General features: G+C 50.2%; 1 protein-coding gene, 1 long non-coding RNA gene and 2 pseudogenes across 3 annotated transcripts; 2 read left to right on the top strand and 2 right to left on the bottom strand.

The window, feature by feature from the left end:
* Window positions 1-14,938: 14,938 nt before the first annotated feature.
* LOC113908796 lies at window positions 14,939-17,020 on the top strand (annotated as a pseudogene).
* A 5,360-nt stretch (window positions 17,021-22,380) lies between these two features.
* On the bottom strand, window positions 22,381-38,993 carry LOC113909979. 2 transcript variants are annotated; one of them, XR_003515869.2, is made up of 3 exons: window positions 38,905-38,993; window positions 22,849-23,013; window positions 22,381-22,588 (listed from the first exon to the last, which is right to left on the bottom strand). It is a non-coding gene; the product is annotated as an uncharacterized LOC113909979 (long non-coding RNA). The 2 variants fall into 2 exon arrangements; XR_003515868.2 differs by lacking the exon at window positions 38,905-38,993 and adding an exon at window positions 23,502-23,640.
* Window positions 28,093-33,700, top strand: LOC118357056 (annotated as a pseudogene).
* Window positions 38,994-49,310: 10,317 nt separating the features above from the next.
* Window positions 49,311-50,466, bottom strand: LOC113909557 (T-complex protein 1 subunit zeta-like). Its single transcript, XM_035727956.1, has 2 exons — window positions 49,494-50,466; window positions 49,311-49,410 (listed from the first exon to the last, which is right to left on the bottom strand). The coding sequence occupies exons 1-2, from the start codon at window positions 50,376-50,378 to the stop codon at window positions 49,369-49,371; spliced, it is 927 nt and encodes a 308-aa protein (XP_035583849.1). The 5' UTR covers window positions 50,379-50,466; the 3' UTR covers window positions 49,311-49,368.
* Between the last annotated feature and the right edge of the window lie 17,597 nt (window positions 50,467-68,063).

The following is a 68,063-nucleotide window of genomic DNA, read 5'->3' as shown; positions in this document are numbered from 1 at the left end:
TGGGGCAGAGAGAATGTGAATTTAGGAAGATGGCCTAAAAACCAGCAAAGCCCCTGGAATGAATGGTGAAGCTTGGAGACCAGGTAGATCTGGAGCACCTAGGAGACAGGACTCAAGCAGATGTGTGGTCTACACCCCTGCTGTGAAGGCAGACAAGGACATGTGGGATCTGCCAGCACTGCAGAGTCCCCTTCACCTCACCAGGTGGGGAGTCCCAAACTGTGCACATGGGCAGTGGAGTCAGTTAAGAGTCAGCCAGTCTCCAGGCTGACCATAGTCAGTCATCATTTCCTTCCACTCTGCTTCATCTTGGGGAGCTCCTCCAAGAACGCATCTGTACATTCAGTCAATCTGTCATCGGTCTCCATTTCCACTCGCAGACTCTTGGCCCACACAGAACATGCAGGATCCCTCAGCTCTTACCGCCTCACCCTGGACTGCTTCAGTAGTCTCCAGGGTGAGCAGTCCCATATCTGCGGCCAAGACTCCTGGAGAAAGCTCTATTTACTTAGTCCGTATGACTTGCTCCCCCTTCCCCAACACACACAGCTGCTGTGATTCCCCTTGTTTCCCCCACACACCTGGGCTCCAGCCAAGACTACTCCCTTATCACCCCTATAGAAGCCATGCTCTTCTGTGCCACCCCGGTCTGCTCTGGGCCTACTCTGTCTTCTGTCATCTCTCCTTTCCTCTGAGCCCAGCACAAGGTCGGCTCATGGGGAATCGAGCCTGAAGGCATCATTTCTGTGTGCCTCATTGGCTCAGAATTGGTGCTGTTGTGCGTTCTTAGTACAGTTTGAAAAGTTGTATTTGGCAGTGAGGAGAAAAGAAACAGCTAGACATGATGTCACACCTAGGTGTGGGCACCAACTGATGTTTGGGGTGGGCAAGAATTACGTATTCGTTTTTCATATGTTATTTGTCCCTGTGTGGCAGAATCTACTAGTCCAAATCTGGTAGGACATTGCCCGAGTCTGCTGCCAAGGGAAGCAATGTTGGTGGAGGTGCAGATTTGGCGTCATCACTATTTAGGAGATACTTGAAACTACTAGAGATTGAAATAACCCTAGAGAAGAGGGTCTGGAGAATGCCACATTGAGAGAGAAAGAGGCAGCTACTGATTGCAGCAGGGTAAAAAGTGAAGGGGAAGGTGGAGGCATGAGGTAGGTGATCAGGAATGCACATTAGATGTCTTTGGTTGTGTGGGCTGTCATTCAGCGATTAGAGCTTAGGCCTACAGAACACTGTGTCTCACATTGATTGTTGTTTTGTCCTGTTTTACTGGTGAGAAAGCTTGCCTATATACAACTTGTCAAATAGTCTTTCCAGGTGGGAATGGGAGGTGTGGCCCTGAACATAGCTGCCGTAAGGAGATGACATAGAGTAAACCACCCAAAGAAGATTTGGGTGGGGACAAGTTTCCAACCCCACAGTTCAGCAAGTGGCAGCCAGGTTGGTAGTGAATAGAGAGGGATGGAAGTGTGTCCTTGGGCCTTTATCTCACCAGCTTCTCTCTCCTGTCCAGGAAGGGGAAAAAGTAGATTTGGTTGAGGAAACTTCTCATCTCTATAACAATAGCCTCTTCTTGATCTTCCCAGACAGTGACAAGACCCCACACGCACATACCTACCCCGGGCTGAATGGCCAGGAGCCAATGGCCAGCGACAAAGCCAAACCCTGTGAGCTCAACCAAGAGAAATACGATGCTGATGATAAGGCTAAGATCATCTGCCTAGGGGACAGCGCTGTGGGCAAGTCCAAGTATGTTGGCACACAATGTTGGCAGAGTCTCCTGTGGCAAGAGCTAGGACGGGTGTGCACCCCGTCGGGGTGGAAAATGCCCACAGGACCCAGAGTTCCCTGACTACCGCTGCTCAGGTAGGGCTGAGCCTTGTTTACCCAGGTACCCTCATCTCATGACCTGTGTGTGGCAAGCGGTAGGTGGTTGGTGAGCAGAGCGAGGGGCTGCCCCTTCCATCTCCCCCTGGAGCAGAGGGACCTGCTCCAAAGCCAAACCCAGACCTAAACTCCAGGCTCGAAGACCGTCAACAGCTGGCGCTCCGCCATCCACTTCGCAAGGCCTCTTTCATTCGACCAACATCTTTTGGGTACCGGACACATCTGGGAACCAACCTTCCCCGTCAGGCTGGACTGCCCTCCCCCCACACCGCGGAATGAACCCAGCGATCCGTGCTTCTCCCGCCCGGGGCCCAAGGACGGTGGATCCCAAGGCTGGGCCTGCCACCTGAGGGAAACGAGGTGCGACCCCGGACTCCCCCGGTGGGCCCGCCGGCGGCCAGCCATGTCCCCGTCGGCGCCCGTCCCCCGTCCCCCCGGTCCGCCCCGTCCCCGGTCCCCCGCTCCGCCCCGGTCCCGCCTCGGAGCCCTCGGGCCAGCCGGGTTCTCTGGGCGCCGCACTCCGCTTCCGGCTCCGTTCGCGTCCTCGCAGCTGCTAGGCAACCGCACAAGGACCCGCAGGAGGGCTGCCCGGCCCGAGGCCTGAAGGACCCCTCCGCGGTACGGGCTGGCTAGCGTGGTGCCGGGAGGGAGGGCGGGAGGTGTCCGGGATGGCCGGGCCTGGGTAGGGCTGCTTGGCCGCTGGGTCGGCGGGCGGCGGGCGGGCCTCCTGCGGTGCTGAGGGGCGGGGACACGGGTAAACGGAGCTGGGCCGTGTTTTCCTTTTTGGTGTAGGAATTTGTAGTTTGTGGCCTTTTCATTTCTTCTTTAGTAAAATATTTAGAAATCCCAGGGCGCCTGGGTGGCTCAGTCTTTTAAGCCTCTGCCTACAGCTCAGATCAGGATCTCTGGGTCCAGGGACGGAGCCCCGCCGGGCTCCCAGGCCAGTGACTGAGAGCCTGGGTCTCCCTCTCCTCCGCCCCTCCCCCTGCTCACTCTCTATTTCAAATAAATAAAAACCTTAAAAAAATATTTAGACATCCCCTACTTGAAAGTTTCCTCAATTATCAGTGGCTTTATGAAGCAAAGACTAAAAGTAAACATGAAAAGTGTAAAAACAAATTTGCATTTGGTTTGTTTGAATAACTTGCTCCTGATTATGTCCTCATCAAGGACGCGCAAGTCCTGTGCTGCGTTATTTTGTTGTCACTTTCGGTTTTGTTAAATAGCCGAGGCCTTTGTAACTCTTACCACGTGCTGTCGGGCTGGGTCACTGTGTCTGTGTCTGAAAATCTCTATATGAAGCACTAAAGTAGGATAAGAAATTACAGCAGCACCATTTTGATGAGTCCAAATGTTTTCAAGGTTGGAAATAAATCTTGACTCAGTGAAAAGAAGCCGAAGACATACAGAAAACACATAGGAAATGACTGAAGTGAGTTCGTCCTGCTCATTTACATTAGAAGTAATGAGCGGATGTCTCCAGTTAAAGGCAGAGCTTGGGTTAGGATTAGGTTTAAGAGACAAGATTCAGCTGCATGCTGTCTCCAGGAGGTTCACCTGGGACCCAGTGACACGAAGAGGGTTAAAGTGAGAGGGTGGAAAAGATCCTCCATACAGACATTAACCAGTGGAGACGTGGTGTGCCATCCCCATATCAGACAAGATGGACCCTAAATCAAGCCCCTTGGAAGAGGCGGGTGAGAGTGAGGGATTGTCTGGGCCATGTTTGAGAGACCCAGAGCCCCTTCAGGAAGCCGGTCCAAATGGGGTCTGACTGCTGGCAGTCTAAAGGTGCTGCTGAGAGAGATTTTCAGGGGTGTAACCCTTTCCCCGGGAGGTATGCAGATGGATTCCACAGACCTGTGGGGCTCAGGCTGCCCTCTGCAGGCTGAAGGATATGTGGTGTGTGTGCACAAGCTGGGCAGATCTGGGGAGCCAGGGAGCTGGAATAGGGCAGCTCTAGGGAGAGGCCCTGCCCTAGGAGCGGGCTGCTTGGAGCACCTGATATCTGCCTAATTCCAAATGCACATATTCCCCCTAAAGGCCCAGCTGGAGGAAGCTGCACATCCTTGCCATTATGGGTCTCCACAGACTTGCTGGGGTACCCTTCAGTGAAACAGCTGGGAGCCCTGATTGCTGTGCAAGTCAGCATCCCCAGTGTGCAATCAGTTCAAACATGGAAATCTGCCACCATGCAATGATTTTCAGGGGTGTGCCCCCTCCTTTCAGAAGGTCACTTTGTTGAGGAGGTCAGAACTCCACTGGCTTGTAGGGCCCTGGACACACAAAACTGGTTGATCACTGTATACTGCACACACACGTCCCCACACAGGGATGTACCCAGGGATCTGTACAGCGAGAAGTTCAGAAGAAGCCTGGTTTCAGGAGCGGGCTGTTGGGGGTACGTGGAATCTATCCATTTCCAAGCCTGTACTAACTCAAATGTACCTATTTCCTTTGAAGGCTGAGCTGGAGGAGAGTGGACTTCCTTGCCCGGTGCAGCGGATTAAATGTTAGATAACATGTTATCTCCGTATAATAGACACCTGTGAGGACTGACGAAGCTGGGGATCGAACAGGCAGACGGTCCTGGGGCTGATAGTCACCACATTAAAACTGCTGCAAAAGAAATAGTTGTGGGGCTTTGATCCCAACAGCCAGGTGACCAGCAGATGGGTTGGGACCAGGTTGTCCTCCACAGGCCTGAGAGACCCCAGCTGACATTGGCAGGCTGGGAAGGTACCTACTGCTTATGCACAAAATATGGAGGTCCAGATAGGCAGGAACCTGGAACAGGGCAAGAATCTTGAAAGGCTGGGTCTTGGGAGGGGGCTCTTGGGCCCACAAGAATTTACCGTATCCAACAAAAATGTGCTTTGAGACTGAAGGAGAATGGACTGCCTTTCCAGGACCAAGACGACTTGGGCTGCAGGAGTAATCCTCATGGTTACACCTGGGAGCTTTAATAACAGGTAAGCCCTAGAACCTAAGGCAACCATTCTGAATGGGACTGAGCTGTGCAGAGTTAAAACTGAGACTCAGAAATATTTTAGGGGGATGAACTTTCCATGGAACAGAGACTATGCACATGGTTGGGAACAAAGAAACTCCAGGCCAGGGAAAAATAAGAAAGGGGTTAAAGTTCAGGGTTTTGGTTACAGTTTTGGATAGGGTCAGGGATAGGATTTATGGTTTGGGGGTAGATTTAAGGTTAGGGTACGGGTTAGGGTATGGGTTAGGGTACGGGTTAGGGTTAAGCTACAGGTTGTGTATGGGTTAGGATTAGGGTATGGGTTAGGGTTAAGGTACGGGTTAGGGTATGGGTTGGGGTACGGGTTAGGGTTAGGGGTTAGGGATTAGGGGTTAGGATACAGGTTAGGGTTAGGCTACAGGTTGTGTACGCGTTAGGATTAGGATATGGGTTAGGGTTAAAGTACGGGTTATGGTATGGGTTGGGGTACGGGTTAGGGTTAGGGGTTAGGGATTAGGGGTTAGGTTTAGGGGTTAGGGTGAGGGAGAGGGTGAGGGTGAGGGGTTAGGGGTTACCCAGAAAGCGCTACGTTCTGCTCAAAGGAGTGACATGATAATATTACCTTTTAGAACAGGGATCAGCACAGACTTTTCTGTAAAATCTTCTGTAAGGATTTTCTGTTAGGTGTTGCAATCCACGTGGTCTCCCTGACAATGACTCCACTCTTGCACTGTGGCTTGAGAGCAGCCACAGACCGTCCATAACTAATGTTCCAGCTGCACTTTATTTACAGAATACAGGAGGAGGACACATTTGGCCTATTGGTGGCAGTTTCCCCCACCCCAGATTTGCAACCTAATGGACGATAGCGGAGAGGGCTCTTATTTTCAAAAGGCACATGGGCATACACTGGGTTCTATCCTGCCCAACCCCGGCCCCTAAACTTGAAAGGAAAGATAATAGCAGGACTAACAGTTAAGGCCTCAGGAATTCCCCCGCATTTCTCTGTATGCCTCTAGCTTCCCACAAGATGTTTGACTGTGGTTGAAGTACACGTAGGTATTGTTTGACTGAATATGTCCCCATTGCCTAGTGGGTGTATCTTGCAGAGTATATACCACGCAGACTGTCATCTTGTTCAGGCCAAGATCATGAACACATTTACGGTTCTCATGAGTCAGTGGAGGACCTAGCACATGTGGGCTTCAGGACGAGTTTGATTCAGCCCACAGCAATGTTTTCGAGCCCCTGGCTTCCTGGGCCCTTTGTGGTGCTGGCACTGGCCTGGCCTAGGCCACTTCTGCAGTCGTGATGGAAAAGCCCCTGTACTGGGCGGTCCATCCCATGCTTTGCTCTGCAGGCTGAGACCCAAGGTTTCTGTCACCTCACTGGCTGGGACCAGGTCACATGCCCATGGATGAGCCACTCAGGGAGTGGGGCTGTGGAGACTGGTACAGGTTGTTAGGTCCTCTGTTGTAATGACTTTTTTTTTTTAAGATTTATTTATTTATTTGAAAGAGAGAATGAGAGAGAGAGAGCACATAAGAGGGGGAAGAGTCAGAGGGAGAAGCAGACTCCCTGCTGAGCAGGGAGCCCAACGTAGGACTCGATCCCGGGACTCCAGGATCATGACCTGAGCCGAAGGCAGTCGCTTAACCAACTGAGCCACCCAGGCGCCCTGTAATGACTTTTCTAATTGCTGTGGTGGCAATGTCTTCTTGATGCATCTGTTGATAAAACGAGTATTGATTTCTGGTAGTGAGTGGGTCCAAGGTGCTGGCTTAGTACCTAGCACCTCAGTCCCGGCACCTCAGTACTACTCTACTCTTCTGCAGAGACAATGGCTGAGAATGAGCAACGTTGCTGGAAACTGGTCTGGAATGCACAAGGTAAGGGTGTGGCGGGGGGGGGGGTATGGGGATTGGGGATAATAGCTCTGGCCACCCTGTATCTACAATTTACCCAGGTTCAAGAAGGTGAGAGGAATCTATGGGGTTTCATAGTCAATAATGTTGTAGATGAAGAATATGCCTTTTGCATGGAGTATGACAAGACTCGTTCAAAGTATTTTCTAGTTGGTACAGAAGTCAGGGAGAACAGCACCCCCATCTGCTAGGGTAGGCGTGAGAGGCTGAGTGCTCTCAAGAAGGTGTCTGGCTTTCGCAGGGCTCACTGTGAGCCTGCACACAGGACTGACGAGGACAGTTAAAGGTTTTGTTCTAAGGATGGAGTATTGGAAGAATGAGGCGCACCTTGTAATCCTGGGGAGAGCACAGATCTCGAGTTGACTGTGAAGTGACTTCGTGTGAGTGGTGGTGATCTGCAACATCCGGCTAACCGGATGCCCGTCCTTTATTAAGTTGTGCGAGTGGTTTCTATGCCTTTGTCTTAACAGCTTGGATTTCCACGGAGTGGGATTTTTTTAATTATTATTATTTTTTATTGTTCTGTTAATCACTATACATTACATCATTAGTTTTTGATGTAGTGTTCCATGATACATTGTTTGTGCATAACACCCAGTACTCCACGCAGAATGTGCCCTCTTTAATACCCATCACCAGGCTAACCCATTCCCCACGCCCGTCCCCTGTAGAACCCTCAGGTTGTTTTTCAGAGTCCATCCTCTTTCATGGTTCATCTCCCCCTCCGATTTACTCCCCTTCATTCTTCCCCTCCTGCTATCTTCTTTTTTTTTTCTTAACATATATTGCATTATTTGTTTCAGAGATACAGATCTGTGATTCAACAGTCTTGTACAATTCACAACGCTCACCATAGCACATACCCTCCCCAATGTTTATCACCCAGCCACCCCATACCTCCCACACCCCCAACACTCTGTTTGTTTCCTGAGATTAAGAATTCCTCATATCACTGAGGTCATATGATACATGTCTTTCTCTGATTGACTTATTTCACTCAGCATAACACCCTCCTGTTCCATCCACGGCATTGCAATTGGCAAGCTCTCATTCCTTTTGATGGCTGCATAATATTCCATTGTGTATATATACCACTGCTTCTTTATCCATTCATCTGTCGATGGACATCTTGGCTCTTTCCACAGTTTGGCTATTGTGGACATTGCTGCTATAAACATTGGGGTGCACGTACCCCTTCGGATCCCTACATTGGATCTTTGTGGTAAATACCCAATAGTGCAATTGCTGGATCATATGGTAGCTCTATTTTCAACTGTTTGAGGACCCTCCATACTGTTTTCCAGAGTGGTTGCACCAGCTTGCATTCCCACCAACAGTGTAGGAGGGTTCCCCTTTCTCCGCATTCCCGCCACCATCTGTCGTTTCCCGAATTGTTAATTTTAGCCATTCTGACTGGTGTGAGGTGGTATCTCATTGAGGTTTTGATTTGGATTTCCCTGATGCCGAGCGATGTTGAGCACTTTTTCATGTGCCTGTTGGCCATTTGGATGTCTTCTTTGGAGAAATGTCTGTTCATGTCTTCTGCCCATTTCTTGATTGGATTATTTGTTCTTTGGGGGTTGAGTTTGATAAGTTCTTTATAGATTTTGGATACTAGCCCTTTATCTGATATGTCATTTGCAAATATTTTCTCCCATTCTGTCGGTGGTCTTTTGGTTTTGTGGACTGTTTCTTTGGCTGTGCAAAAGCTTTTTATCTTGATGAAATCCCAATAGTTCATTTTTGCCCTTGCTTCCCTTGCCTTTGGTGATGTTTCTAGGAAGAAGTTGCTGTGGCTGAGGTCGAAGAGGTTGCTGCCTGTGTTCTCTGGATTTTGATGGACTCCTGTTGCACGCTTAGGTCTTCCAAACATTTGGAGTCTATTTTTGTGTGTGGTGTAAGGAAATGGTCCAGTTTCATTCTTCTGCATGTGGCTGTCCAATTTTCCCAACACCATTTGTTGAAGACACTGTCTTTTTTCCATTGGACATTCTTTCCTGCTTTGTCAAAGATGGGAGTTGACCATAGAGTTGAGGGTCCATTTCTGGGCTCTCTGTTCTGTTCCATTGATCTATGTGTCTGTTTTTGTGCCAGTACCATACTGTCTTGATGATGACAGCTTTGTAATGGAGCTGGAAGTCTGGAATCGTGATGCCGAGGGAGTGGGACTTTTTTAGGTCACTGTAATAGTTGCCCCCCGGGGATGGGCAAGTCCTGTTCTGCTGTTGAAGTTGTCTCTAGAGGTTGGAGTGTGTATTACAATCCCATAGGGAAATGGCAGGGGGGTTACAGTGGTCGGCAGGCGATTGTTATTGGTGATTTTTATGGGTGGGTTCCATATGATGAGATGTGAGGTCTTATGGATAGGGATCCTCATTAAGTGCCCGTAACAAGTGATTTTTCTGAGTTTAATAGTAGATACAGTTTTATTACTTTTAATAGCCCTCCTTCTTCTTGGTCCCCCAGTGAGCAGTGCATTACAATGTTGCCTGCATTTTACCCGTGTGTGGATGAGTGTTTGAGAACGGAAAATATTGGCAATGCCTCTACAAATTGTACACTGGAACATCCAAAGAATAAAATTGTATTTTTGACAACAAAATAGGAAGTATCCTCCTGTGATTCTTAGTTTAAACCAGGGGAGGGGGCCTTTTTTGTGGTATTGGTAATGAGTACCATAGTCCCTCCTAGGGAACATTATCAGACTGTATTGGGAACTTGGTCTTTGTTATTGTGGAAGAATCAGGAGTCGACAAATTATTTGTCTCCTGTTTCATTTTCCATGAACATTTCCACAATATTTGGTTTCAAACCTCTGCTGTTGTGAAATCATCCCAGATTTGGCACCAGCTCACCCTTCTGTGCAAAGGGTATGTTTGAACCAAGAAAAAAGCAGCTTCTGGGTGACTGGGAGACTCTAGGATCAGAATGCTGTTGGTAGGCAGTTACTGTGACTCTAAATTCTGAACAAGCTCCTGACACCCAGACTAAATAGATTTCAGATTTAGAAACTTCAGATAGAAATTTTGTGTCCATGATGACAACGAAAGAACACGTGTGATCCTTAAACCGAACTCTAACCCTTAACTTTAACCCTAAAAGCTAACGTGACCCTAAATCCCAAACTGGAACCCTGAATCTCAAACCTGAAATTGAACCCCACACCCAAACTCTGAACCCAAGCCCTGAATCCAAGCCCTGAACCATGAACCCAAACCCTGAACCAGAACTCTGAGTCATGAGCCCTGAACCCAAACCCCAGCAAGAATCCAAACCCAAATGTGACCTTAAACTTTATCCCCTAAGCCCTAAGGCTTAAACCCTAAATCATAAGCCTAAAGCCCTAAACTCTAACTCCAACCATTACCCTCACGCTCACCCAAAACCTTCACCGTCACCCTGATCCTAAACCCAAACCCTGATCTAGAACTCTGACCCAAACCTGAACTTGAACCCAGACCCAAACCCTTGACCACACTTTGTTTATGCATTTAACCATGGATGGACATTTGCATGGTTTCTGCCTTGTGATTATTGTGAACATTCTTCGGGTTTGGGGGCTAGGGTTAGGGTTTGGGGCTGGGGTCAGGACCAGGCTTGAGATCAAGTTTGGGTCAGAATCATGTTCAGTCAGGGCCAGGGTCATGTTCAGTGGCACTGTTTGGGTCAGGGACTGTTGTCATTCCGTATTGTTTCCAATTAATTGTTTCTTAACTATTTTTGGAGAAGTTGGGGGGATATTGGGCTCCATTCAGCTTGAATTTTCAGAATTTAATGGCTTCAGCTGGACCCAGGGAGCGAGCAGGTGCTTCCATTGAGCGGGGAGCTCACCTTGTCCTGCACTGCCTCCCCCGCCTGCAGAGGGCGCACGACCCCAGCTCCCGCCCGGAGCCCAGAGCCCGGCCTGCGCAGCCGCCGTGACAGGGGCGGACCTCCTCAGAACCTGAGGTGGAGGCTTCTGGGGGCCGTGGGGCGCGTCCGCGCTGACAGGAGCCCGGCCTCCTCAGGCCCCGCCGCGGGAGGAGAAGGTGAGGAGAAGCCGTCTGAGCGGGGACCGCGGAGGGGGCCCGAGCTCACAGGACTCAGCGGAGGAAGGGCGGGTGCGCAGACCGTGGGGTGTCCGTGGCTCTGTGTGCGGTGACGTGGGGTCCCCGCGGTGCCGTGCGCGGGGCTGTCGGGGCTCCGCTCTCCGGCCTCGGATCCGCTCCGGCGGCCCCCGCGTCCGTGTCCACGCGCACCCGGAGTCGGTTCCTGGGCTGCTCCCGCGGTCTGCGGTCCGGGCCGGCCGCCCGCCGCTGTGCTCCGGCTCCCCCGCCTCGGCCCCGCGGCTCCTCCCCGCGTCCACGCCCGCGTCAGGGCTGTGGGTTCCGTGTCTGCGAAGACCCCGCTGGAGGCCCGTAGCGGCGGCGCGGACTCTGCGGACGGCGGGGGGAGAGTAGACATGTCCGCAGCGTGCGCTCTGCCCTGAGCGCAGGGCGTCTTCCCGGCGTGTCTCCCTCGACGTCCGCGTCCGTGTCTCACGGGGTCGGAGAGCAGGTGTGTCGGCTCCTGGGGACGTGTGCTGCTCGGTGTGTGGTTCTTCTCGATGCGGCTGTGAAGGAGCCTGTGCTCCGCGGGTCTCGTCCTGACGGTGTGTGAGGAGCGCCTGGAAGTGCACCGGATTTTTGTCTCTCGGTTTTGCTCCTTGCCAACTTACCGAGTTTATCCGTCCTGTTGACCTTAAACTGAAAGTGCCGGTCGTTTTACCAGCAAAATGGGTTTATTTGGGAGGAGCAGAGACTTGCCGTCCGGGACAAGCCAGCTCCGGCCACATCGCGGACGAGAAAGGAAGGAGAGGAACAGCATGTCGTGGGGAAGGAGGAGGAAGCGGGGGGCGCTGTTCCGACGGGAAGTCCGCCGGAGAGAAGCAGGCTTCGGGGTGACGGCGGCTCGCCCCCCTGAGCTGCAGGGAGCGTGGAGTTCCTGGAGGAGCGGACACCTGCGTCCTCCGCTCCGGGGCCTGCGACTGATGGGTGTCTGCTGTGGAGGCTTCCGACCCCGGGCCTGTGACTGACGGTCGTTCCCGTCACCGACCCTGAGCGGCGGGCTCCCCCCTCCGGCCTCCCCCGCTGGCGTCCCCAGTCCCCTCTCCTGAGGTGCCCGTCTTGCATTTTCACGGTTCTAACCAGGTTTTGGGGGAGGGTTGTGGAAAATGGGAATTCCAGATCCCACTGCTTCTGCTGCACCCGAGACACGGGGGCTGCTGATTGAATCCTCCCGCGAGTCTCTCGCTACCACGTGGCCTCCTTCAAGGGGAGTGGGCTCTCCGCGGTGGGGGAACCGGGTCTGGGAGGGCGCGGCCTCCGTCACAGTCTGGTGTCGTCTCTGCTTCTGTGACCTGGTGCCGCCGTGGTGGTTTGAAGAGTCGTGGACTCTGCGGTGATTTCAAAGTGCGGTCAACCTGTCACCGCAGCGCAAATACGCTTTATCTCCACCACTCACCCCCAGCTGTCGTCTCCTCACCACATTTACCACTTCACACGGGGTGCTTCAGGGCGTGTTACCCCAAACAGGGACACTGTCCCGCGGAACCACCACATACCCGTAAATGAGGAAACCATTACACTCTCCACATTATAACCCAGACCACAGGCCCACTTCCACTGCCACCACCTGCCCCACATCCGAAATGTCCTTTTCCATTCAGATCCAGTTTTCTTTTTCTGGAACTGCTCTGGAGACTTTCCCTTATTTGCACAACCCTGATGGATTTAAGGATTTAAGGATGGATTTAGAGCCATTTACAGACGGCGCTAATCTGAGTGGTATTTTCTCTCTGGCTTCTGTCACTTGGGCTGTTTTCAGTGTCCATCCACGTGGTGACATGCATCAGTCCTTCGTCCACTTTTCCACCGTGACTAAACATAAATAACCTTTACCACCTAAAACATTTCAGGTACACAACGCTCTGGCCTTAGCTGAGTTCCCACGGTTGTACCTCATTCTCCAGAACATGTTCATTCTCCCTGAGGGAGACTCTGTATGCATTAAACACCCACTCCCCGTGATTTCTCTGGAGAAGGGGCTATCCAAGTCCTTTGTCTATTTTAAAATTAGGTTGTCTTTTTGTTGAGGAGTTGTAAAAGCTCTTTACATATTCTGGACAACAGACTCTTACTAGATACATAATGTACAAATATTTCCTTCTGGGGGCTGTCTTTTCACTTTCAGGATAGTCACTTCTGACGTACAAAGATTTGTAATTTTTATTTACATTTTTTTAAGAGCGAGGGAGAGAGCGTGTGTGAGCGGTCGGGGGCAGAGGGAGAGGGAGAGAGACTCTCAAGCAGGCCCTACGCTCAGCGTGGAGCCTGACATGGGGCTTGATATCATGACCCTGAGATCATGATCTGAGCCAAAATTAAGTTAGATGCTAACTGACTGAGCCACCCATGCATGCTGAAAGGATTTTTAATTTTGAGGGTATTATTTTTTCTTTCTTTTCTTATGCTTTGCTGTCAAAGCTAAAAGCATTGCTAAATCCAAAGTTATGAAGATTTATCCCCATTTATTTCTTCTAGAGCTTATAATTTTACCTCTTACATTTAAGCCTTTACTTATTTTGAGCTAACGTTTCTATGTGGTATGAGGTAAAGGTCCAGTTTCATTCCTCTGCACATGGATAACCAATTGTCCCCCAATGTAACGTTGTCCACCCTTGTCAAATTTCAGTGGACCATAGAAGAATGGGTTTATTTCTGGTCTCAGTTAAATCCCACTGATCTGTATGCATACCTTTTCAAAAGGGTATGCATAACAATAAAAATTGTTATTTTGTATATTTATTTAAAATTTTTTTCAATTTAAATTCAATTAATTAACATATAATGTATTATTTGCTTCAGGGTGAATGCATACCTTTACGACAGTATCACACGTTTTCTTGACTGTTGCTTTTTTATTAGATTTGAACTTTGGAAGTATGACCTTTCACCTTTGATTATCTTTTTCAAGATTCTTCTGGCTACCTTGTGGTCCCTTGAAATTCCATATGACTGTTAGGATTAGCTTGTGCATTTCTTCCCAAAGGCCTTTGTGAATTTTCTTGGGAACACATTGAATTTCCACATTGCATTGTGTACTATTGCCATCTTATCAATAGCATGTCTTTTCATCACCATGGGGTGTCTTCAGAATTATTTAGGTTTCCCTTACTTTCTTTCAGCAATGTTTTGTAACTTTCAGTGTACAAGATCTGCACCTTGATGACATCTATTCCTAAATATTTGGTTAATGTTGATGTTCCCTAAAAGGGAATTGTTCTCTTAAATTCCTTTTTGGATGATTCATTGCTAGTGTATACACATAAGAGAGATTTTTGTGTATTGATATTTTGTCCTGTAACTGTGCTGAATTAGGTAACTGGCTGTAATCATTTTTTGTTGATTCTTAAGGAAGCTCTATATAAGATGATATCATCCCTGGTCTCTGAATAGACAGAGTTCTAGTGTTTCCTTTCACATGTGGATGCCTTCTTTCTTGGCTTATCCTTCTGGGTAGAACTTTCAGTCCAATACTGAGCAACAGGTGAAAAACAGCATCCCGTCCTTGTTCATGATTTCAGAGTAGAGCTGTCCATCTTCAGACTTAAGCATGGGGTTTGCTAGAGATTTAATGAGAAAATTACACCTTATTCCTGCTTTTGTGAGTATTTATATCAGCAACAGACGTTGGACTTTGGTTAGAACATTTTCTGCATCAATTCATATGACCACATGTTTTTATTTAAAAATTCATTGTGCTGTATAACATTGCTTGTTTCACTCTATTGAATAACCTTTGAGGTGTTTGTGCAGAGCCACTTGCTTAGGGTGCACAGTCTATTTATGAGCTCTTGGTTTTGCAATTCTTCTGATCTGGCTTCTTACATCTATTTTAAGAAAGGTACAGGAATGTATTTTGCTGATTTTGTGGGGTTGGTAATAGTGGTTAGGGCTAGGGTTAGGAGTTAGGGATTAAGGTTAGGGTTAGGGTCTCCCTGTCCTCTGCTGCACAGAACCCATTCTCCTCTGTAACTAGAGTGATATTTTCGGAACATAACCTTTGGGCCTCTCTGTGGTCTGCTCCCCTCCTGTCTGTCCTCTCCAGCCTCACCTCTTCCACCATGGCCCCCCCTTCTGTGGGCCACCCAAGTGTGTGGTCATCCCACATGTGCCCTGGGCCTGACTACAAGCCTTTGCTTTTGCTGTGCCCTCTGCCAGGATCACTCTTCTATCCCCCTGCTTCATATCTGGCTTGTTCCCCCATTGGCTGGGGCTGGACTTGCCCTCTGGTGACCTGACTCATGTCTGCTGGTTGAGTGTGGTTATCCCCTATTTAAATGTAGTGCCCGCCTTCCCTGTGTGAGCGATTTACTAACCTGCTGGGTATGGGGCAGGCACAGGGAAGTAGCCTTAGTGTCTGCACAAAAACATCAGTCTCAGAAGGGCTCAGCACACTTGCCTATAATGGGGGAGCTGCTGTCCTCACAGGGGGAGCAGGTAGTACCCTTAAAGGGGGACCAGCCATGGGACGTGGTTGGACAAGACTTTGAACCTTTTGGGGCCGGGGAGATGTAGACTGGACCTGGAAGCTCACACCCTTGGATTGAAGCCTGGGGCCTAAGCAAGCCCCCTCTTCTTCCTGGTGTCGTCTTTTGCCTTCCCTGTCCATGGGCTGGACCTGATTCCTGATGTGGCAGAGTTTGAGGGTGACCCCTCCTAGGAATACCGGTGGCTTACTGAGCACCTTGTCAGCAGGATGCCCAGTAGCCTTCCAGGGAGGACCCTACAGGAAGTGGAGACAGGTCTGCGAGGGCCAGCGGCCGCCCACTCAAAGCAAAGTGTACAGGTGGCCGGCCCTGCTGATTCTACCCAGTCTGTAAGATATAGAAATGAGGGCTCTGCCCAAAGGTGCTTCCTTCCTGGAAGGTGGGGATGGGATCTGCAGGGGGGGGGGGGCGGCCAGTGGAGGGCACCTGCAGGGTTTGCCCAGGAGCTCAGCACAGGGCGAGTGTTCCTGGCTCCAGCATGCTGACTGTGGGGCTGCATGGGTTTCCAGCCTCTGAAGCCTCAGGCTCCCCTTTGGAAGTCAGGCTGCTGATGGCCCCCATCTCTGGGAACAGACATTAGGGAGGTCCTGCTGGCTGATTCCCTCAGGAAGGTCAGGAGGTGGCTGTTGCTTAAAGCAGCTCAGGGCCTGCCCCCTTGATGAAGGTGCACACGTCCATGGCCCCCAACTCTGGTGTCCTGCTGCCAGCCTCTGGCAGTGACCCTCTTCCTGCCCTGTCCACTGCCCCTGTGGATACGTGGTCTTCCTGGAGACGGCAGAGAAGCACTACATGGTGGGGCACGGAGTCACCTACTAGGTTTTCACCAATCAGCCAGCTGCCGGGCCCTGTGTGCCCCTCCAGTTGGGCTGGAGGGTGGTGGTCCTCATGGTGGACACAGGGTCACTTACTACATCTTCACCGACCAGCTGGTTGCTGTGCCCTGTGTGCCACTCTGGGAGGGCCGGAGGGTGGTGGTCGTCGAGGTCCGCGGCGTCCTGCTCTGGCAGGATGTGTCCATGCGGCACATAGCGATGATCAGCCGCTTTTGCGAGCAGCGATTCCTTTGTGACGTGGAAGACCTGGTGTGCGTGCACGTGGATGCGGGAATGAAGTTCTGGGACCATGTGGGCATGGAGATCCTGACCCCCCTCTTTGGCACCCCACACACCGGTTTCTACTGGGCAGCCCCTGAGGACTTTAGCTATGAGCGCTGGCCATAGTCCCAGAATTGGTGGTGGAGTTTCCCTGACTGACCTCGGCCTGTCACCGTGTGATGGGGGTCAACTGGGCCAATGGGATTGAGGCCATGTGGCCCGATAAGAGCCACCTGAACAGGTACCTGCTAGGCCACAGGGCCACCAAGGTGCTGTCCCCGGAGGACCTGTGGGACCCACGGCTGCTGGGCTGGCCGCCCCATCATTCCCCGGGTCATGAAGAAGCTGAGATCCATGGCTGTGCCCAAGATTCACCAGGACACACAGAACTCATGAGGGGTTGCCCCCAGAGGCCATGCAGGACCCACGGAGGCTGGGCTGTCCCCTGGAAGACCTGTGGGACCCAAGGCTGCTGGGCTGGCCCCCCATCATTCCCTGGGTCATGAAGAAGCTGAGATCCATGGCTGTGCCCAAGTATCACCAGGACATCTGGAACTCATGAGGGGCTGCCCGCGTCTCCATCAGGAGGTGCTGCCTTGAGCAGAGCGGTTAGAGCAGATTCCTACTTCTGTCCCCTTGAGGGAAACTGTGGAGCCCAACACTGCTTGCACGGGCACGCCAGCGCCCCAACAAACCCTGTGCACAGGAGGCCTGCCTGGGGACACAAGTTCCTCTCTTTGTGGTCACTACATTTTGATCACTTCCGGGTCCTTTGCAGCTGTGAACGGCTCCAGTTTTATGTTGAATGTTTTTCTGTGTCAATGCTGAGCAACCATCTTAAAAAGAACAATTGAGGGAAAAGGTTTCTCCATGGTTCTAAACAGACATCGCCTGTTGGGGCTGGGAGCAGCCCTGTCGCAGCCATGGAGCCAGAACGGGTGCTGGCCGGGTCTTCCCTCCCAGTCCTTACACCTCACCGCAGCCATGGGGCTTCAGGGTCAGGGGTGCGCTGAGCCACCTCCCAGACCCCCAGTACCCTCACCACCAGAGGCCTTGGCTGTGGCCACTAGCTCGGCCTCCAGGAGCGTGGAGTCCTCTGGGCTATATGAGGTTCCTGCCTTGGTTTTAAATGGCTATTTCTGTGCTGGTGTTTGTGAAGGGTGGGTACTCGCTCTGTCTGGATGCGCGTCCCCTTGGGATTCCTCAGTGCCCACCAGTGGGTTTGCACTTGTGCACTTTCTCTGGACCAGCTGCCTGCACTGTGTCTTAGCAAGCACTTACTGAGCTCAGTCACCCGACAAGGGGCAGAGCGTGAGAGCGAGAACTAAGATACAGGCTCCCTGCTCCTGGGCCCTCCAGGGACTCACGACGGCCCCGACTTCCTGACTCACTTCTTTTGTATTGTGGTATAATGGACATACAGCTGATACCATGAAGCGCGTTTCAGTGGCAATAAGTATATTCCCTGTTCTGCACCGGCTACTTCCGTCCATTGCCACAATGTTTTCATCATCCCAAACTGAACCTCTACCCACGAGACCCTAACCCCCCATTCCCGTTCCCCAGCCCCGGCACCCAGCAGCTCCTTCCACCTCTGTGAATGGGAGTGCTCTCCATCCCTCCCAAGTGGGGTCCTCCAGTGTCGGTCCTTTAGGGACTGGCTTATTTCACATGGCATAATGGCCTCAAGGTCTGTCCCTGTGAGCCTGAACCTGACCCACTTTCCCATAAAAGTGTGGCTCAGCCCTCTCCTGTCTAAGCCGAACCTCCTCAGTCCCCTCTGCTCCCCTCACCTTCCTCCTCAGCCTGAAGATGATCCCAGCCAGTCTGCAGCTCTGAAGACCTGTTCAGTCCGGATGCCAGGCACATACCCCGGGGGCCTCGGGCCTCACCTGTGCCCCATCTGTCCATGTCAGGTGCCTGCCCCCTCCCCCAGCTGACCACCTGCACCTCCCACAGGTGTCCCCGTCTCAGGAGATGGAAACACCAAGCCCAGACCCTTGGAGTCCTCTGGGACTTCTTGCTTGCTACCAACTCTCCCAGCGGTGAAGTGGCTACTGGAGGACATTCAATGTCCAAAACATTTAAAGGCATACGTGAGTCTCTGCTGCCTAAGGCAATGGATAACAGTTGGGGCAAATAGAAACCAGGCAGAATCACCGGAAGAAAGGCTGAGGAATGAGGAGTTTTAGGGAAGAAGGGTCTGGAAGCTCTGACTGCCCCTACCTGACCTTCAGGTGCTCCTCAGTTACTCCTGTGCCTCTGGTATCTTCCTGGAACCCTGACATGGCTGTTTTCAGAAGCTCGTCCAGCAGTACCCTCTGTTTCTGGGCGGCAGATTTGCTGGAATCCGCAGTGTGTCCTGCTGCCCCACCGGTGCTTTTTGCACAGGGTTTGTTGGGGCGCTGCCCCTTCATCGCTTTTTGAAGTTGCATTGTCCGGGCCACCTGAGGAGCCAAGACTGTGGGTCTGTGACCTGGAGGGATTCTGAGCAGAACTGGTGGGATGGGAGGGCTGCAAGGCCCAGAGGCAGGTTTCCAGAAAGCCGACTGGGGTCCCTGGCATCCTACTGTTTTTGAAACAAAGCCCTGAGATCTTTAAATGCCAGTAATGTTACAGCATGGGCCAGAAAAGCAAATGTCCCTGTGCACCCAACCCCACTTAAACTATTGGCCATTTCTTGTCACTTGAGCTGAGGTCAAAGGATTGGGAGTCGGGGCTTGAGGAGGGTCCTGAGCCAGACTTTGTATTTGGGGGACAAAGGCCATCCAGACAAGCTTGTGCTGAGCCCGAGGAGGGGGTCTGTGTGGAGACCCCAGGTGCAGGCACCGCTGTCCACGGAGGCCCCCCTCAGCCTGCCCCAGTGCACCTGCTGCTGGGGGAGAGCCGGCCCCCTCCTCTCTGCCTGAGGGTTCTCTCCTGCATCAGGTGCACCTCTTCGACTGTCAGTCACTGTCAGCCTGCAGCCTCAGAGGGTGGCTACCCTGACAACCTCCAGCCCTGGGGACAGAGCTGGTGTGGGTGAGATGTGGTCTCCCAGCAGGCCTGTGCGCCAGGTCCCCACAGTGCCCCCTCTCCTCCTGCAGGCTCACTGTGCCACATCCTCCCTCAGTCTCCCTGGGCCCAAGTCTTCCTCTGCTTGCGGACCATCCTTGACCCAGGCTCCACACGCTGGGACTGGGAGCAGTCGTCTGGACCTTCTGGACTCTCGCATCCATGCCCGAGACATGGGCACAGTCTGGCCTCACAGACTGCTCAGAGGAGACCCAGCGCAGGAAGAGGCAGGCCACTGCAAGGGAGATGGCTAGTGACCCCAGAAGGAGCACAAAGTCCTTGCAAAAAGCACCGGGCTCACAGGACCCAGCGTGGGATGTGGGTGTCAGGCCAGGGGGCACAGGGAGTCCTGGTGGGGGTGGCCCTGGCGGGGAGGTCATGGAAGGGTCCCAGAAGAGGCAGGAGACAAGGAAGACGACAGGACAGAGCTTCCCAAGGAGGTCGATGGAAGGATCAGAGAATCGCAGAGACCCTTGGGAAAACTCAGAGCCCTGGAGATGTTGGATGAAACGCTGTCATTTGGTCCAAAAAGTTGGGTCACAACACCCCAGTCGACACTGGATGATTTACTCTTTGTTGGTTCTAGGAATCAGTAGGTACCTGCCAGTAGAACTCACATTGCATGAAGTCTAAGATATACTACTTTTCATTACTTTTCAGGACTAGATTTTTCTAGAGGAAGTGCTGAGCATGGGTCTTCCATTCTTTGTGTTGTGCAACTGGCCTCTGTTTTCAGGAGCCGATTCCTGGTGCTCATCACCACTCCTAGCCCTGAGGACTGCATCCGTCACCTCCCACAGTGGACGTGACCATGTGGTTTGGGGGGTGCTCACTGATGAAGCCCCAGTGCTCAGTACACAGCAGGGACCCCAGATCCTCTGCTGAATGAGGGAGGAAGGAGGGAGGGTTGGAGGGAGGGAGGGGGAGGGAGGGTTGGAGGTGGGGAATGAATGAGGGAGAGAATGAATGAGGGAGGGAGTAAATCCACAGAAGCTGGGTCCATAAATCAGGAGTCCTTATTTGGGGTGAGGTCCGAGGGCATCACAGCCTGGGCCCTGGATGGTGGCTCAGGGCACGTCCGTCTGTCCTCCCAGTGCTGACCTTCCTTCTCCTTGGACCCGCTGTCATCCTGGATCCTCTCCCCCTTCTCCTCAAACAATTCTCAATGTTCCCAGGGGCAGGGTGGGAGGAGGGGTGGGTCTCAGGAGGGGCTTCCCGGATCCTGTGCCCCGGATGACACCGGGACAGTAGCTGCAGGGCATTTTGTCATGAGAACTGGGACCGTGGATCCCATCCATCTCCTTGGGCATTAGTGCTGTTCCATTCCCTGCTCTCTCCAGCACCGCTGTGATGAACACTCCTGACAATAGGTGTGTGAAAAACCGAGCCAGAGTTTCCGGGGGTGAGTCCGAGGCTGAGCATACCAGGTGATGGGTGCACCTGTGGCCTGGGATGGGTGCTGCTCACTGTTCTCCCAGACAGGGGTGCCCGTCACCCTTCTCTCCAGGGGACCTCTACTTCCTCATGTTCTCCCCAGGGCTGCTGGTCCCCAGACCAGACACCTGCCAGTCTGAGGGTGACCAGCGCTGCCTCCCTAGGGTTTCCTTTGCCGGAGCCCTTCCCCAGGAGCTCCCGCATCTCTGACCCATATTCCCTGCGTGCCTATCCTTCCGCCTTGGACTTGCATGTGTTTGGTCTCCGTCCCTGTGGAACCCAGTGACTGGGAGCGTGGTTTGGACCAGAGTCAGGTGAAACTTTTCTGTGGCCTTGGGTTGTGAGCAATGCTTTTGCCCTTTGTGGTGTGCCGTCCAGCTTTCTGCATTTCCCTGGTTTCTGTGTGGGTCTCAGGAGGAACCAGCCCTGTCCTGTCTGGGGTCAGGCTGTGGCGTCCCAGCAGGAACAGGGGTCTCGGCCCCGAGATTGTGCCCATAATTCCTAAAGTGCCCTCTTTGATTACATCTGATGTGTCATCCATCGGGGATTTCAATATCAAAGAAGGGAAATTTTATGACAAACACAGAAGAAAAGGAGTCCCCTTTGAAAATAGGGGGGCAGACACAAAGGCCCCTATTGTGTGATTCCAATTACAGAAACATCAGGAATAGGTAAAGGAACAGAGAGAGAAAGCAGCTTAGGGGTCACCGGGGTCTGGGCTGGGGGAGAAATGGGCAGGGAGGGCTTCTGGTTTGGGGACTCCTTTGGGGAATGAGATATTCTGCGGCAATGTTCTGGGCTGTGGTGGCACAGCATTGGGCATGTACTTAATGCTCATGATGTGTTCAATTGAAAACAAGTAATTTTATTTAAAACAAATAATAAACAGTATATAGGACATGGAAGGATGAAATAACAGTTAACATGTACCAGAGAGAAGGAACACAGGGGGAGGGCATGAAACAATCGGGCGGGGTCTCGGGTTCCGGGGATGGAACTAAGGGTGATTGTACAAGGAGCTCTCCCTGCAGGGCTGTGGGCTCTGGATGTGGCTGTGGGAGCCCTGCAGGAGCAGGAGTAGGGGCAGGGCTCAGGATAGGGGCAGGAGCAGGGGCAGGGGCAAGGGGAGGGACAGGGTCAGCAGCAGTGGCAGGTGCAGGATCCGGGACAGGAGCAGGGACAGGATCTGGGTCAGGTGCAGGAACAGGACCCCTGGCAGGGGCAGGGAAAGGGGCAGCGGCTCTGGCAGGAGTATGGACAGGGACAGGAGCAAGGGTAGGATCTGGGGCAGGGACAGTGGCTCTGGCAGCGGCAGGAGCAGGAACAGGAGCAGGGGCAGGAACAAGAGCACAGGCAGGGGCAGGGGCAGAGGCAGGGGTAAGGGAAGGGGCAGGGGCAGTGTCAGGATCTGGGTCCGAGGCAGGGGCAGGGGCTGGGGTGGGGGAAGGGGAAGTGGCAGGAACTGTAGCAGGGGCAGGGGCAGGGGCTGGTGCAGGAGCAGGTGCCAGTTCTTTCTGGACAGCTCCAGGCTCTCCGTGGGCAGATGCCGGGTCACCTGCCGGCTCCTGGTCTCCTCCTGAAGTCACTGCAGGCACCAGCCCTCCCCTCAGATCCAGCTCTAGCTCCTCAGGTGGTGGAGCAGCTGTGAGAGGAGAAAAGCTCACCCCTGTGCTTACTCTCCATGGGCCTTTGCAGAGTCAAAGCCCAGCCCAGGGTCTCCCAGAGAAGCCACAGCCAGGAAGGAACCTTCACGGGGACGTCTCCCCAACTGCAGTCTTCCGCTGTGTGCTCTGTGCCCAGTCGTTTCTCCTGGCCCCACACCAGCCTCTGGGGGCTCCTCCCTGTGGGGCCAGCACCGACCCGTCCCCACACACCACAAACACCCAGCCGCGGCCTTCTCACCCTCGGCCTTGGCCTCCGTGGACTCCGGCTCCTGGACCACTGAGACAGTGGTCTGGGTGGTGTAGGAGGTCTTCCCCTACAATCCCCAGCACCTGCTTCTGGGGCCTCTGTTGAGGAGATGGAGGGCGTGTCCAGCAGCCTCCTCTCCATGTCCTCCGTGGCCTTCTGCAAAGACAGGGACCGGTAGCCGGCCCCGAGGTATCACAGCCCTGCCCGGCCATCCGCACTGTCCTCCTGCCCAGTCCCCCTGCTGCTCCCAGATCAGACACACACCTGTGCGTGCACAGCCCTGCACCCGGGATGCAGTGACCCATCCCTGCAGGGCTATCCGGATAAACCTCGGGTAGTAGGGGCAGTGGCCTCACACCCCATCTCACACAGCCAGACTTGACCTTGAACATGACCTGCCTACTGGGTATCTGACCCCTCATCAGCCTGCTTCTGCTTGGGGTGCCCCCCCCCCGCATGACCCCTCTTTACACACACACACACACGCACACACACACAGACACGCGCACGCACACACACAGACACAGACACACTCACACACGTGCACACACACAGAGACACACACAGAGGGAAGGCACCTGGGGCTACATAGGTCATCAGAGCGAGTGGGGCTGGGTGGCCGGCTCTGGGCCTCCTGGTGTCACCTTTCTGTCCTTCCGGCCAAATGGCCAGCAGCGGTGGGGAGCCCTGACATGAAATCCCCAGCGGGGGACAGCGTCTGCAGGGCGCGCTTTCTTCCACCTGCTGCCTCCAGACCTCAGAAAGCAACATGCGAACATCTTGGTTTGAGGATCTCCAATGAAATGGCTGGGCAGGGGGCTGTCTGTGGTATGTGGGTGCCTGGTTACCAGGGTTCCACATTCTGTTGGGCTCTGTTGTCAGGGAAGTGAGGTTACCACTGCCTGGGGTCCCCTTACCCAACTTCCTCCTCACACAAGAGCCCCCTGAGTGCCCCCCTCCCCCGGCTGCTCAATGCTCACCCTCCCCCCATGCGCCATCCACACAGTGACACCCTCACAGCCCACCCACAGCACCCGGGAGGCCTGGGTGCAGGCCTCTCTGCTGTGATGGCACAGAGCTGGGTTCAGACCTGGCTTCTGTGCGTGCCCAGAGCTGTGACCCTGGACAGACCCCGTGCCTCTCAGGGCCTCCCCAGGCTCCCCATGTGCACATTGGGGTATTCTGGCTTCTACTTCTAGTTACACCATTGGGGGTAGGACCTCTACACATGTTCCATACCTGCCTTCACAGGAGGCTGATGCATACTTCGCAATGCAAGGATAGGCCAGGAGCTGGGCTTGGCATGGAACACAGCTCAGAGGGGCTTGGGTCTGCTCTGGGGTCCAGGCAAAGCCACCCCCCTCCTGCCTGTGTCCCAGCCCCCGTGGGAAGGTAGTAATGAACTGATTCTGACCTTGTCCTCTCCCAACACAGACTTCCAGGGGCTCCCATTAGGGTTAGGCTCAGGTCCCAGGGCCTCGTCTGTGCCCGTGTGCTGGGCAGTCCCCACAGTGGCCCCTGGCACCCCTGAATCCTGGTCACACGTCCCTGTGGAATGCGCTCCCCTCCAGGATGGATGGCCTGTGTGACGGCGTTTTCAGGAATGGAATGCCACTAAATGCCGGGATGTCATTTCCAAGCTGGTGGAGGAAAGTCTGTGACTTCTCCTGGTTCCCTCTGTCCTGGGTTCATTCTCTGTCTCCTTCTCTGTCTCTGTGTCTGTGTCTCTCCCAGGAGCAGGATCTGTGGGTTCCATGGGCGATGTGAGAAACCTCAGAAGCCTCCCTTGTCCCCGTTTCCCTCTCCGGTCCCGGTGCTCCATTCCTTCCTAAGGCCTCCTCACCCTGACCAGAGCAGTGATTCTGGATCCTCTTCCAAATGGGGACCCTGAGGCTGCCACAAGGAGGGCCCTGACCTTGGTCTCCAGACTAGTGGTCCAGTGTTCTGCCATGTTCTGCGTAGCCAGGTCCTAAGCCCCCCAAGCCCCAGTGTGTCCTCTGCTGAGAAGGACCTCAAGGGGGTAGAAAGCATTTTCCCAGCACTGGGGACACAGTGGGTCAGGGATGGAGATCCAAGGCCAACAGGCTCTTCTACAAGCCTGTGGGACCCTTGGGACACTGCATCTCTGCAGCCCAAGTGACAGCAGAGGAAGCTGAGGCCTTTTGGGCTGTAGCCCTCTGGACTTGGGGGTGGGTATCTCTTCCTACTCCCAAGTGCCCAGGGTGGTGGTGGTCACCGGAACCCAGACCCTGTCTTTTCCCAGTGCCCTGCAACCCCCTGGGTCCCTTGGGGACCCCTGACCATCAGCCTGGGCTGTCTCCCCTCCCCATGCTATGGATCTGGGTCCTTGCCAGGAGTCCTGATGCCCTGCCCCATGGCCCAGCTGTCTCCAACCTCTTTCTTCTTTCCCCCTTGTCCCCCACCTCGCTCCCAGGGTGTCCTACCCTTCTGACCCCCAGCTGGGCAGAGTGGTGCGTGTGGGTGGGTTTGCAGGTGCGCATGCCTCTACATGCCTGGGGATGCCAAGGTCATGTCCCCACATGGGACGGGGTGGGTAGCTCTCCCCGAGGATCTGAGGGGCTCTCACCCCCAAAGCGACCCTCATGGGAGGGTTGGGGCTGGCCCAGGACTGGAGAGCAGCCCTGCTCCTTGGGCTCTGCACCCCTCAGTTGTCCTGGGCCAGTGCCTGCCTCTCTTGACCCAGGTTCCCAACTGTCCCTGAGGGTTGGACATGGAAACACTTGAACGTGGCCGCTCCTCCAGGGGTAGGTGGGGAACAGGTGCACCAGGCACCCAGGCCTCCCCACCGAGAGGGCCAGCCAGGTGTGTCATGGCCAGGTGTGCAAAGGTGACCTGTACAGAGCACCTGTACAGTGACACAGCCCTGCGGCGGATGGACACGAGACCCATGGCTCTGCACCTGACCAGTCCCCCATGTTCCCTCACCGCTGCCAACTGCTCTGTGGCCCCAAGTCCACTGGGCCCCACAACGACGGCCACCCTGTGCGGCAGGCCTTAGCATGCAAGGCCAGGTGGGTAGGATATCTGGGGACGCACAGGTCATTCAATATCCCCCACTGAGCTGGAATGCATTCCAGTCTGCTGGAATGCAAACTCCCTCTCAGGGTCCAGCTAAGTGCAGGGCTGGGCCAGAGGACCTGGAGGCATCAGTGGAGGCCAACTCAGGACAGGGAGAAGATCAGTCTGCCCCTTCCACTTCTCCTCTCCTCCTTTTGCCTTCTCTTCCTGGCAGGACCTGGGACGGACGTCCAGCCTGTCCCTGGCTGCAGCCCTGGCTGGAGTCAGAGAGGTGGGAAGGAGGCCAGGGTGGAGGGGCCCACCAGCAGGATTCCCATGTACAGGGGGCCGTTACTGTAATGAGGGACCCCGTGGGCATTCAGGGATTTCAGCCCTTAGTAGACATGCGCAGTGGCCCCAGGACTCGGCGCCTGCCCCATCCTTCACCCTCTACAAGGCCCTGCATCCTCCCCAGCACAGTCCTTGTCCACAGCCAGTCCTCCCTCTGGCCCCAGGAAATCCTGCTGCTCCAGGGGCTGGGAAATCTTTACAAGCTGGAGCTGAGCCCGCCCAATGGGGCCTGGTTCCTGGTCCTGCAGCCCCACAGTGAGGAGAGGTGAGGCCAGGCAGGAGCGGGGAGAGGGCAGAGTGGACTCTCCCTGGGGGCCATGGATCCCTGGTCAGCGCAGACCATGTTGTGTGCCGGCCCCTAGGGCACCCAGATGCCAGCTCCCGGTCAGGCTCCGGGAGGGAGACCAGAGTGTGGCTCCTGCTAGCTCACATGGTGTCACTCTGTCCTGTATCTACAGCCTGTCCCACCAACGAGACTCCCCTCCTAGTCAGCCAGCTCACCTTCAGGGTCAAGAACAGGCCATCATGAAGCTTAGGGGCAAGTGCGTGGCTGGGCAGGCAGGGGAGGGCTCGCTCTGGGCTCAGGGAGTCTCTGGCTCCAGCCCTCTGGAGAGCTGGCCTTCCAGATTGTCTGCGGACCAGCCCTGGGTTAGGGTGAGGGTTAGGGTTAGGGGTTAGGGGTTAGGGTTAGGGTTAGGGTTAGGGGTTAGGGGTTAGGGGTTAGGGGTTAGGGTTAGGGTTAGGGTTAGGGTTAGGGTTAGGAGATGATGGCTCCTGATACTCCCGTAAAGATATATAAGACCTACTGGATATTCAGTTGAAGGGCATGTGACCTCCTGAAAGTTATGTGAGCTGAGAAAGTGTGACATTCAGTTAGAAAGTTAGTAGGAGAACAAAGCTCATTTGACAATCTGAAAACTCATAACACTCAGGAAGAAGCTATGAGGTGTCCTGACAGCAGGCAGCCAAGGGACAACCTCTTGATGCTCAGATTGTTTGGTGGAGAACTTACACTCAGGGAGAGGACGGAACACTGCCCTTCATGCAGGTGGAGGTGTGACCTCCTCACACTCCTACAGGAAGGTGAAACTTAACATGCAGGTATGTGAGGTGAGCATTTGTCATCCTCCTGTCGGTGAGATGCCGTCTCCTGACAATCAGATAAAATGAAACCTCAGGATATTCAGGTGATTGTGGTGAGAATTCCTGACCCTCAGGTATAGGAGACTCATCTTTCCTGCATGTAGGTCCCAGAGAGGAGCCCTGGAGACACTCAGGTAGGAAACACCACACCCTGTGATACTCAGCAGTGAATAGAAAGGTGGGCTTTGTAGTCCTAAATTAGAGAAATTCAAAGTGGCTCTTTGAAAAGTGTGCTGATAGTATGTACTTGGATGATGGAAAGACAATTTGCCCTACACAGTGTTAAGGATCGATTAATCTGGTGAGCCCGACACCCTGTGACCATAGACATGCTGCATCATCTTGACACAGAGGGACAGAGCTGCCCCTCAACCCATGATTTGGAACAGGAACTGTGATTGCAGCTTGCATGAGGGGCAGACCCTGACACTGCACAAAACTGGATCCTCAGATGATACGGAACCTTCAAAGGTAACTGGGAATGAAGACCCTGGCCTTGGGACAGAGGGAGGGGGCTGCACATGAGCCCCCATCCCCCGAGGGGTGCAGAGGAGCCTGTACAGAAAGCTGGGATCTTGTTTCAGCCTGGACCGGTTAAGCTAATGGGCTCCTGCCTGGCCTGACTATTGGGGTGGGGGAGGGGGATGTAGCCATGCTGATTGGTCAGGAGGCCACAGAGCTGTGTGAGGTCACTGGGCTTCCAGGCCAGGCTGGGGCAGGAGTATGGTAGAGATGCTGCCAACTGCCATTCTGCTGGCCTTTGCAGAGTCTGTGGTTGCCAAAGATAACGCCACGTGTGAATAAGTGTCAGGGACACCTCCGGGGGGTGGAAAGAGTGTCTTCTGAATAGCAAGCCCCACCCAGACTCCCTCTGTCCAGGGCTAGGTAGGAGGCCAAGCTTGGGCCTTAGTAGTGCCCTGGGTCTCACGGGTGTGACCCACATCCCCAACTCAGACCATCCTTGCTCCCAGCTTCATCAGCCAAGAGAAACCAGGGCTGACCCCGGGCTCCTATGCCTCCCGTAGCACAGACGCTGGGGTCCTTCCCTCACCTAGAGACTGACCTCACTTCCTCTTGCACATCAAGTCCCAATTTTTAGAAACCCCTTTCTTCCCACAGATACTGAGGTGCCCCACCTGTGGCTGACCCCAAAGACCCCAGGGTATTGTCATGGCATTCTTCTAGGTTCCCGCCTCCACCTAGACTCTGACAGCCCCCAAGGTACCCCCAAACTCTTGTGGCCTCTCCCCAGTTCCCAGAACTTCCTCCCCTGGACGCCCGCTGTTCCCCACACCTGGGATCATTGGACCTGCCTTGGCAGGTCCCTCCTCCTGCCACCATCCAACCCCACACTGCAGCCGCCCCAAGAACCCTGTGGCTGTTTTCTGAGTCTCCCGCCCAAAATTGGCTCTAAAGACCTCAAGCCATTACACCTCTCTCTCACCTCCTCTAGCCTCCCCCCTGCCTCGGGATCTCCCATATTTCTAGGGCCCTTATCATCGGTCCTGCTTCCTATGGCGCCTTCTTTCCTCGCCTTGGGGCTACACCCACATGACCCCAGAACTGATATCCTCAAAACCAGTTCCTGAAGCCTGCAGCTTCCTGCTTCCCTACCGCCCTGACAGCGCCTCTCCTCAGCAGCTCCCCCTCGGACCCTCCACGTTCCCAGTTGCCCCCTTTGCCCAGCCCCCTAGCCCTGATTCCCCCATGGTGCAGGTGCAAGGACAGGCTGTGTCTCTTCTTGGTTTGAACTGTGCCCCTGGTCTCTCCCCAGTGCCCCCTGTGGGTTACGGTTCAGGCAGAACCCACCGGGAACTGGCCATATCGTCGGAGGGCAGGATGCAACAATCGGGGCCTGGCCCTGGATGGTCAGCCTCCCATTATGGTCATGTCCCATAATAACCAAAGGTACCATGTGTGCTGAGGCACCTTGCTGAACTCCCATTGGCTGCTTACTGATACCCACTGCTTCGTCTCCAAAAAGTATGTGTGGGAGCACGTGGAGGGAGGTCTTCAGAAAGGCTCGTCCCAGAAAGGTACATTCTCCAGGGCTCTCTGTGCGCAGTCTCCCCAGGGCTCTGGGCCATGTGGCAACCAGAACGTGAGTGGGTGGGCCCAGGCCCTCGCTGAGGGAGGGCTCTGAGGATCATGGTCACCAGAGGTTTCTGTCGAGCCCGTCCTTTCTGAGGATGACCTGGCTTGCCTCTGTGCCCACAGAAAAGTATATGACTGGAGACTGATTTTTGGAGCAAGGGAAATTATGTATGGGAACGATAAGCCAGCGAAGCCGCCTCAACAGGAGAGATATGTCGAGAAAATCATCATTCATGAGAAATACATCCCCAGTTTAGATCACCATGACATCGCTCTCATGAAGAACACCCCTCCCGTTCCCTGTGGGCAATTCATGGGAACGGGCCGCCTGCCCCAATTTAGGGCGGGCCCACCTGGATTTCCCCAGGCCTGCTGGGTGGCTGGCTGGGGATTCTTGAAAGAGAAAGGTGAGTATGGGAGGGGCTCTCACAGGGGTAGGGGCACTGCTGGTCATCCCCTCAGTGGTCTCTGAAGTGAAGGGGCCAAATGCGGTGCCTAGTGGCGATGTCGACCAGAATGCGGGACACTGTCCCCTTTTAGAGCGGGAGAAACTGGCAGCCGAGACCCCTGTCCACAACCTCACCACTGATGGCTCGTGTGGTCACCGGGTGGAAGGGTGCATGCAGCCCCAGGAGAACCTGGGCATTTTTCGAATGGGGTATGGGCTGTGGCTCTGTCTGGGGCCTGGGACCCCAGTTGCTACCTTCTGGAAATGGGGGATTGTCCCCTGAAACGGCACTCCGAGAAGAGCTTGAGATGGGGTTTTGTGGTTGCGGGCAAACTCCTCTCCTCTCTGGACATCCATTTCCCCATCTGTGAGGGGAAGGGCCATGTCACGTGGTCTCTGAGCTCTGAGACCCCAGAGCCCAGCCCTCTAGACCTCAGTGAACCTCTGCTCCCCACCTACGAAGTGGTCACAATGCGAGAATCCACCCTCCCCATCTGAGTGACTTCGTTTTCTCTGGAGAGAGGGGACGGGGTCCTTGGCAGGCCAGCAGTGGGCAGCAAGGGTTTGACGAGTAGGATAGGCCTTTCAGCTTTCCACAGGTGACCACATGGACTTTGTACCCAGTCACATTGGGGATGAGAAGAGAGACTGAAAGCTCTTCTGTCCCTTGATAATGGAAAACTGAGGGCTCCTAATTCAAGGCACTTCCATCATTTGGGGTTCAAAACTCAGACTTTTCTGGTGACAAAACCCTGGTAGTTTCAGTATGCTTCCTGTAACTCTTCTTCCCTCTCTCAAGTCTGCACCCTTCTCTGATTGGGCTGCTTCTCCTCCCGGGCACCCCTGTTTTCACTGGCCTCTGCTGGCCCTTCCCTCCCCGACCTGGGGTATCAAACTCTATCTGGCTATTGATGTCCATAGCTCTGCTGAGGCCTCTAGAGCATTCTTCTTGTCCCACCCCCGGCCTACCCTGCTCTGCCCACCCACCCAAACATGTGCGCAGTGTCCCAGGGTTCTTGTCGTCCCTGGGGGGGCTGATCTCAGGATTCCCATCTACACTCCCACGCCTGCCACCACCTTTGCTGTCCTATCTCTCAAAAGGATTATAGGCTCCCAGCTACACCCTGGACATCACACAAGGCCTCTTTTGTTCTAGAATCCTCCTCAACTTAGTGGGATTTCTACCATCTTCTGGTGAATCCCTCCCCCACTGGTAAGGCCAAGTCTTAAAGAAATCCCCAGCCTCCAAATTTCTGTGACATTCTTGCAGACCTTCCTTTTTCTACCTCCTCCTTGAGCCCATATGCTTCTGGGGTAGTCCTCCTTTTCTCTTGAATTTCAAGTTCTTGTGGACTTTTCAGCATTTAAAGCCAAGGTGTTGGGATTGAGAAAACCCTGTTCTCTTCCAGGTCATCTGGCTCTTCCATAGATCTAAAAGGTCACCATAAGCGACCAGGCTTGTTCTGGTGGTCATTTCCATGTCACCCCTGCCTTGGGGACAGTGCAAGTACAAAACTAACCCTGCTTGGGTGGTATGCGAAGTTGACCTGAAGGGCCTGGAGACGCAGTCCAAGCCACACAAACACACAGTCTGAATGCTGTGTGCCTAGCTCCATCCACTTTGCTCCACTTGGTTCTGGCTTCCCACTTGGCCTCCACTGCCATGTTCCAAGTGTGATCCGCCACCTCTCCACCCGGATGCAGGCGATTTCAGACCCACCCACCAGGCTGTGGCTGGGCTGTGGGTGCGGCCGTGGTGGGGGGAGGCCACTTGATGAGGGGGGATTGCTGCCCCTATAGCCAGCTGTGAGTTTGGCTGATGGAATCATAGCCTGGGCTGGGCCTTTCTTAACCCAAAGGTCATGATGGAGCCTCTGGGGCTGTACAGGATGTTCTGACCTGCCTTCCGGTTATTCCAACTACCCATGCCCCTGACAGATCTGTGTGTGTGGAGGCCATCCTGCAGCTCCTCCTTCTCTGTAACTTCAAAACGGATGGGAGGCATGCGGGGAGGGACTCATCTGCCCAGCTCCAGCAGATCCTGTCCAGAACTGAGCTGAGGGGTTTAACGGGGGATAAAAAGCAATGAGGGGGACTTAGAGCCGTACTGTGGGGAAATGAAATGTGTGTCCTGGATTTGAGTGTAGAGAGGAAAACCTTGGTCCGAATCCAAGCCACACCACCTCCCTACCAGCATGTTTGGGCAAGTGGTGCTCCAAGCTCTTGATTGGAGGCAAGGTGAGTCACAGAGCTTAACACAGGGGGTCACTGTGGGGTGTAAATGAGGTGACACATCCTGGCTGTAGCTGTGAATAATCATCTGGCATCAACACACATTCCCACAGCCACATCTGCTCATCCTCCATGCACTGCCCCTCCTCTTCACCTGCATATGCCTCCAACACCCCACATCCTTCACAAGTGTCTGAGGAGAGGCCAGGGGCATTGACTTTCATGGATTTTAGGTTGAAGTAGAACATTTCAGGATGATGGGGGTTCCGTGGAGGGAGGAGGCAGGGCTTTCCCAAAACATGTCTTCTGTGATCGCTGACCACCGAGCCGCCTGGCTGTAGCCTACAGGATCGCACCTACACTGCAGGAGGCCCGTGTGAACCTCATCGACCTCGACTTTGTAACTCCACAGAGTGGTACAATGGGTGCATTTGTTCAACCAATGTATGTGCAGGGTACCCTGAAGGCAAGATCGACACCTGCCAGGTAACTTCCCTTCGGGCGCCCCTTGCCCTGTCAACACCTTTTTTGTGAATTCCTGAACTCCACTCCCTCCAGGGTCCTGCTTCAGTGACCCTTTCCCTGGTCCCATCTTGTAGCAGTGAGGATGGGAGGTGACACCTGGGGCACCTACAAAGAACCAGTCACCACACAGAGGGCTTTATCCCACCGTGACACAGAGATCATAACACCCGAACACCACCCTGGAAGAGAAGGCTTACCTCTCCTCACCAGAATACAAAACCTTCCAATCCACTTGTACACACATGCCCATGCATGCATAAAGCCTCATACGTGGACACATGGGTCGCTGATCTTCCCTCCTCACTGCAAGGAGACCCGTGACAATCCATCCCCTTCTCACATCCACCTGAAGCTGTTGATACCAACTCAAAGTTTACCACCACCACTTGTGTTCATGGCAGCAAGAAGCCATGGGACTGAAGAAACTGTCCTTCCAGAGCCTATGGCCCTTCTGGGCAGGGGAAAAGTGGCTCAGACAGAGAGTGACTTCTGTGTCCTTCTGGGCAGGGGGACAGCGGCGGGCCTCTCATATGTAGAGACAACGTGGCAAACACCTATGTGGTCGTGGGAGTCACAAGCTGGGGGGCAGGCTGTGCCTGAACTAAGCGCCCCAGAGTCTACAGGGCCACCTGGCCCTATCTGAACTGGACTGCTTCCAAGATCAGTTCTAATGCCTTGCACATGGCTCAACTGCCCACCCCTCCCCATCCGACTTCTCAAGCAATCCCGGCTAGACAACCCTCTGCCCGCCCTTCTGCTCGCCCTCCTTGGTACTTCCAACGCCCTCCTCGACCTCCTCCCAGCCCCTCTGCATCTCGACCTCGACCTCGACCCAAACCCCCGGCACCAACCCCAGCCCCACCCCCACTCCCACCTGCTCCCCCACCTATCACTAAAGCTCCCCAAGTACTTTATGTTGCCAAGCAACTACAGCAAATCACAGAGATCTTGAAGGGGAAGACCTTTTCTAATGAAAAGGGGTACTACGAAATGGAGACCACAGATCTCCCAGAACAGACCGCCGCCTCCTGATCTGACCCCACTCCAAACAGACCCAGTGAGCCCTTTACTCCCAAGAAAAAAAGATGAAATAAATAAATATAAACATAAATATAGATATAAAATATATCTCTATCTATCTATCTAATCTATGAAGGGATGATTTCTGGACTTCTTCCTACCTGCCCTCCCCAACATAATCCAAACTCACCCCCAGCAAATCTGTCTTCCCTCTGTCACCCTCCAACAAGGTGGAATTGCTCGTATGTCAGTGGCTCATTGTGGTTTCCTAAATCTTGATTTTTGAAGTTGGAACAAGGCGATCTGTGGTGACAGGCCAGGTATGGTCTGGATCTCACACTCAGAGTCTCTGCTTATTAAATCAGTGCAGTTGGGCCCTGGAGCACTTCTGTGAGGTGAGCTGACTCAGAAGGAGGGGTGTGGGTTTGAGGCCATTGGAAGAATGACCCCAGTCTGAAGTTTTGTAGCGTGGCCATCTGATGCTCAGTCCACATGGCCAACCCCAGGCAGAAGTCTGCCCTCAACCACAATTGTTTATGTCCATCTGTGAATTCCTGAAAAAGAGATCTCAATGGCCTCAGGTCAACTGCCCACTCTGGTCAGGGCCCAGATCAAGCCTAAATGCTGGATTAGCCACTTGAGAATTAAAGATGGCAGGCTCCAGAAAGAAAGCCCCGGGCTCCTGGCTGGGCAGTTGCTGCAACAAGCAACAGTCTCATACCTGTTCACCTGTTCACTGTGTGCACATGTTTCAAGGGCAAGATGGTCCTATGTTCTGGTTGCAAAGACAGATGGCATAGGGTACAGGAGCATGAGGGAGGAACTTTGGGTGAGGAAGACCAAGGACCCTGTCTTTTCCTGCTGGGGCTGCAACAGGGACTGATGAAGCAGGCATGAGTATTTTCAGGATTCGTCAGTCTGTCTGGGTTCAAACAAACCCCTGCTTTGCCTCTCATCAGCTATGTGGCCTTGGGAATATGGCCAGAGGGTTGTGTGACAATGACATTAGGACAGATGTGAAGCTTTCAGAGCAGAGCGTGACACGCCATACATGCTTATAGATGTGGGCTCTAGAGCCAGCTGGTGATGCGATGCTGGGTAACCTTATACTTATGCAGGGGCACTCGGGTGTCTATCGTCTGTGCCCTTATGAGCCCTGGAATGCCTACGCTACCGAAGAGGACTTGCAAATTGATCTGGGTGGCCCATGGCTCTGTAGTGTATTAACATTTGATAAAATAAAAAAACCAAATTTTATCTGCCTTCACTGAGAGCCAACATTTCTAAGATTAGAGTTGGCATGTCCATGATTCCTTTCGTTGGCTTTGGTCTGTCTCTTCTAAAGTCAGTTTCTTAATCTCCCTACTGGGTATATAAGCTCTGTACCCTGCTGTCAGACACCAGGTACCCTCTAAACACTGAACAAAACTCACTGTCAGTCACAGAGTGAGACAAACCCCAAGCCATAGGCCACATGGTCCAAAGAGCAGAAACAGCCATGGCAGCAACTCAGGACATGCCCTCACCCTTCCTGGGGAGTCCTGAACCCGGAGCTTGCAGGTGGGAATGGTGTGGCAAGATGTGCTCAGGCTAGGGAGTAGGGGTGGGTGCGGAGGATTTGGGACAAATTTGGAGGAGCTATAGTACCAGTGGTTTCTTTCCACTTACAGATCATCCCTCCTCCTCAGAGCTTCCCAGGATCCAGAACGGATTCTCCTGGCACTCTCTCCTTTCACATGCTCAAATCCTTGTCCTTAGCTTTTCCCTTCTCTCCTCATTGGGCCTGTCATCTGTAGCTGACACTTGGGTCTCCTTCCTGGGGAGACAGGGCTTATACTCAGGGAGCACTAATGGGAGGCCATGGATTGGGTAGAGCCTGGAGAATCCGATTGGTGGTTTCTTGTGTATCTTCCGAAACTTTCCATGCCCACGAATAGATTTACATATAATATTCTTCTTATTTATTCACTGTTCATACTATTCTGACTTCCTGTTTCATTTAGCAAATTAGAGTTATTTTCGTATTAGCACACAGGGACTCACCTTCTCAAAATTACGTTGTGCGGTAGGGGTACTTACGAGATATAGTGCCACATTTCCTTCCTGGGAGGGGTTATCTAGCCCACTGCTTTAGCTTTCCCTCAATGTACTCATTTCCCCACATAGAAGCCAATACTGGTTTATAACAAATTCACTGATTTTTGCAAAACGAATAGATGTTCCAATTGTCATTTTTTTTTTTTAATTTATGAATGAAGTTGTTCACAAGTGAAGTGAGACTCTCTGATCTGCCTTCATATCCCTGTGGATACTCTAACCCTGAAAATGGCTTACAGGTCCCGGAGCACATACTGCTACACACAGAGACAAGAGGAACAGGGGAAAACTGGACAGACTGTACAATGAGCCAGCACCAAGGGGCATCTAGGCGACTGAGGGATATGTTCACTGTTTCTCTGTGGGATGGTTTAGGCAAATGATAAGTATTTTTCTAAAAAGCAGAATTCATAATGACTTTTATTGCTAGGAACAGTAACAAGATGATTTGACGGTGGCTAAACCTGTGCACGTGGTAAAAGCCTGACTCCTGAGCATTCGGGAATAACAGACCTAAGATGTGTGTAGGCACAAGGTCTAATTGCGAATATGATTCATATGAGAAATCTTGTTTTAAGATTTATTTATTTATTTATTTGAGAGAGAGAGATAGCATGAGAGAGAGCATGAGCAGAGAGAAGACGCAGAGGCAGAGGGAGAAGCAGGCTCCCCACTGAGCAGGAAGCCCGATGTGGGACTTGATCCCTGGACCCTAAGATCATGACCTGAGCCGAAGGCAGACGTTTAACCGACTGAGCCACTCAGGCGCCCCCAGTATAAGAAATCTTATATTTACAAGGAAAAAACTGATCCCAATGAATATAATTTTAGTACATTTTAAATGGAAGTGGAAAACATGGAGGTAGTTCATCTTTAATGTGTAGAAAACTCATCAAGAAACAGAAATTAGCCTAATGGAGTTTTCTGCTGAAACTATATTCTTGGTAAAGATTCGTCAGTGACCTGCTTCTGGCCACTATAGTTGGGCCTGTGGACTTCTCTTGGGTAGGTACTCAGATAGTGGAATGGCTGGGTTATATGGCAGGTGTAAGTTTTGACATATGAACGCACCCAGGAAACCAGCACCACAATCAACATAGTGAACCTGCCCATCACTCCAAAGGCTTCCTTGGGGTACTCCGTAATCCCTCCAGCCCCTTCCCTCCCCGGCCATAGCCACTTCTGCTCTGTTTCTCTCACTGTGTATCTGTTTGCATTTAAAAAAAAATTAATAAATGCAATCATACAGTGAGTGCTTTTTTTTTTTTTTTTTGGTCTAGCTTCTTTCACTCAGCATAATCATTTTGAGGTTTATCCATGTGGCAGTGTGTTCCAGTCCTTGTGGACTGGACAGTCCTTGTGTCTCGTCCTTGGTGCCACCCAGTGCTCCACTAAGTGACTGCCCCACAATTTGTTTCTCTAACCAGGTGATGGACTTTACAGTTTTAGGTCATTAGGAATAAAGCAGCTATGAGCATTTGTACACAAGTCTTTGGGCATATGCTTTCATGTTTCCTGGATAAGAACCTACACGCAGGATCATATGGTACGTGTATGGTGAGCACTTTTAAAACCTGCCAAAACGTGTCTTCAAGGCAGTTTCAACACTCTACATCCCCGTCAGCAGTATCTGAGGGTTCGAGTTCCTCCAGCTCCTTGCCAACACTTCGTGTGCTCTGTCTTTTTGATTTAATTTAATCTTTAAAAACAATTTAAAAGATTTTGTTTATTTATTTGAGAGAGAGAGAGCACAAGCGAGCACAAGCAGGGGGAGGGGCAGAGGGACAGGGAGAAGCAGACTCCCTGCTGAGCAAGGGAGCCCGACATGGGGCTTGATCCCAGGACCCGGGGACCATGACCTGAGCCGAAGGCAGTTGCTTAACCAACAGAGCCACCAAGGCGCCCCGAATTTTAGCCATTCTTATAGGTGTAATAATATGTCATGTGTGGGGTTTTTATCCACAATGTAGTCTATATATATATTTGAAGCATTCGAAATGAATATTGTTAAGATTTATCATGAGGTAATAGGGCAGTAACTTTTGACAGTAGCAAAATGTGGGAGTGCACATAGGGAAAGGAGGAGGTAGAAATAAGCATAAAATTAAATTCATTCAAACAGAATTTGGATTTTTCAAACATCAGAGACATGAATGGTAAACATCTGAAAGACATACCAATAGCAACAGTCATAGAACAATTTCTCCATTAAGCCAGGTCTATCCTATATAAAGATATTCCAAAGCATCCAAACTCCCAGAGCTTCCCTGTCTGCTGAAGTTACTACACCCAAATAGAACACTTTATATTTAAAACAAAATCCTCAGGGTGCACGACTGGCTCAGTCAGTAGAGTGTGTGACACTTGATCTTGGGGTCCTGAGTTCAAGCCCCACGTTACATTGTAGAGATTACTCTTTAAAAAGATACTAAAACCCCCAAATTTAGCACAAGTCAACAATTTGCCCACAGTCAGTTCATCCTCCACTTTTAGGGTGATGATAGGTTTGCTCTTCACAAGAAGCATCATGTGTCACCTTATTGACCTTTATACGGTTTGTTTATTTCCAATGTATGCTTTGCTCTTGCCCCACTAATTCTTTCTCCCCAAAGCTCTAGAGAACCCCAGTTTTGATCTGCATGCTCAGTGAGAATTCATTCATGTCCATGATATTTTCATGAAGAAGAAGAGAGACAATGCAGAGCCCAGGGGTGGGACCTCCCCAGCCAGCCCTTGCATCTCTCCTGGCTGGGTTGAGCTATCACTGAACTGACTTTGTTAGGCAAATATGTGCCACTGTGCCAAAAAGATGCTAAATTCCATGCTCAGACAGATTCGGGAGTGTGGCTAGGGTCAAATGATTCCTCAGGCTGTATATGCCAGGAATATAAAATTGGTTAATTTAATTTTGGATTTTTTAATTTCTGAGATAAGAATCCAAACTTCAATAACTTTTCCTTCAGGAACATGACTTAAGCGTTGCATTATATTAAAGCAGTCAAAATGTTCTCTCGTGAATACAGTACGGTCATTGTGACGTGGCTCTAGTGATGATGAGCAGGCTGTCCTATCATTGCAGCCCTACTTCATCCCTCAGTCACTGAAACACTATTACTCACCCTAAAGGTCCATACTGTACACACAGACACAGCATTGTGAAGACCACTTTGTTGAATATAGGCCACTTCCAAAATTACAGTCAACATTCCTAAAAGCAAATAAAACAAATCATTCTACATATTGCTTCTTTAGTGCAAAGCCTTTGAAAACAACCTTATTCAGAAAAATGGCTAGCTATTACTGCTATTATATAATAATAATAATATATTATTAGATTATAGATAATATTATCTATATAATCTATAATAATAGTTATATTATCTATTAATATAGATTAATAGATAATAATAACTAGCTATTATTTGCATTTGGCTAGCTATTACTCTAGTCATGTGAGATCCATCTATAAGAAAGGAAGGAAGGAACAAATTAAGAGTGGAAATATAAAAATTTGAAAATTATATTTGGATCCTATGAGTTTAACCAAATGTTAGCTGACAGCTGCAACAGACCAAGATTTAATGAGCATTCCAATCATTTCAAACCTTATACTGTTCTTTGTAAAGGAAATAAATTCTCTAATACCACTGCTACCTCCTCTAGGTAAATTGTTTAGTGTGAGTCTATCCAAGGCCTGTGATTGCAACCTCCTAACTCTGCCGCACGCGCCCAGGCACTCTGAGAGCTATACAGGACAGGGTGCACTTCTCTGTGAGGTCTTGTTCAGAAGACCACAGAATCCACCAGAAGTGAACTTCCAAAACATTTTTCCACACTGAAAATGATAAACGGAACTCACGTGATCACAAATTCTACAGAGGCCACAAAATGTTAGAATAAACTGGCCTTTAGGGTTAGTGATTCATTAATACCTAAAATCTGTTTTTGTGTCTTAGTAAAATTAGCATTACTTCATCTGATAAAGGAATAAATCTACTTATAAAACTGGACTTTTGAATAGATTCAGAGCTTCTTTCTCAGATTTTCTTCTTAAATCAGCAAACCCATTTGAGGTAAAGAGGAAGCTCCTATGTAGTTTGAAAATATTTTCTTTAGCTGTCTGCAAATTAACTGATTAATTCATACTCAATGCAGGAGCACTGTATCAGTTCACACCAGACCCTGAGAAGGCACTGAGAAATCTGACAAGAGCAAAACCAGGAGTGTTCCCACTCTTACTTTCTGTATAGTGAACATCAAAATTGTAGATACATATAATAAATGTATACTACACCACAAGCATCTTTAGCAGAGGAGTTGAAGGACATATTATAACACTGTTTTAAACCACAAATGCTAGGGGCGCCTGGTTGGCCCAATGGGTTGAGCGTCTGGTTCTTGGTTTTGGCTCGGGTCATGAGCTCAGGGTCACGGGGTCAAGCCCCCCCCCGGAGCCCCACATTGGGTCCCGCACTCAGTGGGGAGTCTGCTTGAGATTTTCTCCCTCCCTCTGCCCTTACCCCCGCCGCCCGCCCCCCATGCTCACTTGTGTGCTCTCTCTTTCAAATACATAAATCTTAAGAAAATAAACTGCAAATGCTAAATACCCTATTTCAAATACTCTAATTTATGAATTAATATCTCAGATGTATCAATGGCACTTTACCACAGTGATTGGAGAACAGTCCACTTTTTTGCCAGTTTTATGAATAATTTCCTTGACTGTACAATGACATAACACTTACATGCCTTTTTAGAAAATGTACTGTACACAGTTATAAGACTATAGAACTAAGATTAATCATACTTTAATTAGAAAACTCACGTTTGTATTATGTTTCTGTTAAAGGAAAAACTGTGTTACTCTAATACTTTTAATGTAATGACTTTGGTTCAAGATTATGAAAAATTTGAATAACTTCTCTCAAGACCATTTCATTTCAAATTTATACAACTTGTTTAGTCAGCTGACCAGAAAGAAAGGAAATAAAAGGAAAATATTTGCCCAGATGAGGTAGAGAATGTTCACACGAATTCAATGCATAGTTCTCTTGGTTGTTCTGTTTCATCCTTAACTGGGCCCAAACCAATTTTAAATCCGAGCTTAAATGAGCTTCTTCAATTCTTCTTCCAATAAGTCTCTGTCACTCCCATCTCCGGGTCAGGGAGTACTCAAGTCTCTGCAGAGTACGTTGTCTTTGGTTCCGTCCTGTTTGTCCAAGGACCAACAACACAGCCATTTTGAGAAGGGGATGAAATCACTCGCTGTTTTTACCCACAGGCAACACTGATTTCTGATTAGGCTTGCCGCTATCATATCCAGTGGTAATGTCCTGTGTATGCAACACAACAAGTATCCCATACAATTTTGGATATTCTTTTGGAGAATAAAAACTGTGAAGCCTTTCAAGTACACTTTTGATGTTAGTTGGATCACAACACAAGAAAAAAGAAATCTTTGAAATATGATAACCATATTTTTCATAAATCTTAATCAGTTGCTGTTTCAATGTTACATTCATGGTTTCCAAGTAAGACCATCTCAGAACAACAGCGGCAGTACACAACTCATCATTATGCAAAGGGAACTTCCACACAGAAAACCAACCAACTCTTCAAATGCAAAAGAACTTCTTTCCCATTTTCCAGGAGGCCTTTGTCCCCCTGCTAGTTTTTTTTTTTTTAAGATTTTATTTGAGAGCGAGAGACAGAGAGAGCATGATGGGGGTGGGGGGGGAGAAGGAGAGGGAGAAGCAGACTCCCCCCAGAGGATGGAGCTGACGATGCGGGGCTCGATCCCGGAACCGTGGGATCATGACCTGAGCTGAAGGCAGACGTTTAACTGACTGAGCCACCCAGGTGCCCCATCCTGTTCCCCTCCAGTTTTATTGAGAAATAATTGATATACATTGCTGTATAAGTTTAAGGTGTGCAGCAGGGTGGTTTGATTTACATCGATTGTGAAATGATCACCACAGTAGGTTCAGCCAACATCCATCTTCTCAATATGGATACAATAAAAAGAAAAGAAAAGAAAGGAGAGACATGTTTTCCGTGGGATAAAAACTCCTAGGGCTTACTCTCTCCTTGTATCTTGCTGCAGTCATCAGGTTGCATCAGAGACCTCCCTGACCATCCAGTCCAATGTCCATCCCCTAGTCAAGCTGCTGACGTGACAGCGTTCCCGTGGCCAGTCTCCCGAAGTGGTCGCTGCCATCGGGGTCTGTGGCTAGCAGTATCTGGGCATTGTTGTCTCTGCCCGTCTCACAGAAAGTTCCAGCACTGAATCTCCTTCTTCAGGCTTTGGGCATTTAACCGTAGACAATTGCTCTTTTGTTTGGGGATTGTTTAGTTGGTTAGTTAAAAGGATACACTCCAGGAAGAGACAGATGGAAGAGATGAATAGGGCAAAGAGTGTGGGGGAATGGCTGTGGAGCTTCGCGTTCTCTCAAGACCCCCCACCCTCCCAGCACTGCCATGAGCTCACCAACCTGGAAATCCTGTGGTTTCCATGTGCATTTCCCTGAAAGCTAGTGATGTTAAGCATATTTTCATGTGCCGACTGCCATTGACATATCTTCTCTGGTGGTCTGTTCAAATCTTTTGCCTTTTTAAAATTTTTCATTGTCTTTTTATTTTAGAGTTTTGAGAGTTCTTTTTATATACCGAAAATAAGTCCTCTATCACATATATGCTTTGTAAATATTTTCTCCCAGTCTGTGGCTTTTTAAAATTCTCTAAATAGTGTCTTTTTAAATTTTGATTAAGTTCAATTAATGTGTTCTTTTGTAGATCATTCTTTTGGTGTCGTATCTAAGAAATTTTTGCTAACTTAAGGTCTCAAAGATTTTCTTTGATGTTTTCTTCTAGAAGTTTTAGAGTCTTAGGTTTTACATTTAGGTCTACGGTCCCTTTGAGTTAGTTTTTATTTATGGTAAACTATGGATTGATGCTCTTTTTTTTGTATGTGTATATCTAGTTGTTGAAAAGACTCTTCTTTCTCTACTGTGGCTTCATATCTCTGAAGAAAATCAGTTGTCTGCATATGTATTGTTCTACTTTTGAGCTCTGTTTTGTTCCTTTGAACAAGTTTACTTGACACTATTACCACACTATCTTACTATGTACAGCTTACAAGAGGTCTTGAAATTAGGTAGTGTGCATCTTTCAAATTTTTTTTCAAAGCCGTTTTGGCTATTTTAGGTCCTTAGCATTTCCATGTGAATTTTAGAATCACCTTATTGATTTATAAAACAAGTCCTGCTGGAATTTTTATTGTGATTATGTTGAATCTATAGATCATTTTTTTTTAAGAAAAGATTTTTTTTTATTTTAAGTAATCAACATGGGGCTCGAACTTACTACCCCAAGGTCAAGAGTCACACGCTCTACTGACTGAGCCAGCCAGGAGCCCCAATTCTATAGATCAATTTGAGGAGACATGACATCTCAACAATATCGAGTCCTCTGAACTATTAACGCAGTGTATCTTTCCAACAAAATCTATTTACAACTTGTTTAATTTCCCTTGGCAATGTTTTAGTCTAAGTGTGCAGGTCATTTGTCAATATTTTGTCAAAATTATTCCTAAGGATTTCATCTTTTGATATTATTATAAATGTTATTTAATTTAAATTTTCAATTATTCATTGCTAGTATCTAGAGATATAATTATTTTCTGTGTATTAATTATGCATCCTGAAACCTTGGTGAACTCACTTATTGATTCTAGCCGACTTTTTTTTTTTTTTAAGTAAGCTCCATGCCTGGCATGGAGCCCAATGTGGGGCTTGAACTCATGACCCCGAGATCAAGACCTGAGCTGAGATCAAGAGTGGGATGCTTAACCAACTGAGCCTCCCAGGTGTCCCTCTAGCAGGCTTTTTTTATTGAAGTATCGTTGACACAATGTTACGTTAGTTTCAGGTGGACAACATAGTGATTCGAAAAGTCTGTATGTTGTGCTCATCACTAGTGTAGCTGCCACCTGTCGCCATGTGATACTATCACAGTATCACTGACTGTATTCGCTGTGCTGTACCTTTCATCCCCATGACTTACTTATCCCATAACTGGAAGCCTGTATTTCCCACTTCTCTTCACTCATTTTGCCCTGCCCCCTACCCCAACACCTCTGGCAACCATCAGTTTGCTCTCTCTATTTATGGGTCTGTTTCTGCCTTTTGTTTTTAGATTCCACATGTAAGTGACATCATATGTTATTTGTCTTTCTCTGACTTATTTCACTTAGCATAATACCTTCTACGTCCATCCATGTTGTCACAGATGTCAAGATCCCATTACTTTTTATGGCAGAATAACATTCCATTGTGTTTATACACCACGTCTTTATCCATTCATCAGTCAGTGGACACTTGTGGTGCTTCCATATCCTGGCTATAGTAAATAAAGCTGCAATAAACATGGGGGGGCATATATCTTTTTTATCTTCAGGTAAATACCCAGTAGTGGAATTACTGGATCGCATGTTATTTCTAATTTTTTGAGGAAAGTCTACTGGTTTCCATAGTATACCAATTTACATTCCCACCAACAGTGCACAAAGGTTCCCTTTTCTCCACATCCTTGCCAAAACTTGTTATTTCTTGTCTTTCTGATTTTAACTATTCGGACAGGTGTGAGGTGACATTTCGTTATGGTTTTGATTTGCATTTCCCTGGTCATTAGTGATATTGAGCACCTTTTCATGTGTCTGTTTCCCATCTCTAGCAGGCTTTTTGTAGATTCCTTTGGGTTTCTACATAGAAAAGCAAGTCATCTGCGAATAAGAGGGTTTTATATAATTTTTTTCCCAAACTGGATGCCCGTCTGCCTTCTTCCTTCCTCTTTTCCTTCCTGCCTTCTTGCATTGGCCAGACCTTCAGAGCAATGTTGACTGCAGGGTTGAGAGTGGAATACTTGTCTTGTGTCTGATCTGAAGGGCATATAATTAAGCCTTTCATCCTTAAGTACGATGTTAGTAGTGAAGTTAAGTGTTGAGCATGATTTCTCTTCACAGATATCCTTTATCAGGATGAGGATGTTCCCTTCTACCCCTACTTTGCTAGGAAATTTTTGTTTATCTTTTCAATATCAAGAATGAATGTTGGATTTTGTCAGAAAGTTTTTTTGCATCTATTGAAGTGGTCATAGAGTTTTTCTGTTTTACTTTGTTAATCTGGTGAATTATACTGACTTCTTTTTCTAAATAAACTTTTATTTCAGAATTTTAGATTTACAGTAAAGTTGCAAAGTAGTACAGAGTTCCCACATGCCCTTCACCCAGTTTCAACTGGGTTGAAACATTTGATAGGTTCCCCTGGGTTCGACAGTTGATAGGTTCCCCTGTTGTTAGAATCTTACATTACCAAGGTATGTATGTCAAAATTAAGAAATCAACACTTGTACATTATTATTAGCTAAACTCCAGACTTTATTAATATTTTTCCAGTTTTTCCATGATCGTCATTTTCCTGTTCCAAGTTCCGATCCAGGGTACCACATTGCTTCTATGTTTCAGGTCTCGTTAATCTCTTGTGCTCTGTGATAGTTGCTCAGTGTTGCTTTGCCTTTATATGGCCTTGACAGTTTTGAGGAATACTGATTAGATGTTTTGTAGAATGTCCCTCAATTTGAATTGTTTTACATTTTTCTCATGGTTATTTGGATTATGAGCTTTTCAAAGAATTCCAGGGAGATGAAGTACACTTCTCCTCACTCCTATAGGGGAGTCCATGGCGTACACGTGACATCAGGGGTGAAACTAAACCTTGGCCCCTTGGGCAGGGTAGTGTTTTCCAGGTTTATTCACAGTTCCCTCTCCATCCTTTATTCTTTGAAATTGAGTTGCTCTGTTTAGCGCACACTTGGGGGTGGTGTTGATGAAGTGTCAGCTCCTGCGAGGTGTAGTATCTACATATACTACTTAGAATTCTTCTGGGGCGCCTGGGTGGTGCAGTTGGTTGGGCGTCCGACTCTTGTTTTGGGCTCAGTTCGTGATCTCAGGGTCATGGATTCGAGCACCTTGTCAGGCTCTGTGCTCAGAAGTGAGTCTGCTTGAGGATTCTCTCCCTCTGCCCCTCACACTTGTGCTCTCTCTCTCTCTCCAAAATAAATAGATAACTCTTAAAAAAATTATAATTCTTCTGTAGGGAGTATTTGCCTCTTTCCCCCTATTTATTATTTTTGCACTATAGACTCACATATATTTATTTGATACTTTGGATGATACTCCAATACTGTATTATTTAATTTGCTGTTTACATTGTTCTACCTTTGGCCATTGGGAGTGCTTTCAGATGGCTACTGTGTCTGTTTCATGTGACCCTATCATTTTTTTAAATATATCTTTACTTTCATATTATAAAATGCTCCAGGCTTATCTTGTATTTTCCCTAACTCAGTCCTGCATTTCTCTAAGATGACCTGGTTCCTTTAATTGGAGAATGTTAATTGGAAACCAAGATCTAGACACAAGGCATATTGTTGCTCCTGAGATGTCATTGATTTTAGGCCCCCTGAGGTAGATAAGACAAAACCAGGCAATGCAGGCATGGATCCTAACCCACGTGGACATGCATGCCTGTACTGATTCTGTATCTATCCATCTGCATATATATTAAACAGGAGTTCATTGTGCTGTTTCCAACTCATATCCAGGACCACAGGGTTCATTTTATCCTTCACTTCTTGCTTATACTGAATAATTTTTGAATGTTTAACTCTTTTCTTTTTTAAGATTTTATTGACTGATTTGAGAGAGAGAGCACAAGCAGGGGAAGGGGGAGAGGGAGAAGCAGGCTCCCCACTGAGCAGGGAGCCCCACGTGGGGCTCGATTCCAGGACCCTGGGATCATGACTTGAGGCAGATGCTTAACTGACTGAGCCACCCAGGCGCCCCAATTTTTGAATGTTTAATAAACATTGCATTCCTGGAATAAACTCCACTATTATTATAGTGTATTACCCTTTTCATATCTTACTGGATTTCATTTGCTAAAATTAAAAATAAACCGGTGCGTTTATGTTCATGAGGAATATTGGTCTGTAGTTTCATTTTCATGCAACATCTTTGTGTTAATCTCATTATCAGGATAATGCTGGCTATATAAAATAAGTTGGGAAGTGTGTTCCATGTTTAAGCTTTTGGGAAGAGTTAGTGTAAAATTCATATTATTTCTTCCTTGCATGGCAGACTTTGCCAGTAAAGCTCTCTGGAACTTGAGTTCACTTTGTGGAAGGGCATGGGATTGGGAATTCAGTTTCTTTCATAGGTATTTAGTAGGCAATTCGGGCCATCTGTCTTCTTGAATGAGCTTTGGTAGGTTTTATCTTTCAAAGAATTTATCCCTTTCATCTAGCTAGTCAGATTTATAGGCACAAGATTGTTCATAGTTTTCCCTTATTATCCTTCTAATGACTGCCTGTCTGCTGCATTTGTGCTGATGTCATCTTTCTAATTCCTAATATTGGTAATTTTTAATTTTTTCTCCTTTCCCCCCTTGGTTAGTCTGACTAAAGTCAGCTGTACTGGTTCTTAAAGAACAAGCTTAGCTTTCATTAACTTTCTCTATTTGTTTTTCCTGTTTTCTATTTCATTGATTTCTTCTCTGTTATTTCTTCTACTTTGGGCTTAATTCATTCTTTTCCCAGTTTCTTAAAGTGGAAGCTGAGGTCATTGATTTGAAATCTTCTTTTTCTTCTAATATATTTAACACTATAAATTTCTCCCCAAGTATCGCTCTAGTGACATCCCACATTTTATACGTTAGTTATACATTTTTTAGTTAGTTCAAAATACTTTCCAATTTCCCTTTTGATTTCATATTTGATGCATGAATTATTGAGAAGCATGTCATTTAGTTACCAAATAGTTGGGAATATTTCTGTTATTGAGTTATAATTTAATTCCATATTATGGTCAGAGTACATATTTTGAATAGCTTCATTCATTTTAAACTTTCTGAGACTTGTTTTATGGCCTAGGATGTAGTCTATCTTCATCAATGTTCTGGGTATACCTGAAAAAGATGTATTTTCTTCTGTTTTGGGGGGAATATTCTATAAATGGCAATTAGTTCAGGACAGTTGATAGTGTTCACATTTTCTATATCCTTACTGATCTTCTGTACATTTGTTCTATAAATTATTGAGAAAGGTTATTGAAATCTCTGAATATAATTGTAAATTTGTCTACTTCTTGTAGATTATATACATTTTATCAGTTATATTGATAAAATAATTCACATACCATACAGTTTACCTGTTTAAACTGTGTAATTCAATGGCTTTCAGTAGACTCACAGAGTTCTGCAACCATCACCACAACCAATTTTGGAACATTCTTATTCCCCTACATTCCTCTAAATCCCCACCCCTTAGCTGCTAGGAATGTAAAATAGTGCATTCCCTCTGGAAATAGTCAGCTCCTCAAAAAATTAAACATAGAATTATCATATTACCCAGGAATGTCACTCTTAGGCACATATCCAGAAGACTTGAAAACAGGAACCCAAAAATACCTGGACACCAGTGTTCATAGCAGCACTATTCACAGTAGCCAAAAAGTGGAAACAACCCAAGTGTCCATCAACAGATGAATGAGTAAACATGCTGTAGATATATACAATGGAATACTATTCAGCCATGAAAAGGAATGGAGTTCTTTTTTTTTTTTTTTTCAAGGAACATTTAATAACAAGGTGGATAACATACACTTATCTCACACGGTACTTTTATATCACTGAAGCTAAAGCAAAACATCCTTTTCATTGGGTAAAAACGGCCTGCTTAATGTGTGTACATTGAAGTGCAATTAAAAAAAAAACATTAATTTCAGAACTTCAGAATTTTAGGTGTCAGTGTTCTCTTTTTTTCATATGGGAAAAGAAAATGCTTTTGAAAATTATTTGAGGCTTGGACAAAAATTCCGTTGCTATATTCTTAGGATCACTCGTGGAGTCTTCATGATTCGGATGACACGAGGGAAGCTTCAAATTCAACCTTTTAGAGAAGACATTCCAGCTCGCATGATCTCATCAACCAGGAGTATGTTGGTGGCAATCACAGTGCAGGAGTGGAGAAGCTGTTTCTTTACACAATAGTTATCCCATATGCCTACTTCGGCTGCTACCATTGGCTCACCTGTGTTTAAGTCCACACCCACAAGTTGACCTGATTCTGAATGTTCCGCTTGAACTTTAACTAGTGTTTCCTGAAGGTCAAAACCAGAGTTCTGAGCAAGTACCTTGGGAATAATGAGTAATGCATCAGCAAACGCTTGAACTCCCAGTTGGGCCCTGCCCTTTACACTGGGCTTGTACTTAATCAAGGCTTCTGCCATTGCCACTTCCACTGCACCTGCACCCGGAACTACACAACCATCATCAATAGCATTTTTAACAGCCCTCAAGCCATCTCTTATTGCATCTTTGATTTGAGTGAGTGTGTGCTTATTTGGTCCTTTGATCAATAACGTGACAGATCGAGGATTGTTACATTTCTCAATAAAAGTGAATTTATCTTCTCCCAATGTATATTCATAGACAAGTCCTGCATATCCCAAACAATCAGGATTTAGGTCATCAAAGGAATTTAGAGCTACTCCACCGCAAGCAAGAGTCAGCCTTTCCATATTTCTCCTTTTAGCTCTACGCAGAGCTACTATACCTTCTTTTGCAAGAGCATCTAAGGAAAAGGGGTCAATTCCCTTTTGATTAATAACAACGAATCCTTTATCTGAATCACCACAGACTTTCTTTTTCAGTTCTATTATTTTTTTAACTCTATCTTCAATGAATTTTCTTTCAGCTTTTACAAGTTTCTCTCTCTCTTCTGCACTCTTGTAAAAAAAGCCAGAATTCACTTCTGTTTTCTCATATTCCAATGACACATTGCATGTGAGGATGTATGCATCTTCTACTCTTTTTTTCATATCTGGATGCCGTGCCCCATGGTCCAAAACAAGACCTCTGATTAAGCTTGTATCAGTTTCAGATTTATGTTTCATCTCCATGATCTCAACCATGAAGAGGTCAATAGGTTCATCTTGTTTTTTAATGGCCAAAATGGAGTCCACTATGGCCTCTGTTAAGACATCAGCAAGTTCAGCATGCACTTTAGTACGTAGAGATGTTCTGGCCACATCTATAAGTGTTTCCCTGTCCATTTCTTTGCTTACTTTGACTTGTTCCAAAAACTGAAGTGCCTTTTCCTTTGCAGCTTCAAATCCTTCTGTTATTATTCTGGGATGAAGACCTTCAGAAATGTAGAGATCCGCCTGTTTCAGTAGCTCTCCAATGATTAGAACATTGGAAGTGGTACCATCACCAGTTATGTCATCTTGGGCTGTTGCTACTTTGGCTATTAAGGAGGCTGTTGGGTGTTGAATTTGCATTTCATGAAGCAGCATGTTGCCATCTTTAGTAAGCTTGATGTCTCCAGCACCAGAAACAAGCATCTTCATGGTGCCCTTAGGCCCCAAATTGGTCCTCAGCACGTCCTGCAGGCCCCGGGCCGCGCTGATGTTCACCGCCAGCGCAGCCTGGGCTCGGGCCACCTCGGCCTTGGGGTTCAGGGTCTTCACGGCCGCCATAGCTAACTAGCACAGGAAGAGGAGAAGAGCCGGCATGCGGAGGGCCCAGAGCCCACTCAGCGTGTCCAGGAGGCGTTCGCTGCCCGGGTCTTCTAGGAATGGAGTTCTGATACATGGTACCATATTAACGATCCTTGAAAATATTTTAAGTGAAATAGGCCAGATACAAAAAGGACAAATATTGTATGATTCCACTTACATGAGGTATCTAGAATAGGAAATTCATAGGGACAGAAAGTAGAATAGAGGTTACCAGTGCCCAGAGGAGGGCAGAATGGGGAGCTATTACTTAATAGAGTTTCTGTTTGGAATCATGAAAAAGTTCTGGAATTGATAGTAGTGGTGCTCACACAACACTGTGAGTGTCCTTAATGCCACTGAATTGTACACTTAGAAATAGTTAAAATGGTAAACTTTGTTAGTTATATTTTAATTAAAAAATTTACACTACAAAAAAAGGCAAATACAAAAGAATGCAGGAATGGCGAGAAGGGACAGAAAAATATAAGACAGGTTTGTCATAGGTGCCACCCCCTGCATTGTGTGCCTACCACGTGACTGGCCAAGTTCTGCTGGTGGGGCCGGGCTGCTCCGGATGTGGGTCAGGCATGCTGATCCAAGTAGCTAGGCATCTGCACAGTTAACTTTCCTGGACAGGTGGCAGTCCTGCAGTTTATGTACCCACTGGCATTTACTGCGATTGGGCCAGTGTTTCAAGTGGAGAGGTTCGTTGCTGGTGGTGCGCAGAGGCGGGTACCCAGACTGTAAGATTAGGAGAACCCCTTGAAAACTGATGCCAAGAATACCTTCAAAGAGGACTTCCCTGGGGATATTTTCAATGTGTCCACCTTTGACTTCTTCAGATCGGAAAAAAAAAACTTTGATTCTTAGAATCACTTACTTCAGCAATTCAAGGTGATATTGAATAAGTTAAGAAACAGCTAGACTTACCAGAACATTTGGAACTCAAAGAAGACAATGTCTTCCAGGTTCCTAAAAGCAAACTAATGAATGGCCACTGGGGAGAAATCATCTGTCTTATTTATTCATCCACTGCTTATAACTGTGCAACTTATTATGGTTATATTCCTAAAGCTGTGAATTGGTTTAAAGAGTATAATGTATTTACCACATTATGCTTTAAGTTAAACCCATCATGGGTCAGTACTAAAAAGAGACATCCTAAAATAAATCAAGATTTTTTTAATGTATATGTTAGTTAAAAACCCTTTCAAAGCATTCTAAAATATAGTACTAGAAAGGTCTTCAAACTGTCTTATGATGGAAATAAAATGTATACGTAACTATAAAAGGCAAGTTTTTAATTTGAGTTGAGAACTGTAAAATCCAGCATGGATGCCATTGAATAGTACGCGCTCTAAACAGAGAAGGCTTAGAAAAGCAAGTGCACCGAACAAAGGTTTCATGTTTATTACAAATGTAAGGGGAAAAATCCAGACTTTGTATTTTGTATGTATTTTGAATTAATGTTTTATTATTGACATAAAGACCTCTGACATTTCATTTTATTCAGTTCCTTCATGAGATCAAATCAGTGTACCACAGTCCATGTTGGTATAGATCTACCTCAATTCTAAATAATCTAGTTTCCCTCCTTCTTCCATGTTTTGTCCATATATATTTTTTAAAGATTTTATTTATTTGCCAGAGAGAGACAAAGCAAGAGAAGGAACACAAGCAGGGGGAGTGGGAGAGGGAGAAGCAGGCTTCCCGCGGAGCAGGGAGCCAGATGTGGGGGCTCGATCCCAGGACCCTGGGACCATGACCTGAGCCGAAGGCAGACAATTAATGACCGAGCCACCCAGGCGCCCCTCCATTTTTTTTAAGACAAAGTAAAATGACTTTTTCATTCCATAGGTCTCATTTTTGGGTTAATACTTCTCACTCCTTTGTCAAAGTACATATTCTTCAACATTTTCTTGACTTAGGTTCTTCTTTCCTTGAAATGACTGTCCATGTCAGTCATTGTCCATTTAGATTATTTTGCAACCATACTTATGAGAGATTGTTTATACCATTTCATCCTTTCACTGTATTAATGATGATGATCATGTATATCTGTACTGATTAGAAAAAAAAACTTTTGTCTTTAGGTTTCTTCGGGATTTAAATGAATAAATAGCAGTTCACTTATATATCCAACTCAAAGAACACAGAATGCTTGTTTTCTCCTTGGGAAAACTATTTAAGAGCCAATTAAATTATGAAATATTTAGAAGGTTATTTATTTTACTGTAATGACGTGTTTCTAAGCAAGTCTAAGCTGTTATAGGTGTGTATGCACTGTAATTTGATGTCATTTTAAAGAGAGCTTGTACCTTGAAAGGCATAATAAAGTTGTAGTTAAAATATCTTCATACTGATACATTTTTCTTCAACTATTTGACTTTTATTTAAAGATTTTATTTATTTATTTGAGAGACAGAGAGAGCACAAGCAGGGGGAGCAGCAGAGGCAGAGGGAGAAGCAGGCTCCCCGCTGAGTGGGGAGCCCGACATGGGGCTCTTGATCCCAGGACCCTGGGATCACGACCTGAGCTGAAGGCAGACGCTTAATGGATTAAGCCACCCAGGCGCCGCAACGATGTGATTTTTGATCACTTGAGTCTTTTTGTTTACACTGGTAGAAGTTTGAGATCACTGCATATTTAGAAGCTAAGATTACAGACTGCTTTGGGCTCCTGAAACAGTTGATTGTATCATCGTTCACCTTAGCGACAGATCTGGTGGGCATCTTGGGGCGGGGGGAAGAAATATATAGAAGATACCTTTAAAGGTGATGATATTATAAATCAGTTTCCCTAATTTGCATAAATTAATGAGCTGATTGCACTAAAGACATTTACAAAGTATACAGGAAAATATCTAAAACTGATGTTGAGGTGCCGGGACATGGATAAATGCAGCTGGGTCGTGTTTTCCTTTTTGGTGTAGGAATTAGTGGCAAACAGAATAGCTTGTGGCTTTTTCATTTCTTTTTAGTAAAATATTTAGAAATCCCAGGGCGCCTGGGTGGCTCAGTCTGTTAAGCCTCTGCCTTCAGCTCAGATCATGATGTATGGGTCCAGGGATGGAGCCCCGCACAGGGTTCCCTGCTCAGTGGAGAGCCTGCTAGACCAAAGAACCTAGACAAAAAAAAAAAAAAGAGCACTCTGTAAGATTGCATTTATTAAAATTATTTTTTAAATGAAACCGAATACACAGTGAGAGAAACAGAGCAGAAGTTGCTAGGACCGGAGAGGGAAGGGGCTGGAGGGATTACAGAGTACCCCAAGGAAGTCTTTGGAGTGATGGACAGGTTCACTATGTTGATTGTGGTGCTGGTTTCCTGGGTGCGTTCATATGTCAAAACTTACACCTGCCATATAACCCAGCCATTCCACTGAGTACCTACCCAAGGGAAGTACACAGGCCCAAATATAGTGACCAGAAGCAGGTCACTGATGATTCTTTACCAAGAATATAGTTTCTGCAGAAAACTCCATTAGGCTAATTTCTGTTTCTTGATGAGTTTTCTACACATTAAAGATGAACTACCTCCATTTTTTCCACTTCCATTTAAAATGTACTAAAATTATATTCATTGGGATCAGTTTTTTCTTTGCAAATATAAGATTTCTTATATTGGGGGTGCCAGAGTGGCTCAGTCAGTGAAACATCTGCCTTCGGCTCAGGTCATGATCTTAGAGTCCAGGGATCAAGTCCCACATCGGGCTTCCTGCTCAGTGGGGAGCCTGCTTCTCCCTCTGCCTCTGCGTCTTCTCTCTGCTCATGCTCTCTCTCTTGCTATCTCTCTCTCTCAAATAAATAAATAAATAAATAATCTTAAAAAAAGATTTCTCATGTGGATCAAATTCGCAATTAGAACTTGTGCCTATACACATCTTAGGACTGTTATTCCCGAATGCTCAGGAGTCAGGCTTTTACCACGTGCACAGGTTTAGCCACCGTCAAATCATTTTGTTATTGTTCCTAGAAATAAAAGACATTAAGAATTCTGTTTTTCTGAAAAATACTTATCATTTGCCTAAACCATCCCACAGAGAAACAGTGAGCATATCCCTCAGTTGCCTAGATGCCCCTTGGTGCTGGCTCATTGTACAGCCTGTCCAGTTTTCCCCTGTTCTTCTTGTCTCTGTGTGCAGCAGTATCTGCTCCGGGACCTGTAAGCCATTTTCAGGGTTAGAGTATCCACAGGGATATGAAGGCAGATCAGAGAGTCTCACTTCACTTGTGAACAACTTCATTCATAATTAAAAAAAAATGACAATTGGAACATCTATTCGTTTTGCAAAAATCAGTGAATTTGATAAAAACCAGTATTGGCTTCTATGTGGGGAAATGAGTACATTGAGGGAAAGCTAAAGCAGTGGGCTAGATAACCCCTCCCAGGAAGGAAATGTGGCACTATATCTCGTAAGTTCCCCTACCGCACAATGTAATTTGAGAAGGTGAGTCCCTGTGTACTAATAGGAAAATAACTCTAATTTGCTAAATGAAACAGGAAGTCAGAATAGTATGAACAGTGACTAAATAAGAAGAGTGTTATCCGTAAATCTATTCGTGGGCATGGAAAGTTTCGGAAGATACACAAGAAACCACCAATCGGATTCTCCAGGCTCTACCCAATCCATGGCCTCCCATTAGTGCTCCCTGAGCATAAGCCCTGTCTCCCCAGGAAGGAGACCCAAGTGTCAGCTACAGATGACAGGCCCAATGAGGAGAGAAGGGAAAAACTAAGGACAAGGATTTGAGCATGTGAAAGGAGAGAGTGCCAGGAGAATCCGTTCTGGATCCTGGGAAGCTCTGAGGAGGAGGGATGATCTGTAAGTGGAAAGAAACCACTGGTACTATAGCTCCTCCAAATTTGTCCCAAATCCTCCAAACCCACCCCTACTCCCTAGCCTGAGCACATCTTGCCACACCATTCCCACCTGCAAGCTCCGGGTTCAGGACTGCCCAGGAAGGGTGAGGGCAGGTCCTGAGTTGCTGCCATGGCTGTTTCTGCTCTTTGGAACATGTGGCCTATGGCTTGGGGTTTGTCTCACTCTGTGACTGACAGTGAGTTTTGTTCAGTGTTTAGAGGGTACCTGGTGTCTGACAGCAGGGTACAGAGCTTATATACCCAGTAGGGAGATTAAGAAACTGACTTTAGAAGAGACAGACAAAAGCCAACGAAAGGAATCATGGACATGCCAACTCTAATCTTAGAAATGTTGGCTCTCAGTGAAGACAGATAAAATTTGGTTTTTTTATTTTATCAAATGTTAATACACTACAGAACCATGGGCCACCCAGATCAATTTGCAAGTCCTCTTAGGTAGCGTAGGCATTCCAGGGCTCATAAGTGCACAGATGATAGACACTTGAGTGCCCCTGCGTAAGTATAAGGTTACCCAGCATCTCATCACCAGCTGGCTCTAGAGCCCACATCTATAAGCATGTATGGCATGTCACGCTCTGCTCTGAAAGCTTCACATCTGTCCTAATGTCATTGTCACACAACCCTCTGGCCATATTCCCAAGGCCACATAGCTGATGAGGGGCAAAGCAAGGGGTTTGTTTGAACCCAGACAGACTGACGAATCCTGAAAATACTCATGCCTGCTTCATCAGTCCCTGTTGCAACCCCAGCAGGAAAAGACAGGGTCCTTGGTCTTCCTCACCCAAAGTTCCTCCCTCATGCTCCTGTACCCTATGCCATCTTTCTTTGCAACCAGAACATAGGACCATCTTGCCCTTGAAACCTGTGCACACAGTGAACAGGTGAACAGGTATGAGACTGTTGCTTGTTGCAGCAACTGCCCAGCCAGGAGCCCGGGGCTTTCTTTCTGGAGCCTGCCATCTTTAATTCTCAAGTGGCTAATCCAGCATTTAGGTTTGATCTGGGCCCTGACCAGAGTGGGCAGTTGACCTGAGGCCATCGAGATCTCTTTCTCAGGAATTCACAGATGGACATAAGCAATTGTGGTTGAGGGCAGACTCCTGCCTGGGGTTGGCCATGTGGACTGAGCATCAGATGGCCACGCTACAAAACTTCAGACTGGGGTCATTCTTCCAATGCACTCAGACCCACACCCCTCCTTCTGAGTCAGCTCACCTCACAGAAGTGCTCCAGGGCCCACCTGCACTGATTTAATAAGCAGAGACTCTGAGTGTGAGATCCAGACCATACCTGGCTTGTCACCCCAGATCGCCTTGTTCCAACTTCAAAAATCAAGATTTAGGAAACCACAATTGCCACTGACATACGAGCAATTCCACCTTGTTGGAGGGTGACAGAGGGAGGACAGATATGCTGGGGGAGGGTTTGGATTGAGTCGGGGAGGGCAGGTAGGAAGAAGTCCAGAAAGAATTATATACCTATATTTATATGTATTTATTTCATCTTTGTTTTCTTGGGAGTAAAGGGCTCACTGGGTCTGTTGGGAGTGGGGTTGGATCAGGAGGCGCTGGTCAGTTCTGGGAGATCTGTGGTCTCCATTTCGTAATACCCCTTTTCATTAGAAAAGGTCTTCCCCTTCAAGATCTCTGTGATTTGCTGTAGTCGCTTGGCAACATAAAGTACTTGGGAGCTTACCGATGATAAGGGCCCTAGAAATATGGGAGATCCCGAGGCAGAGGGGGAGGCTAGCAGTGGAGAGAGAGAGGTGGAATGGCTTGAGGTCTTTAGAGCCAATTTTGGGCGGGAGACTCAGAGAACAGCCACAGGGGTCTTAGGGCTGCAGTGTGGGGTTGGATGGTGGCAGGAGGAGGGAGAGTAGCCAAGGCAGGTCCAGTGATCCCAGGTGTGGGGAACAGCGGGGGTCCAGGGGAGGAAGTTCTGGGAACTGGGGAGAGGCCACAAGAGTTTGGGGGTACCTTGGGGGCTGTCAGAGTCTAAGGTGGAGGTGGGAACCTAGAAGAATGCCATGACAATACCCTGGGGTCTTTGGGGTCAGCCACAGGTGGGGCACCTCAGTATCTGTGGGAAGAAAGGGGTTTCTAAAAATTGGGACTTGATGTGCAAGAGGCAGTGAGGTCAGTCTCTAGGTGAGGGAAGGACCCCAGCGTCTGTGCTACGGGAGGCATAGGAGCCCAGGGTCAGCCCTGGGGTCTCTCGGCTGTTGAAGCTGGGAGCAAGGATGGTCTGAGTTGGGGATGTGGGTCACACCCGTGAGACCCAGGGGACTACTAAGGCCCAAGCTTGGCCTCCTGCCTAGCCCTGGACAGAGGGAGACTGGATGGGGCTTGCTATTCAGAAGACACTCTTTCCACCCCCCGGAGGCATCCCTGACACTTACTCACACGTGGCGTTATCTTTGGCAACCACAGACACTGCCAAGGCCAGCAGAATGGCAGTTGTCAGCATCTCTACCATACTCCTGCCCCAGCCTGGCCTGGAAGCCCAGTGACCTCGCAAAGCTCTGTGGCCTCCTGACCAATCAGCATGGCTACATCCCCCCTCCCCCACCCCAATAGTCAGGCCAGGCAGGAGCCCTTAAGCTTAACCGGTTCAGGCTGAAACAAGATCCCAGGTTTCTGTACAGGCTCCTCTGCACCCCTCGGGTGATGGGGGCTCATGTGCAGCCCCCTCCCTCTGTCCCAAGGCCAGGATCTTCATTCCCAGTTACCCTTCGAAGGTTCTGTATCATCTGAGGATCCAGTTTTGTGCAGTGTCAGGGTCTGCCCCACATGCAAGCTGCAACCACAGTTCCTGTTCCAAATCATGGGTTGAGGGGTAGCTCTGTCCCTCTGTGTCAGGATGATGCAGCATGTCAATGGTCACAGGGTGTCGGGCTCACCAGATTAATCGATCCTTAACCCTGTGTAGGGCAAATTGTCTTTCCCTCTTCCAAGTACATACTGTCAGCACAGTTTTCAAAGAGCCACTTTGAATTTCTCTAATTTAGGACTACAAAGCCCACCTTTCTATTCACTGCTAGTATCACAAGGTCTGGTGTTTCCTACCTGAGTGTCTCCAGGTCTCCTCTCTGGGACCTACATGCAGGAAAGATGAGTCTCCTATACCTGAGGGTCAGGAATTCTCACCACAATCACCTGAATATCCTGAGGTTTCATTTTTTCTGATTGTCAGGCGATGGCATCTCACCGACGGGAGCATGACAAATTCTCACCTCACATACCTGCATGTTAAGAAATTTCACCTTCCTGTAGGAGTGTGAGGAGGTCACACCTCCACTTGCATGGAGGGCAATGTCCCCTTCTCTCCCTGAGTGTAAGTTCTCCAACAGACCATCTGAGCATCAAGAGGTTGTCCCTTGCCTACCTGCGTGTCAGGATACCTCATATCTTTTCCTATGTGTTAAGAGTTTTCAGATTGTCAAATGAGCTTTATTCTCCTACTAACTTCTCTAACTGAATGTCACACTTTCTCAGCTCACATAACATTTAGGAGGCCACATGCCCTTCAACTGAATATCCAGTAGGTCTTATATATCTTTATCTGAGTATCAGGAGCCATCATCTCCTAACCCTAACCCTAACCCTATCCCTAACCCTAACCATACCCCTCACCCTCACCCTCACCCTAACCCCTCACCCTAACCCAGGGCTGGTCCGCAGACAATCTGGAAGGCCAGCTCTCCAGAGGGCTGGAGCCAGAGACTCCCTGAGCCCAGAGCGAGCCCTCCCCTGCCTGCCCAGCCACTCACTCGCCCCTGAGCTTCATGATGGCCTGTTCCAGTCCCTGAAGGTGAGCTGGCCAACTAGGAGGGGAGTCCAGCTGGTGTGACAGGCCGTAGTTACAGGACAGAGTGACACCATGTGAGCTAGCAGGAGCCACACTCTAGTCTCCCTCTCGAGCCTGCTCGGGAGCAGGAGTCTGGGTGCCCTAGGGGCCGGCACACAGCAGGGTCTGCACTGACCAGGGAGCCATGGCCCCCAGGGAGAGTCCACTCTGCCCTCTCCCCGCTCCTGCCTGGCCTCACCTCTCCTCACTGTGGGGCTGCAGGACCAGGAACCAGGCCCCATTGGGCGGGCTCAGCTCCAGCTTGTAAAGATTTCGCAGCCCGTGGAGCAGCAGGATTTCCTGGGGCCGGAGGGAGGACTGGCTGTGGACCAGGACTGGGCTGGGGAGGATGCAGGGACCTGTGGAGAGTGAAGGATGGGGTAGGGGCCGAGTCCTGGGGCCACTGCTCGTGTCTAAAAAGGGCTGAAATCCCTGAATGCCCACGGGGTCCCTCATTATTGTAACAACCCCCTTCACACTCGGGCATCCTGCTGGAGGGCCCCTCTTCCCCGGCCTCCTTCCTGCCCCTCTGGCTCCAGCCGGGGCTGCCTCTAGGGACAGGCTGGACCTCTGTCCCGGCTCCTGCCAGGAAAACAAGGCAGAAGGAGGGGAGGAGAAGGGGAAGGGGCAGACTGATCTTCTCCCTGTCCTGAGTTGGCCTCCACTGATGCCTCCTGGTCCACTGGCCCAGGCCTGCACTTAGCTGGACCCTGAGAGGGAGTCTGCATTCCAGCAGACTGGAATGCATTCCAGCTGGGTGGGGGATATTGAATGACCTGTGCATCCCCAGATGTCCTACCCACCTGGCCTTTCACCCTAAGGCCTGCCGCCCAGGGTAGGTGTGGTTGTGGGGCCCAGTGGACTTTGGGGCCACAGAGCAGTTGGCGGTGGTGAGGGAATGTGGGGGATCCGTCAGGTGCAGAGCCATGGGGCTCGTGTACATCCACCGCAGGGCTGGGTCACTGTACAGATGCTGTGTGCAGGTCCTCTTTGCATACCTGGCCATGACACACCTGGTTGGCCCTCTCGGTAGGGAGGCCTGTGTGCCTGGTGCACCTGTCCCCCACCTACCCCTGGAGGAGCGGCCACGTTCAAGCGTTTCCACGTCCAACCCTCAGGGACAATCGGGAACATGGGTCAAGAGAGGCAGGCACTGGCCCAAGACAAATGAGGGGTGCAGAGCCCAAGGAGCAGGGCTGCTCTCCAGTCCTAGGCCAGCCCCAACCCTCCCATGAGGGTCGCTTTGGGGGTGAGAGCCCCTCAGATCCTCAGGGATAGCTACCCACCATGTCCCATGTGGGGACATGACCTTGGCATCCCCAGGCATGTAGAGGCATGCGCACCTGCAAACCCACCCACACGCACCACTCTGACTGCCCAGCTGGGGGTCAGAAGGGGAGGACACCCTGGGAGCGAGGTGGGGGACAAGGGGGAAAGAAGAAAGAGGTTGGAGACAGCTGGGCCATGGGGCAGGGCATCAGGACTCCTGGCAAGGACCCAGATCCAGAGCATGGGGAGGGGAGACGGGCCAGGCTGATGGTCAGAGGTCCCCAAGGGGCCCAGGGGGTTGCCAGGGCTCTGGGAGAGGACAGGGTCTGGGTTCCGGTGTCCACCACCACCCTGGGCACTTGGGAGTAGGAAGAGATACCCACCCCCAAGTCCAGAGGGGCCACAGCCCAAAGGCTTCAGCTTACTCTTCTGTCACTTGGGCTGCAGAGATGCAGTGTCCCAAGGGTCCCACAGGCTTGTAGAAAAAGCCTGTTGGCCTTGGATCTCCATCCCTGACCCACTGTGCTCCCAGTGCTGGGAAAATGCTTTCTACCCCCTGGAGGTCCTTCTCAGCAGAGGACACACTGGGGCTTGGGGGGCTGAGGACCTGGCTACGCAGAACGTGGCAGAGCACAGGGCCACCAGTCTGGAGACCAAGGTCAGGGCCCCCCTTGTTGCAGCCTCAGGGTCCCCATGTGGAAAAGGATCCAGAATCACTGCTCCGGTCAGGTTGAGGAGGCCTTAGGAAGGACTGGAGCACCGGGACCGGAGAGGGAAACGGGGACAAGGGAGGCTTCTGAGGGTTCTCACATCGCCCTTGGAACCCACAGATCCTGCTCCTGTGAGAGACACAGACACAGAGACAGAGAAGGAGACAGAGAATGAACACAGGACAGAGGGAACCAGGAGAAGTCACAGACTTTCCTCCACCAGCTTGGAAATGACATCCCGGCATTTTGTGCCATTCCATTCCTGAAAACGCCGTCACACAGGCCATCCACCCTGGAGGGGAGGGGATTCCACAGGGATGTGTGACCAGGATTCAGGGGTATTAGGGGCCACTGTGGGGACTGCCCAGCACACGGGCACAGACGAGGCCCTGGGACCCGAGCCTAACCCTAATGGGAGCCTCTAGAAGTCTGTGTTGGGAGAGGACAAGGTCAGAATCAGTTCATTACTACCTTCCCACGGGGGCTGGGACACAAGCGGGGGGGGGGGGTGGCTTTGCCTGGACCCCAGAGCAGGCCCAAGCCCCTCTGAGCTGTGTTCCATGCCAAGCCCAGCTCCTGGCTCATCCTTGCTTTGCGAAGTATGCACCAGCCTCCTGTGATAGCAGGTACGGAACATGTGTAGACGTCCTACCCTTGATGGTGTAACTAGAAGTAGAAGCCAGAATACCCCGATGTGCACATGGGGAGCTTTGGGAGGCCCTGAGAGGCACAGGGTCTGTCCAGGGTCACAGCTCTGGGCACGCGGAGGAGCCAGGTCTGAACCCAGCTCTGTGCCCTCACAGTGGGGACACCAGATGCACCCAGGCCTCCCGGGGGCTGTGGGTGGGCTGTGTGGGTGTAAATGTACGGATGGGGCATGGGGGAGGGTGAGCACTGAGCAGCCGGGGAGGGGGGCGTTAGGGGGGCTCTTGTGTGAGGTGGACGTTGGGTAAGGGGATCCAAGGCAGTGGTGACTTCATTTCCCTGACAACAGAGCCCAACAGAATTTGGAACCCCGGTAACCAGGCACCCACATTCCACAGACAGCCCTCTGCCCGGCTCATTTCGTTGGAGATCCTCAAACCAAGATGTTCGCATGTTGCCTTCCGAGGTCTGGAGGCTGCAGGCTGAAGATAGTGCGCCCTGTAGACGCTGTCCCCCGCTGGGGATTTCATGTCAGGGCTCCCCACCGCCGCTGGCCATTTGGCCGGAAGGACAGAAAGGTGACACCAGGAGGCCCAGAGCCGGCCACCCAGCCCCACTTAGTCTGATGACCTGTGTAGCACCAGGTGCCCTCCCTTGTGTGTGTGTGTGTGTGTGTGTGTGTGTGTGTGTGTGCGCGCGCACGTGTGGATGGGGTGTGTGTGTGTGTGTCTGCCTGTGTGTGCATGTGTCTGTGTGTGGGTGCACGTGTGTGGATGGGTGTGTGTGCGCGCGTGTATGTGTGTGTAAAGAGGGGTCATGCAGGGTGGGGCCACCCTAGGCAGGAGTATGCTGATGAGGGGTCAGATACCCAGTGGGCAGGTCATGTTCAAGGTCAAGGCTGGCTGCGTGGGATGGGGTGTGCGGGCGCTGCCCCTTCTGCCCGAGGTTTATCCCGATAGCCCTGCAGGGATGGGTTACTGCATCCCGGGTGCAGGGCTGTGCACGCACAGGTCTGTGTCTGATCTGGGAGCAGCAGGGGGACTGGGCAGGAGGACAGTGCAGATGGCCGGGCAGGGCTGTGACGCCTCGGGGCCGGCTACCGGTCCCTGTCTTTGCAGAAGGCCACGGAGGACATGGAGAGGCAGCTGGCAGACATGCCCTCCTCCCTGACAGAGGGGTTGACCCCACAGGCATCCCGAGAAACAGGTGCTGGGGATTGCCGGGCAAGACCTCTGACACCACGCGGACCACTGTCCGGTGGTCCAGGAGCCGGAGCCCACGGAGGCCGAGGCCGAGGGTGAGAAGGCTGGGGCTGGGTGTTTGTGGTGTGTGGGGACAGGTCGCTGCTGGCCCCACAGGGAGGAGCCCCCAGAGCCTGGTGTGGGGCCAGGAGCAACGACTGGGCACAGAGCACACAGCGGGTGGACTGCAGTTGGGGAGACGTCCCCATGAGGGTTCTTTCCCGGCTGTGGCTTCTCTGGGAGGCCCTGGGCTGGGCTCTGTCTCTGCAAAGGCCCACAGAGAGCAGGAATGTGGGTGAGCTTTTCTCCTCTCACAGTTGCTCCACCACCTGAGGAGCTAGAGCCAGATCTGGTGGGAGGGCTGGTGACTGCAGTGACTTCAGGAGGAGACCAGGAGCCGGCAGGTGACCCGGCACCTGCCCACGGAGAGCCTGGCGCTGTCCAGGAAGAACTGGCACCTGCTCCTGCGCCAGCCCCTGCCCTGCTACAGTTCCTGCCACTCCCCCTTCCCCCACCCCACCCCAGCCCCTGCCTTGGACCCAGATCCTGACGCGGCTCTTGCCCCTTCCCTTACCCGTGCCTCTGCCTTTGCCCCAGCCCCTGCCCCTGCCTGTGCTCTTGTTCCTGCCCCTGCCCCTGCCCCTGTTCCTGCTCCTGTCCCTGCCAGAGCCACTGCCCCTGACCCAGATCCTACCCTTGCTCCTGCCCCTGTCCATACTCCTTCCAGAGCCACTGCCCCTTCCCCTGCCCCTGCCAGGGGTCCCGTTCCTGCCCCTGACCCAGATCCTGTCCCTGCTCCTGCCCTAGATCCTGCACCTGCCACTGCTGCTGACCCTGTCCCTCCCCTTGCCCCTGCCCCTGCTCTTACCTCTGTCCCTGCCCCTGTCCCTGCCCCTATCCTGAGCCCTTCCCCTACTCCTGCTCCTGCAGGGCTCCCAGTCCTGTCCCTGCTCCTGCCCTAGATCCTGCACCTGCCACTGCTGCTGACCCTGTCCCTCCCCTTGCCCCTGCCCCTGCCCTTACCTCTGTCCCTGCCCCTATCCTGAGCCCTGCCCCTACTCCTGCTCCTGCAGGGCTCCCAAAGCCACATCCGGAGCCCACAGCCCTGCAAGGAGAGCTCCTTGTACAATTACCCTTAGTTCCATCGCCGGAACCCGAGACCCCGCCCGATTGTTTCATCCCCTCCCCCTGTGTTCTTTCTCTCTGGTACATATTAACTGTTATTTCATCCTTCCATGTCCTATATACTGTTTATTATTTGTTTTAAATAAAATTACTTGTTCTCAATTGAACACATCATGAGCATTAAGTACATGCCCAACGCTGTGCCACCACACCCCAGAACATTGCCGCAGAATATCTCATTCCCCAAAGGAGTCCCCGAACCAGAAGCCCTCCCTGCCCATTTCTCCTCCAGCCCAGACCCCGGCAACACCTAAGGTGCTTTCTCTCTCTGTTCCTTTACCTATTCCTGATGTTTCTGTAATTGGAATCACACAATAGGGGCCTTTGTGTCTGCCCCCCTATTTTCAAAGGGGACTCTCCTTTCCTTCTGTGTTTATTTGTCATAAAATTTCCCTTCTTTGATATTGAAATCCCTGATGGATTACACATCAGATGTAATCATAGAGGCAACTTTAGGATTTATGGGGACAATCTTGGGGCCGAGACCCCTGGTCCTGCTGGGACGCCACAGCCTGACCCCAGACAGGACAGGGCTGGTTCCTCCTGAGACCCACACAGAAACCAGGGAAATGCAGAAAGCTGGAAGACACACCACAAAGGGCAAAAGCATTGCTCACAACCCAAGGCCACAGAAAAGTTTCACCTGACTCTGGTCCAAACCACGCTCCCAGTCACTGGGTTCCACAGGGACGGAGACCAAACACATGCAAGTCCAAGGCGGAAGGATAGGCACGCAGGGAATATGGGTCAGAGATGCGGGAGCTCCTGGGGAAGGGCTCCGGCAAAGGAAACACTTTGGAGGCAGCGCTGGTCACCCTCAGAGTGGCAGGTGTCTGGTCTGGGGACCAGCAGCCCTGGGGAGAACCTGAGGAAGTAGAGGTCCCCTGGAGAGAATGGTGACAGGCACCTCTGTCTGGGAGAACAGTGAGCAGCACCCATCCCAGGCCACAGGTGGACCCATCCTCAGCCTCGGACTCAGCCCCGGAAACTCTGGCTCGGTTTTTCACACACCTATTGTCAGGAGTGTTCATCACAGCGGTGCTGGAGAGAGCAGGGAATGGAACAGCACTAATGCCCAAGGAGATGGATGGGATCCACGGTCCCAGTCCTCATGATAGAATGCCCTGCAGCTACTGTCCCGGTGTCATCCGGGGCACAGGATCCGGGAAGCCCCTCCTGAGACCCAACCATCCTGCCACCCTGCCCCTGGGAACATTGGGAATTGTTTGAGGAGGAGGGGGAGAGGATCCAGGATGACAGCGGGTCCAAGGAGAAGGAAGGTCAGCACTGGGAGGACAGATGGACGTGCCCTGAGCCACCATCCAGGGCCCAGGCTGTGATGCCCTTGGACTTCACCCCAAATAAGGACTCCTGATTTATGGACCCAGCTTCTGTGGTTTTACTCCCTCCCTCATTCATTCTCTCCCTCATTAATTCCCCACCTCCAACCCTCCCTCCCCCTCCCTCCCTCCCTCCCTCCAACCCTCCCTCCTTCCTCCCTCATTCAGCAGAGGATCTGGGGTCCCTGCTGTGTACTGAGCACTGGGGCTTCATCAGTGAGCACCCCCCAAACCACATGGTCACGTCCACTGTGGGAAGTGACAGGGGCAGTCCTCAGGGCTAGCACTGGTGATGAGCACCAGGAATCTGCTCCTGAAAACACCGGCCAGTTGCACAAAGAATGGAGAGACCCATGCTTAGCACTTCCTCTAGAAAAATCTAGTCCTGAAAAGTGATGAAAAGTAAGTATATCCTAGACTTCATGCAATGTGAGTTCTACTGGCAGGTACGTAATGATTCCTAGAACCAACAAAGAGTAAATCATCCAGTGTCGACTGGGGTGTTGTGACCCAGCTTTTCGGACCAAATGAGAGCGTTTCAGCCAACATCTCCAGGGCCTCTGAGTTTTCCCAAGGGGCTCTGCGATTCTCTGATCCTTCCATCAACCTCCTTGGGAAGCTCTGTCCTGTCGTCTTCCTTGTCTCCTGCCTCTTCTGGGACCCTTCCATGACCTCCCCGCCAGGGCCACCCCCTCCAGGACTCTCTGTGCTCCCTGGCCTGACGCCCACATCCCACGCTGGGTCCTGTGAGCCCGGTGCTTTTCGCAAGGACTGTGTGCTCCTTCTGGGGTCACTAGCCATCTCCCTTGCAGTGGCCTGCCTCTTCCTGCACTGGGTCTCCTCTGAGCAGTCTGTGAGGCCGGACTGTGCCCATGTCACGGGCATGGAAGCGAGAGTCCAGAAGGTCCAGACAACCTGCTCCCAGTCCCAGCGTGTGGAGCCTAGGTCAAGGATGGTCCGCGAGCAGAGGAAGACTTGGGCCCAGGGAGACTGAGGGAGGATGTGGCACAGTGAGCCTGCAGGAGGAGAGGGAGCACTGTGGGGACCTGGCGCTCAGACCTGCTGGGAGACCACCCACACCAGCTCTGTCCCCAGGGCTGGAGGTCGTCAGGGTAGCCACCCTCCGAGGCTGCAGGCTGACAGTGACTGGTAGGAGAGGAGGCGCACCTGGTGCAGGAGAGAACCCTCAGGCAGAGAGGAGGGGGCAGGTGTTCCCCCAGCAGCTGGAGGAACTCGGGGTAGCCACCCTCCCAGGCTGCAGGATGGCAGGGGAGGAGGCACCTGGTGCAGGAGAGAGCCCTCAGGCAGAGAGGAGGGGGCAGGCTCTCCCCCAGCATCAGGTGCACTGGGGCAGGCTGAAGGGGCCTCCGTGGACAGTGGTACCTGCACCTGGGTTCTCCACACAGACCCCCTCCTCGGGCTCAGCACAAGCTTGTCTGGATGGCCTTTGTCCCCCAAATACAAAGTCTGGCCCAGAACCCATCTCAAGCCCCGACTCCCAATCCTTTGACCTCAGCTCAAGTGACAAGAAATGGCCAAAGTTTAGGTGGGGTTGGGTGCACAGGGACATTTGCTTTTCTGGCCCATGCTGTAACATTGCTGGCATTTAAAGATCTCAGGGCTTTGATTCAAAAACGTTAGGATGCCGGGGACCCCAGTCGGCTTTCTGGAAACCTGCCTCTGGGCCTTGCAGCCCTCCCATCCCACCAGTTCTGCTCAGAATCCCTCCAGGTCACAGACCCACAGTCTTGGCTCCTCAGATGGCCCGGACAATGCACCTTCAAAAAGCGATCCTGGTGGGGGAACAGGACACACTGCGGATTCCAGCAAATCCACCTCCCAGAAACTGCGGGTACTGCTGGACGAGCTTCTGAAAACAGCCATGTCAGGGTTCCAGGAAGATACCAGAGGCACAGGAGTAACTGAGGAGCACCTGAAGGTCAGGTGGGGCAGTCAGAGCTTCCAGACCCTTCTTCCCTAAAACTCCTCATTCCTCAGCCTTTCCTCTGGTGATTCTGCTTGGTTTCTATTTGCCCCAACTGTTATCCATTGCCTTAGGCAGCAGAGACTCACGTATGCCTTTAAATGATTTGGACATTGAATGTCCTCCAGTAGCCACTTCACTGCTGGGAGAGTTGGTAGCAAGCAAGAAGTCCCAGAGGACTCTAAGGGTCTGGACTTGGTGTTTCCCTCTCCTGAGATGGGGACACCTGTGGGAGGTGCAGGTGGTCAGCTGGGGGAGGGGGGCAGGCACCTGACGTGGACAGATGGGGGTAGGGGAGGCCCGAGGTCCCCGGGCTATGTGCCTGGCATCCGGACTGAACAGGTCTTCAAAGCTGCAGACTGGCTGGGATCATCTTCAGGCTGAGGAGGAAGGTGAGGGGAGCAGAGGGGACTGAGGAGGTTCGGCTCAGACAGGAAGGGGCTGAGCCACACTTTTATGGGGAAAGTGGGTCAGGTTCAGGCTCACAGGGACAGACCTTGAGGCCATTATGCCATGTGAAATAAGCCAGTCCCTAAAGGACCGACACTGGAGGACCCCAC

Source organism: Zalophus californianus, chromosome 6 (assembly GCF_009762305.2).
Source record: "Zalophus californianus isolate mZalCal1 chromosome 6, mZalCal1.pri.v2, whole genome shotgun sequence".
Lineage (NCBI taxonomy): Eukaryota > Metazoa > Chordata > Mammalia > Carnivora > Otariidae > Zalophus > Zalophus californianus.
Note: the sequence above shows the minus strand (reverse complement) of the source record. Positions and strands in the feature narration are given on the sequence as shown.

Coding starts and splice junctions, on each gene's coding strand:
- LOC113909557 (XM_035727956.1), bottom strand. CDS start 50,378: ATGGCGGCCGTGAAGACCCTGAACCCCAAGGCCGAGGTGGCCCGAGCC. Junction 49,411..49,493: donor TCGTTGTTATTAATCAAAAG/GGAATTGACCCC, acceptor AAATATGGAAAG/GCTGACTCTTGCTTGCGGTG.